Source organism: Narcine bancroftii, chromosome 4 (assembly GCF_036971445.1).
Source record: "Narcine bancroftii isolate sNarBan1 chromosome 4, sNarBan1.hap1, whole genome shotgun sequence".
NCBI lineage: Eukaryota > Metazoa > Chordata > Chondrichthyes > Torpediniformes > Narcinidae > Narcine > Narcine bancroftii.
This window is the reverse complement of record NC_091472.1, coordinates 116,000,974-116,073,062: the sequence shown is the minus strand read 5'-3', so window position 1 is coordinate 116,073,062 and position 72,089 is coordinate 116,000,974. Positions and strand designations below refer to the sequence as shown.

General features: G+C 43.2%; 1 protein-coding gene and 1 long non-coding RNA gene across 2 annotated transcripts; both read right to left on the bottom strand.

Moving 5' to 3' along the window:
* Positions 1 to 37,916: 37,916 nt before the first annotated feature.
* LOC138759930 (uncharacterized) lies at positions 37,917 to 39,923 on the bottom strand. Its single transcript, XR_011355236.1, has 2 exons — positions 39,720 to 39,923; positions 37,917 to 38,126 (listed from the first exon to the last, which is right to left on the bottom strand). It is a non-coding gene; the product is annotated as an uncharacterized lncRNA (long non-coding RNA).
* A 17,707-nt stretch (positions 39,924 to 57,630) lies between these two features.
* On the bottom strand, positions 57,631 to 58,623 carry LOC138762383 (chemerin-like receptor 1). The gene has a single exon (XM_069936150.1). It carries the CDS (start codon positions 58,621 to 58,623, stop codon positions 57,631 to 57,633), a length of 993 nt encoding a protein of 330 aa, XP_069792251.1.
* Positions 58,624 to 72,089: the final 13,466 nt, after the last annotated feature.

The window sequence follows — 72,089 nt, the reverse complement described above, 5'->3', positions numbered from 1 at the left end:
CCTCCACAATCTCCATCAGTACTGGAGCATCACAGGGCTGTGTTCTTAGCCCCCTGTTCTTCTCGCTTTACACTTATGCCTGTGAGGCTCAGTACTACAACAATACCATCTACAAATACATTGACAATACCATAATAGAGTTGTATAAAAAGGGCGATGAATCAGCTAATAATAACCCTGTACTCAATGTCACTAAAACCAAGGAGCTGATTGTTGACTTCAGAAAGGGAAAACCAGAGGCTTACGATTCAGTGATCTTTGGGAGACCAGAGGTGGAGAGGGTTAAGCAAATGTAAGTTCTTGGGAGTCACCATCTCAGAGGATCTTTCCTGGACTCAACACACCAATTGCATCATGAAGAAAACATGTCAGCGCCTCTACTTCCTCAGGTGTTTGCAGAGGTTTGGTATGACACCAGAAACCCTGGGAAATTTCAACAGATGAGTGGTGGAAAACATGCTGAATGGCTGTATCACATTCTGGTGTGAGGAAACCAATGTACCTGAGAAGAAAACCCTGCAAAATGTATCAGACTCCCAGGACATCACAGGCAAAATCCTCCCCACCATCAAGATCATCTGCAGAGAACGCTGCCATTGGGAGAGCAGCAGCAATCATTAAGGATCCACACCACCCAGCACACACCCTATTCTCGCTGCTACCATCAGGAAAGGGTGTAGGCCCATCAAGACTCACATCACCAGGTACCGGAACAGTTGCTTCCCTTCCATCATTAGTCTCCTAACAAGAAACTCCATCAGGGACTCATTTAAGGACACTTACTTTTGAATTTTATGTTTTTCTCTCTGTACTGTATTGCACAGTTTGATTACATTTTTTTATTTGTTTGCATGTGTACAGTTTATTATTGCACTACCAATAAATGGTAATTGTGCTGCACCCACAGGGAAAAGGAATCTCAGGGTTGTACGTGATGTCATGTTTGAAAGTACTCTGGCAATAAATCTGAAATCTGCAATCTGGAGATCTGTTTGTAAATGGTATGTTCTTTCACCTACCAGTTAGAGGATTGTGTTTGTTGGAGACCACTTATGCGATGGATTTTGGATATTCACTATTAATTTTCTTTTCTCCTCCTTATTTATTTATCTTTTTTTTCTCTTCATATACTCACTCTTTCACTTGAGCAGCTGCCTTGAAGTTGCTCCCACAGCTCTGCTGGAGGAGTTCCCGAATTTAGACCCAGTATCAATGAAGGATGTGTAATTCGGATTTAGAAAGTTGTGTGATTTGGAGGGGAACCTGCAAGCAGCAGTGCTCTACACCAACTACTGCCTTTGTCCTTCTCGAAGAGGACCTGGGTTCGTGTGGTGCTATGGGATTAGATGGGGTAGGTAACCTGAAGCAGGTCCACTTGTGGTCACGTGGCCAATGGTCAATTATTCCCACCATGTATCAAGAGTAGGTCTTTTAGCTCTTCATTGTTAGGTTGGTCATTGCCTAACAGTTGATTTGGTCAAATATTACCTGCCCCTTGACTGCCTATGTCTAAAAATTGTCCAGGTCCTCTGATTGACAGTCAATACACAAAAGTGCTGGAGACACTCAAAGATATAGAAGCAACTGCTGAGTTTCTCCAGCATTTTTGTGTATTACTAAAATTACAATATCTACAGACATTCTTGTTTCACCCCTCTGACTGACAGGTTAATTTGAAGAGGAGTAGCAAATGGAACTGATGGTTGTGTAATGATCTGGAGAACATCATCCACTCTGACCTTAAGATGGAAGTAAGATCACAGTTGAAGCAGCTGAAATGAGTTGGGCTCGGGACAAGCACTCTGAAGGACTCATGCACTGATGAGTAAACAATGAGATGCTGGAGGAACTCAATGGGTCATGCAGCATCCGTGGGTAGAAATGGTCAGTGATCAGACACTGCCCACCATGCTGAGTCCCTCCACCATCTTATTGTTTGTTTAAAGTTCCAGCATCTACATTTTTTAAGTTTCTTGTGTAACAATGATCTGTGCATCGCATAAGTGGTCTCCAACAAACACAATCCTCTAAATATAACAGATTACAGCTGTAGGAGAGTTTTCTGTTCCTCCATGTGATTAGTCATACAGTGTAAAAAGTGGATTCTTCGGCTCTCCAAGACTATCAAGTTCAAGTTTATTATCATCTGACTGTACTTCTACAACCCAACAAAACAACGTTTCTGTGGCCCACGGTTCACACACATACACACAATTCATTGTACATAAACGTCACATATACAGTATACATAAAAATATAATTAAAAAAAATATATATATATATCTACACACACATATATATATATATATATATATATATATGCATACACACACAATATATATATATATAAATATGTTGGATTGATTGCTGACCTTCTTAATTATCTGTCATCTAATAAAGGTGCCATGGTCTTATTACAATGCCAGCGACCCATGTCCGGTGCTTTCTGTATGTCCCTGTGACTGCGTGGTTTTCCCCTGGGTGCTCTGGTTTCCACTCATGTTCCAAAAATGTAAGTTAATTGGTCACATGGATGTACTTGGGCATCGCAGGATCGTGAGCCAGAAGGTTCTGTTATCGTGCTGTATTTCTAAATTTAAAAATAAATAAATTTAATTCAATATTTTTCACGTTTGTAACAAAATTGAATGTAGTACAAAATGTTCCAATAATTCCGGTTCATTTGTTTGATATCCAAGTTAATGAATTATTTTGCTGTATAATTATGGGAAAGATATAAATAAGGTAGAGAGGGTGCAAAGAAGGTTTACAAAAATGTTGCCTGGATTGCAGTATCTTGAATACAGAGAAAGAATGAGTAGGCTGGGACTTTATTCATTGGAGTGTAGAAGGTTGAGAGGGGATTTGATAGAGGTATATAAAATTATGAGGGGGATAGATAAGAGTAGATGTGAATAGGCTCTTTCCCCTGAGGGTAGGTGAGATTGGTACAAGGGGTCATAAGTTAAGGGTTAGGGGGCAAAATTTTAGGAGTAATATAAGAGGATGCTTCTTCACTCAGAGAGTGGTGGCTGAGTGGAATGATCTACCGGAAGTAGTTGCGGAAGGGTCAATTCTGTCATTTAAGAGGAGGTTGGATGAGTACATGGATGAGAGGGGGTTGGAGGGTTATGGGCATGGGAGAGGGTAGGTGGAACTAGTGGAGTTTCACATAAATTGGCGTGGACTAGAAGGGCCAATATGACCTGTTTCCGTACTGTAAATTGTTATGTGGTTATATGGTTATAACCCCCACCAAAAACATACTAATTAATAATTTTGTATCAGTGAGTCATTGCAGTTTGTAAACAGCACTTGAAGTTCTGGATTTAAATATATCTTATTTAAAGAGGGAAAAAAAAGGCAGATGAGGCAAACTAGCTGCAAGATAAATTTCAAATTAGTCTCCCCGTGATTTAAACCACTCTGATATTGAAGCTAATCTCGCAGTTGCTGCCCACAATGACCTGTTTGCTCCCTCACGCATGGTTTCCTGTTCAATTAAAATCCCAGATGTTTCTCAGTTATTGGGTAGTACAGGTGGTAACTGAACTGGTAAAAGGCTCTGCAATCATATGGAGAGTAGTCCAGGGGGAAAAATAGTTCCAGCCGAGAAATATCAGTGATATTGGCAAGACGTTGCTTTTGCATTTGGTTCGAATTAGATTTATTCAGTTTATGAGTTTTCCAGGTTGCGTTCACGGAATGTGAATTGGTTGCATGAATTACATTAAGCTGAGATGAGATGAGAGTTTATTGTCACAACGTACAGATGCACAGAAATTCTTACTTGCTGCAGCCACACACCAACTACAATAGGATAAATTAAATTATCATGACCTGCCAAGACAGAAAAAGAGAGAACTATAAAAGGAGAGATAAATAGCACAGTTGCAGTTAGTGCATGAAAAATAGAGAGGGCAACTCCACATCTCGATACGTCGGGGATAAATCAGCCGAATCAATTGGCCCCCTATCCACCACCCTGTGTGTTCATTCTGGCCTACGATGTTACCTCAACTTCAACTTCAAGTTTATTATAATCTGACTGCACAGATATACAACCAGATGAAACAGCATTTCTCTAGAGCTGGGTGCACATACATAGTACACAGTACATAATGATCACATACTGTATATACATAAAGATATAATTTAAAATAAATATAAATATTTGGAATGATTTGCTCAGTTACAAGATACTGTTCACCAAACTCACAGACTGTGGGAAGAAGTTATTTCCCAGCCTGGCAGTTTTGATTTTGATGCTCCTATACCTCCTTGTTGATGGTAGTGGGTCAAAGATCCTGCGTACTGGATGGAAAGGATCCTCAATAATTCTTTGAGCCCTATTTAAGCAACGATCCCCGTAAATGTCGGTAGAGGAATTGGAATCCCTAGTGATCTTCTCGGCCATTTTGATGATCCTCTGTATTGACACCCTTTCCCTGGCTACTCTAACAGCCCCTCCCAAACACAAGACTTCTCCAACCATGAAGGATAAGGGCAGCGGTTGCAAGAGAACACCACTACCAGGAGGTTCCCTTCTGAGCCACATGGCATCCTGACCTGGTCCTTCTTCGCCTCGAGGTCTAAATCCTGGAGCCCTCCCCAACAGCACCATGGGAGCACCTTCACCGGAAGGACTGTAGCGGTTCAAGGAGGTAGCTCTCCACCACTGACTCAAGGGCAATGCAGGATAGGCATCAATAGGAAGGGATGCCCACATTCCAGAACATAAAGAATTGTTCATTTAAATATGCTGTAAAATGCATCTTTCTGCCTTAAATCTCCAAAATTTCTGAAATTAACTGAAGTTGGTTGATTTATTCTGGAGCTATTTTCAGAGATGGGATTTATTAACACATGCTTGCTAAGGGAAAATTGCTCACAGGTAATTTGGAGACAAACCTCATAAATCCTATCAGTGGCATCAAATCATTTTAATTTCATGTATTAGCCACAAGCAGCAATTCACTGAAATAATTTTCCCTCCAAACTCTGTATCACTGTTTCTGGCATTGCATGAACTGGTGAGATTTGTAAAGATGTACATCTCGTGATGGATGGGAAAATTCTTCTGACTCACTTAGACTCTCCCACAAAAATGGGATAAGACTCAGTCGTTTAGTGTAGAAATTGGTCCTTCACATCCATGCTGATCTTTTTGCCCATTTGCATTCCTCTCATTTGCTCTCATCCATCTGTACCTAACCCATGAAGTGTTCGTCTAAATGCCTCTTTAATGTAGTGATTGTGTCTGACTCCACCCCCTCCTCTGGCAGTGAGTTCCAGATATCAACCACTCTGTTAAAAAAAAGCTTCCTCTCAGATCCCCTTTAAACCTCCTTCCTCTCCCATTAAAGCAGTGCCCTTAGGGAGAAAAGATTCTGACCATCTACCCTATCAATGCCTGTCATAATTGTTCATTATTGTGTGCTGAAGAACTAGATGAGTCAGCAGGTGAGGTGAACCAAGCAACTTCATTCTACACAATCAAAGACAGAGGGAGAGAGAGCCCATTGCCTGCCGTCTGCTCCTTGCTACTACTCAATTCAACTAACACGCCCTCATGGAGCTCACGCTTGTGCAGTGCGCTGTTGTGGGTACGGTGGCTGCAATGCTATTGTAGCGGGTGCAGAGCAGCCAATGGTGGCAGCTGTCGACATCCCCTTTCTTGAACAACCCCCCACATACCACAGTGCAAGCCAATTTTAACATTTTAAACATTGCATGGGTAACAGTGGAATATCATATATCCTGGCATTTCAGATTGGGTTCACAGATACTCCCAGTGCGTGTCCTGCAACAACCTTCTGTGGATGTGAAAGCTTGGGGTGCCTCATCCTGAGGGTGTGTATTATCCATCATCTTAGGGGTACTGTCCACTGTCTCATTAGTGGTTGCTGGGAGACTCCCACCGATCTCAGGCTCATGTTCCAAGTCCAGGAACACAGTCTCATGTGGGTTGGTTTGAGATGGGGGTGGATCTCTTACTGGGAGGATGTGCCATCTGTTTCCTCTGTACACCCTTTCTTTTGAACGCACCAAGTATGACCTGGGTTCCTGGCAGCTCCTTTCGACATTGCCCATGCGGTTGTTGCCCTGCATTCTTATGTCCTGCCCTTCTGCCAATTACTCAAGTGGTCGGCTTGTTCTGTTACAATATTTCTTTTGTGCCAGCCTTCTGTTCAACAGCTGGGCCTTGACTTCTTGCGAGTTTCTTGATTGAGGCTCCAGAAGCCTCCCTGCCACCAGTAGAGACATCTAGGTCTGATTTGACATTAAGTGGCAAGCCCAATGTATTGTCACGAGGGACATTCCTCAGGTTGAGAAGGTTGAGGAACACGTCTCTCTTTTCCTGTGAGACTTTTCCATAAGCTCTTTTGCGCTTCTTACAGCTCTCTCAGCCAATCCATTTGATTGTGGGTACTCTGGGCTGCTGGTGATGTGGATGAAGTCCCATGCTGCTTCAGAGTTTCTGAATCTCTCGCTGGTGAACTGCCTACCATCGTCTGATGGCCGAATGTGAGGGGCCCAATGCACTGAGAAGTGTCTTTTCTGATTATGAACGCAGCAGAGGTCGCATCGTGCAGCAAGTCTATCTTGAGTCATCCCAAGTACGAGTCAATTAGTACCACGTCTTGCAGACATGCTGCACCTAGGCCATACTGTGAGGTGTCACAGGTCAGCATCACTGGTCTTTTGTACATCATAGTAGGAGAGAACTGGTGGGCACAACATGTGTCTCTTTAAGGTGTCAAAAGCATTCTGCTGCTGCTCCTGCCAGGTCCACTCTACATCTCTGTGTGTCAGCTACCTCAGTGGAGCTGTCAGCTCGCTCGAATTGGCGATAAATTTTCCCAGGTAGTTTACCATGCCAAGGAATCTCTGCAGGGTGACACGTCCATTGGCATTGGCATTTCACTAATGGCCCTTGTTTTGGAGGGGTCCACCTTCAGGTTTTTGCTGGTGAACACGTAGCTGACTTGGTTTAGGCAGAATCTGTACTTCCGGGGGCTTGAGCCTTAAGTTTATCCTTCGTGCTCGGTTGAGCGCCCTCTTTAAGTTTGTGTCATGTTCCTCTTGAGTCTTGCCGCCTACCAGTATATCATCGACTATGATGGCACAGGGGTACCCGGTGAAAATTTGTTCCATGGATCTTTGGAACATTTTGTTGGCTGAATTGATCCCAAATAGTTTCTGCAGGAACCTGTACTAGCCAAACGGAGTGCTAAACATGGTCAGAAGTGACGAGTTATAGTCAGGTGAGACTTGTCAGAACGAGTTTTTCGGATCTAGGACCGAGAATACCATTGCGCCAGCCATCTGTGCGACAACTTCTTCAATGATGCACATGCAGTGATGCACTCTCTTGAGGTCTCACGGTTTTATGCAGATCAGGATCTCCTGTCCATCTTTCTTCTTGGCAGCCACGATGGTGGAAACCCATTTGGTCGGCTCAGAAATTGGAGTGATTACACCCAAGCCCTGAGTTCTGTCCAGCTCGGCCTTGACCTTGACCTTCATCACCCCCGGTATGCAGGGTGCCGGAGAAACCATGGGTCTTAGCTCCGGGTTGAGCCGCATGGTGTATGTCACCGGCAGCTTCTCCAGCTTGTCTATGAAAAGCTCACCATATTCAGAAAAAATTCTCTATGATAGGTCTTCTTCAGAGGGGCTTATCTGTTGTATCTTACTGCTGAACAAAATGAGTCCCATGTCCATGCATGTGTTCAGGTATAGCAGGGGCATGACATTCTCATGATTCACGAAGAAAGTTATACATGTAACCTCCCCTGTACTTGCACCGTAGCCATACCGTGCTGTTGGTTTGGATTCTGCTGCCTCCGTATGGCACCAAACTCGTTGACCTGACACATGGTTTAACCTGTTCCGCTTTCTTCAGCCGGTTGAATGTCTTTAATGATCTGACGTTGCACTTTGCTCCTGTGTCAACCTTCATCTCCACTGCCTTGCTGTTGTCTTTCATGGATACAAATGCCTCTGAACCGGGTTTCCGCTGGGTTGCCTGCTATCTGCAGGGTCAGCCCATTGACAGAGTATTCATCATCAGGGTTGTCTCCCCTCCCACTGTTCTAACTCCAACTGGTCAATCGTCCTTCTGGGTTTGGTCCATGTGTTGGTCTGCTGCATGGATCTGCAGGATCTGCTGAAATGGTTCAATTTCCAGTAGGTTCTGCACTGCTGGCCAAACGCTGGGCACATTTCTCTTCTTGGTATGTGATCACCTCTGTAGTTGCCGCTCCCTACCCTGAACAAGGGTGTGGGGTGGCCTGGCTGGCTTTTCCTCCTGACCTCCAGCCACTGTCTGTTCGACTGGATCGCGACAATACTCGTGGCCTGCTGTTGTGGAGAGGCCAGCTTTTTGCTGTTTTCCTCAGGAGTTTTGTATGCCAGACAAGTAGAGATGGCCTTTGCTAGTGTTAGCTCGCTGTTGCGCAAATACCACAAATCATCCTGTTGTGGCGGCCCACAATTGCAGAGATCGGGCCGGCACATTGCGCGGCAGCAGATGCGGACAGAGATCGCTAAAGTGACTCCCAGGACAACGAACCGACGGGGGTAGAAGCTGGGGCAGCATCAGACCAACAGTCCTAAAATGGCATTGGTCCAGCTGCCCAGTAAACTCAGCAGAAACAGGCTGGGGAAGGGAAGGGCTTTCATATGCACGGATGTTCCCGCCCGTTATTGTTATTCATATGGGTGACTCAGTCAATCAGCAGAAAAGTTGGGAACTTGAACAATATAAAAGCAGTCTTTCCAACCCTAATGAAGGAGTGAGCTTAACCTACCACACTGTGTGTCTGTTTCTTTGTAGCGGTGGGCTACACTGTCTTTAATTAATTCCTCACAGAGCATTCCAAAGTTACAGGATTTTGCCCTGATTTTCAAATCGCTGACGTATGAATGGATTGACTCGCAAGGCTTTTGGTCTCAAGTATTAAAATTGTGCTTTTCCATCATCACGTTTCTCTGTGGATTGCACATTTCCCTGAATTTTCAGTTTAAATATTTGGGGTCCTCTCTCGGCTCAGCCAGGCTGGTAACCAGTTCCTCTTCACACACTTTGTCTACATACATGAACGACATCTCCCTTTCAATGGCTTCTGGGACCTCCAAATTTAACAAAATGTATGCTCTGGTGTGGGCAGGCTTGTTGCTATGTGCTGCCACAATAAATATGTCATACTCTTGCTCAAAAATATGACAGTTCTCTGCTACATTCCCTTCAAACACGAATGGGTCGGGCCTTCTAAATCCGTCTGCCATTGTGGCAACTGTTACAAACATGATTCTGGTTACTCACTGTGACCAATTGGAAGGCCTCAGGCTTTGTATGCACTCCAGCGTACTTCTGACACCATGGTCATTATTGCATGCTGAATATCTTGTTTGGTAGGTGAGGTAAACCAAACAACTTTACTGTACACAATCAAAGAGAGAGGGAGAGAGAGCCCATAGCATGGTGTCTGCTCCCTGCTAGTACTCAATTCAACTGGTGCACCCTCGTGGAGCTCCCCTGGCTACAATGCGATTGCAGTGGGCGCAGAGCAGCTGATAGTAGCGGCTGTTGACAATAATCTTATAGACCTTGGCCTTCTTCACTGGATCTCTGGACCAATGTTAAGTGAACCCTCTCCCATCGTATTTTGAGTGAGAAAGAATAAATTAGCAGAAACAATTTTCCTTAAAAATTCATCTGGTACTTCCTTCAATATGAGATAATCTACCCCAGCCCAGTCAGAAATACAACAGGTCCAGCCCCCACTGCACACACACTGACTGTTTGAGGCAGCAGGTCTTGTCACAAAAACATAGAACTGTTATAGCACACCACATTTAAAGCAAGGAACAGCTCCCTTGGTCCAACTCAACCCTCTTTACGGGCATTTAATCTAAAGTCTGAAGACTAGCTCCTCTTGGTTCAAGAACAGGTTCTTTGCAACAGCGAGCAGGCTCTTCTTGAACCTCCCGTTGCTACATTGATCAGGAAATGCACTGACACCACAATGACCTATCTGCACCACTGCAACGCCACTTCTTGCACTGTAGTAACTGCGAACATTTATTATCTACCTTTTTGGTTTATTATTCATTTTGTAATTTACTTTACTGTATACTATTGTAGATAGTTTTGATGAAGTTTCTGTTTGACTGAAGCAAGTAAGCCACTTACATTGTACAGTGTGTATGATAATTAACTCGTTATCATTCCAAAGAATTTCCTGCATCTTTGCAAGAAACCTAGTTTGTTCTTTTCCCCTGTCTTTCACCCTCACTCCAAAGACCAGCAAGATCCTTTGTTTCAGAAATCATCCCAGCTCTATTTGGAGCCTGCCTCAACTTTTAGCATTAAATAAGTTCTTCATCTCACTTTGCCCATCACTCTGACAAGTGGGATGGAACACTCTCCAATTGCCTGGATGAGGGAAGTGCTTTGGGTGAGTAGAAATGCTTAAAGTTAAGGATGTGATGCAATGCTGATACAGTTAAAACAAATAAAAGTGTACAAACTGTGCACTACAAAAACTCCAAGATGCATTACAACAATATACATTTATATAGCTCCTTCAATCTCATGGAACATCCACTTTGGTTAGGCCAAGTGTGGAGTATGCAATTTTCATAGCCCCATTACTGGAAGGACAAGAAAGGGTACAGAGAGATTTAGCAGGTTGGGCAGACTTGGGTTATTTTCTCTGGAGCGCAAAAGGCTGAGGGGCCTCATAGAAGCATATAAAGTTATGAGGGATATAGATAGAGTAGACAGCCAGAATCTTTTTCCCAGGTTTAACAATGTTTTAGACTAGAGGACATACATTTAAGATGAGGGCTAGAGGGAATAACTGGTGAGACGGGGAAAGAATCAACTTTAAAGTGGGGTGGGGGGGGGCGGGTTCCAGAGATTAGGGCCGCTGTAGGGGCAGATTAAGTTCTGGGATGAGCAAGATCAGAAGCAGAGAGAGTTGTGGGAGTGGGATTGGGATTGGTTAGAGTTACGAGTACTGTAGTAACATCCCTAATTACATTTGCTCATGCATAGCACAGATTGTTCTCAGTAAAGAAAAAGTCAATAAGATGTTGGATAATATGCTCACTGAACTCTCACTATCTTTAATCATTACATCAAAGGTTCATTACTCAGGCCCAGAAAAGTAAAATATACAAAATAAAACTTCAATCAATCACACAGGGCTGACATGAAAAAGTGCAGGTTATTAGTCTTTGTAATGAAACACATCTATCTCAGAATGTATCATCTTCATATTGATGCAAGCCAGAGGTCTAATGGAAATAAAATGAAATGAGAAGCCAGTTGATGCCACAGGGGAGCTCCTCCTGCTGCTCCGCAGCAGGGCTGCCACCTCCTCCGAATCTCAGAGGGGGGGGGAGGGGATACTAAGGGGAGGCCTGGAACAGGTGGCAGAATTTGCCAAGGAGTCGAGCACCAAGGGAAGAGGAGCAGAGGCATTGAATGCCCTTGGACAATAACAACCTATACTAATTCAGCACAGAAGCCACTGAACAGCACTGCCCACCATTATCCTTGCCACTCAAGTCTACACAATAGCATAGAAGTCTTGATGGGCAGAACAGCATGCTTCTGATCTTAGATGTGCCAATACTGCCAGAGCATTAAGGTAAATTATTAACTTTACAGCATTGCCACTCAAACATCTAAAGCTGTTCTAGAGAAACACAAAAGCTACAGATGTTGGAACCTTGAGCAATCAAAGAATTGCTGGAGGGTCTCAAGGGGTTAGACAGCATCCATTAGAAGCAAGTTCATTGGGACACCTAACATGGGTTTGTGAGGGGTAGATCATGTTTGACAAATCTTGTTGAATTTTTTGAGGAAGTGACTAGAAAGGTTGATGAAGGTAGAGCAGTAGATGTGGTCTATTTGGATTTCAGTAAGGCTTTCGATAAGATTCCACATGGAAGGTTGGTACATAAAAAATTATCTTTTGAATTACAATCAATGGAGGAAAAGGCAGGATGTATTCTTAAATTGAATTGTAAGATTTTTAGTGAATTTTGGACTTTACTTAACATTTATGCTCCAAATGCAGATGATGAAGTATTTATTTTGGATGCATTTTTATGTTTGGGTCAGGCTAATGGTAATATTTTAGTTGGTGGTGATTTTAATTGTGTTTTGGAACCTTTATTAGATAAATCTCTGAAGAAAGTTAAAAAAATCCAAGATGGCAATTCAGGTTCAAGCATTGATGAAAGATCTTAATTTAGTAGATATTTGGAGACGTCTTAATCGGTCAGAGAAAGATTTTTCCTTTTATTCATGTAGACATGAATTGTTTTCAAGGATTGACTTCTTTTTAGTATCGCACATTTACAAGGGAAAATACAACAAGCGGAATATAAAAGTAGGGTGATTTCAGATCATTCTCTGTTATATTTTACATATGAAACTTCTGAGAAAATTCAAATAGCTTATCGTTGGAGATGTTGTTAAAAATGTTGTTAAAAAATATGGAATTTATTGATTTTTTGAAAAAGCAAATTAATTTTTGTTTTGAAAGAAAATTTTAATTCTGTTCAAAGTAAGTTTGTATTATGGGATGCCATGAAAGCCTATTTGAGAGGACAAATAATTAGTTATACTTCTAAAATAAAAAAGAATCGATTAAATCAGAGTCTTGAATTAGAGAAACAGATCGATGAGTTAGGAAAGGAGTTTCAGAAAGATGCTACAGAAGATCAGAAAATAGAATTATCTAGGCTGAAATTGAAATATAATACTTTGAAATCAATTTGAATGTGTGATTAGTAGGACTAAACAATGGTATTATGAATGGGGAGAGAAAGCACATAAGGTATTGGCATGGCAATTAAAGAAAGACCAGATATCGAGGACTATTAATGCTGTAAGACAGAATTCTCTTATAAATCTCGTGAGATTAATGATGAATTTTATTCATTTTATAAAAAGTTATATATATCTGAAGGAAAACAGGTTAACTGGATCGATTGATCTTTTTTTATCACAGCTGAATTTACTGATATTAGAGGATGGAGATATACAGGAGTTAGAAGAACCATTTACTGATTCAGAAATTAAAATGGCAATGCTGGAAATGTCAAATGGTAAATCGCCTGGTGATGATGGATTCTCAGTTGAATTTTATAAAATTTTTCATTATGATTTATCTACAGTGTTTGGGGATGTATTACGTCAAGTTGGAGAACATTATGGATTACCTGAGTCTTGTTCTAGTGCTTTAATTACAGTAATTCCTAAAAAAGATAGAGATCCTTTGAAAGTATCTTCATATAGACCAATTTCATTGCTAAATGTAGATTATAAAATAATAGCTAAAATATTAGCGAATAGATTGGCTAAATTTTTACCAAAGTTGATTCATATTGATCAAACAGGTTTTATAAAGAATAGATATGCTTCAGATAACATTTTGCACGTGATTAGTTTGATTAATAGATTTCGACAACCTTCAGATCATCCAATGGTGATATCCTTAGATGCAGAAAAAGCATTTGATAGAGTTGAATGGAATTTTTTGTTTAAAGTTTTGGAGAAATTTAAGTTTGGTCCTTCTTTTATTGGTTGGATTAGGGTTCTATATAGTAAACTGGTAGCTAGAGTATTGATGAATGATTTGATTTCTCAATCTTTTAAGTTAACTCGATCAACTCGTCAAGGTTGTCCTTTATCACCAGCTTTGTTTGCGTTAGTGATTGAACCTATAGCACAGTTCATAAGACAAAATACACAGATACAAGGTATGAAAGTTTTAGATGAGGAGTATAAAATTAATTTATTTGCTGATGACATATTTAACAAATCCAGCTCAGTCACTTTTGCATTTGAAGGAATGTTTATTACAATATTGTGATAGTACAGACCTATCACCAATGAATATAGTTACAGTATCTAGAGTATGTAATGACTGTGCTTACAGCGATTGGCTGAGAGATTAGCCACGCCTACTGTCTGGGCCTTAAAGGGTTGTGTCCCTAGCCAGGTCGGATCATTCCGGACTGGTTGGCCACCTGTGAAGAGCTCCTGTCTTTTGCTAATAAAAGCCTTGGTTTGGATCAACAATTCTTTGGTTCTTTCGACGGGCTCTACAATTTTATTAGCAAAAGGAATTTTTTTAAAAAGGGATGGAGCGTCTGACTCAGCCAGAAAAACTTGACATCAACACACAGTCAGCTACAGCCTTCAAAGCCTTTAAGTTCTGGCTGTTGAACTTTGAAAACTTCCTCAGGCTCATTGAGGTGGAGGAGGATAACCAGTGTCTAACAGCATTGTTGTCTATGGTGTCCTTGAGAGTCTACGAGAACATCCAGGATGAGACCACTTACACCGCAGCCATAAAGGTACTGAAAGAACTGTACGAACAATCAATGAACAGAGTTCATGCCCGGCTCGTGCTTGCGTCGAGGAAGCAACAGCCCGGCGAGTCCAGTAGGGCATATTTACAAGTAGTAAAGACGTTGGGCAAAGACTATAACTGTGTGGACAAAACTGCTGCCGAGATCACAAACGATCTCGTCCGGGATGCCTATGTGGCCGGGCTCCGATCGAACGAAGTGAGGCTGCACTTGTTCGAACAAGGGGTAGAAAAACTAGAGGACGTGGCCCGGATTGCAATCACAATGGAGGATGCAGCCTTAAAGTCAAGCGAATTCTCTAGGGACTGGACCCCACGTTCTGATGTGAGTAGAGTGCCCTTCTACACTACCACCCCCCGATATACTGACGGCCTGTCGGCTGCTGCTACACTGCCCCCTACGAACCCAAAATGTTATTTCTGCGGGAGGGACAAGCACAGCAGGTCCCAGTGCCCAGCAAGAAAAGCCAGGTGCCAGAAGTGCCTTAAAAACGGCCACTTTGCTGCAGTCTGTAGGTCTAAAATGGCCGCCGGCAAACACAGTGCCTCGTGTGAAGCCCAACCGCCACTATCCCATTCAAACTCTTCTTCCCCAGAGCTCTCGTCCAATGAGAGCGAGGGCTCCCCTGCACGGCAACGCCTGACGTCACGGAGACGCCGAAACTGGAAGGGGCAGCCCACCCTCGCAACCATGATGTTGGCACGCCTCTCGCCCCCGTGCGGAACACTCGACCCGGCCTTGGTCCCGACTGTAAAGCACGCTATTGCCACCGCCACAACCACCCCGGAGACGACGCTACCACTACCGCTGCCCACTCCCCTGCTGTCGCTCCCCACTCCACCACCGTTGCGGCCACTGCGACCAACTGGGTACCCGCCACGGCCAACCAGGTACTCGCCCTAGCGTCCCTCACTGACGACCGCTGGGGCTCGACCGCCGTGACCGACGACCTACCCACCGCCAACCGCGAGCAACAACCCCCACTACTTACCGTTCATCCGCCAATGCCGTCACAACAGCACCTCCGAGAGTACCTCCAACCTGCTCCTCCAACGCTGACTGCATCTATGACGTCATCCCGTTGCGTGACGTCATCCCGTTGCGTGACGTCAACACGCGGAACTCCCCTGTCAACAGGATCAGTGGCTGCTTCTATAACACTAAATCAGCAATGCTCTCATCCCCTCACTAAAGCAATGGATCTGATTAAAGTGCATGGACACTACACCAATTGCTTATTTGACTCTGGGTCAACTGACAGTTTTATCTGGCCAGATCTGGCCCTCCGTTGTGGACTTGACATAATCTCCACTACCCAGAGGATCTCATTAGCGACGAGGTCGCACTCGACCAGGATAAAGAGGTATTGCATCACCACGCTGGAAGTACAGGGCTTAACGGTCACCCACTTCAAATTATTCATCCTTCCCCAATTGTGCGCCCCAGTGTTGCTGGGATTAGACTTTCAGTGTCAGTTTCAAATGGTGTCCCTACACTTTGGGGGACCCCACGCCCCCCTCTCGGTCTGCCATCGCCCCTGAAGCACCCGAGCAACCAGCACCCGTGCCCCGGTGCCACTCCTGCGGCCTTTCCACACTCCTGATTGCCCCGCCAGCACTCTTCGCAAACCTCACCCCTGGCTTGAAGCCTGTGGCCACCAAAAGTTGGCAATATAGTTACGAAAACAGGCAATTCATTAGGAGTGAGGTGTGTAGATTGCTGGATGAGGGCATCATCAAACCCAGTTCAAGTCCCTGGAGAGCCCAGGTGGTGATTGTCAAGAACGGGGAAAAGCTACGGATGGTAGTCGACCATAGCCAGACCGTTAACCGCTTCACGCTCCTGGATGCGTACCCCCTGCCACGCATCACAGATGTGGTGAACCAGATCGCCCAATACCGCATATTCTCCACCATTGACCTATGTTCGGCCTACCACCACCTCCCAATCCACTGTGAGGACCGACCATTCATGGCCTTTGAAGCAAATGGGCGGCTGTATCAATTTCTCAGGGTACCATTCAGGGTCACGAATGGTGTCGCGGTCTTCCAGCGGGAAATGGACCGGATGGTGGACCAGAACGGGCTAACCGCTACCTTCCTGTATCTGGACAGTCACCATCTGCGGCCACGACACGCAGGACCTAGACAAATTTCTTCAAACTGCCGGTCGGCTGAACCTGACCTATAATTTTGACAAGTGTGCCTTCCGGACCACACGACTCGCGATTCTAGGTTGCGTGGTGGAGAACAGGGTAGTGATGCCAGATCCTGACTGCATGCGTCCCCTAATGGACTTACCCCCCCCCATACCCAGAAAGCGCTCAAACGCTGCCTGGGCTTTTTCTCATATTACGCCCAATGGGTTCCACACTACGCCGACAAGGCGCGTCTTCTTATCAAGACCACCTCCTTTCCCCTCTCGACCAAAGCCAGAGCGGCTTTCGATCAAATCAAATCCGACATCGCGGCTGCAACGCTGCACGTGATCGATGAGTCTGTCCCGTTTCGTCGAGAGCGATGCATCCGACTTCGCCCTGGCAGCCACCTTGAACCAGGCCGGTCGGCCGGTAGCCTTCTTCTTCAGAACCATCCAGGGTCCAGAGAGTAGACACTCCTCAGTTGAGAAGGAGGCCCAGGCCATAGTTGAAGCAGTGTGTCGTTGGAGACATTACCTCGCTGGGAGGCGCTTTACACTGTTGACTGATCAACGCGTGGTCTCCTTCATGTTCAGCAACACCCAGCGAGGTAAGATAAAAAACAACAAAATCGCCAGATGGAGAATCAAACTCTCCACCTTTAACTATGACATCCTGTACTGGCCTGGTAAGCTCAACGACCGCCTGACGCGCTCTCCAGGGGGACGTGCGCCAGCGTACAGATGGACAGACTACAGAAACTCCATGAGGCGCTCTGTCACCAGGTGTCACTAGGTTTGCCCACATTGTGAAGGCGCGCAACAGACCCTACACAGACGAGGAGATTCGCTCCATGACCCGAGCCTGTTCGGTGTGCGCTGAATGCAAGCCCCACTTCTTCCGTTTGGATAACTCCCACGTTATCAAAGCCACCCGCCCCTTCGAGCGTCTTAGCATAGACTTTAAAGGGCTCCTCCTGTCGACCAACCGTAATAACTACATCCTTACGGCCATCGACGAGTACTCCCGCTTCTCGTTCGCTGTGCCCTGCCCAGACACACCGCCACCTCAGTGATACAGGCCCTTCACAGTATCTTCACCATTTTCGTGTACCCCAATTCCATCCACAGTGATAGGGGGTCCTCATTCATGAGCTCAGAGCTGCAACAGTACCTTCTGGAGTGTGGTATCGCTTCAAGCAGGACCACCAACTATAACCCACACGGTAACGGCCAGGTCGAGAGGGAGAATGCAACCATCTGGAGAGCGGTTACACTGGCTCTCCGGTCTAAAGGTCTCCCCACCTCTCACTGGCAGGAGGTTCTCACTATTGCCTTACACTCCATCCGCTCCCTCCTATGTACCGCAACAAATGCTACCCCCCACGAAAGGATGTTCCTTTTCCCAAGGAAATCCAAATCAGGAACCATTGTACCGGCATGGCTCACCGTCCCTGGCCCCGTCCTTTTGCGACGCCACGTCCGGCTCTCAAAGCATGACCCCTTGGTCGACCGAGTGACTCTACTCCACGCAAACATGCATTACACCTACGTTGAGTTCCCAGACGGGCGTGAGGACACTGTTTCAGTGCAGGACCTAGCTCAGGACGCGGTAGGCCCAGCAACCCCCACTAACCCAACCTTCCCCAACTCTTTATTCCCCAGGCCCCGTGCTGGAACAGAAGGACCAACAGCACCCCAACGACCTGGGCCACCCTGCCGACAACACGGCTGGGGAATTGAGCGAAGGAGCGGTCGCACCCGATGAGCTTGCTGGCGACACCACTCCAGCGACCCCAATCCCGGAACCACGGCGGTCACGCCGGATGGTCAGACCCCCTGACCGCTACAGTCTTTAACCTACCCCTTCCTTTCATTCTCTCCCTCATTTTTTTTTCCTTCTCTTCTCCCTCTTCAGCCCTTCCACCTCAGGGTCAGTTCTCCAAGAAGGGGTGAATGTGATAGTACAGACCTATCACCAATGTATATAGTTACAATATCTAGAGTATGTAATGACTGTGCTTACAGCGATTGGCTGAGAGCTTAGCCACGCCTACTGTCTGGGCCTTAAAGGGTTGTGTCCCTAGCCAGATCGGATCATTCCGGACTGGTCGGCCACCTGTGAAGAGCTCCTGTCTTTTGCTAATAAAAGCCTTGATTTGGATCAACAAGTCTTTGGTTCTTTCGACGAGCTCTACAAATATGGATGTCTTTCTGGATATAAAGTTAACTGGGAAAAAAGTGTAATATTACCGGTAAGTGAAGGAGATTATTCAGTTTATAAGAATATTATTAATTTGAAGTGGACTGACTGAATTAAATATCTCGGTATAATTTTGAATGTTAATTATCAAACTTTATATAAATTAAATTATGCTCCGTTAATGAAAAAGATTAAAATTGATTTGATTAAATGGAAAGATTTACCTATTAATTTAATGGGAATGATAAATACAATTAAGATGAATATCTTTCTGCGTATACAATATCTGTTTCAATCTATTCCGTATTTACTTGGTAAAATTTTTTTTTGAGATTTAAATAAAATGGTTAGGGAGTTTTTATGGAAGGGTAAATTTTCGAGAGTAGCTTTGAATAAATTAACTTGGAAATATGAGTTAGGGGGATTATGTTTATCACATTTTCAAAATTATTATGAGGCAGCCCAACTTAAATTTATTAGCTCATTGATGGATTTGGAATGGCTTCCTAGTTGGGCTTAAATTGAGATGGCAAGTATTTCTGAATTTGAAATACATCAATTTTTGTTTAGGTGGAAAATGAATTTGTTACAACAATATAATGTGCCTATACTAAAACATTTAATGAAGTTATGGATAAAGAAAAATAAAATGATAGGTTCTAGGGGTAAATTATTGGCTTTGACTCCGTTATATAATAATCAACTTATTTCTTTTTCAATACATAATCAAAGTTTATTGCATTGGAGATTTAAAGGTGTGAAAAATTTGGGAGATTGTTTTAAAGAGGGTAAGTTTTTATCATTTAATCAGATGAGGGCAGATTTTGGTATTTTGGTATTCTTTATTTCTCTATTATCAAATTCGATCTTTGGTAAAATGTATGTTTGGTAGAGATATTATTTTACCTAAAATGACTAAATTTGAGACCTTTCTTATGAAGGTACCAGAGAAGGGGTACATTTCATTTATGTAACAAATATTACAGGATGGTATGGATAAAATAGGTTGGATAAATATAAAATTAAATGGGAAGTGGATATTGGTTTTATTTTTTCTGAAGAGGATTGGTTAGATATCTGTTATGATAGGGTAACTAGATTGATAAATGCACGTTATGCAATAATTAATTACAATTTTTTACATCAATTATATTTGACACCTGAAAAATTTAAAAAATATGGTTTTAATGAATCAGGTTTGTGTTTTAGATGTGGTGATATGGTTGGAACTTTTTTTCATGCTGTTTGGTCATGTATACATATACAATCTTTTTGGAAGAAAATTCAATCGTTTTTAGAATATCTGTATAAGATTAAAATAGTTTTAGATCCAACAGTATTTTTATTGGGTAGTTTACAACCTCTGAAAGGCTTGGGATTAGATAAGTTCCAGATTGCTTTTGTATATTTAGCTTTATCCGTAGCGAAAAAATATATTGCTAGTACGTGGAAAGATACAAATATGATTGATATTAATAGATGGCATAATGAGATGAAATATTGCTTAATAATGGAAAAAATTACATATGTTTCACATGATAATTATAATTTTGTTTATTAATAAGTGGCTGTTATACTCAGAATATTTAAATTTCAATTTATATTGATTAGATTTTAATATGTATACGTAATTTTTTTTAAATATTCTTTCTTTTTTCTTTTTTCATGGCTCTCCTTAGGAGAGTTGGCTGAAGGGGTGGGGGGGGGGTTCTTTTCTTTTTCTTTTTTATATGTATGTATATATAAATTCATGTTTAATTGCTGTAGATGTCATATATTATTTGTTTTTTGAACGAATAATAAAGTTTAAAAAAAATGGAAGGTTTGCGAGGAAGGTTCAGTCATTAGGGATAGATGTTGGGGTAGTCAGATGGGTTCAATGGAGGCTAGAAGATAGGCACCAGAGAGTCACGGTGGATAACTATTAGGATGGAGGCCAGTGATGAGTGGTGTGCCTCAGAGATCAGTGTTTGGTCCTTTGCTGTTTGTCATTTCCATTAATGATTTGGATGATGGGTTGGTAAATTGTATGAGTAAATATGCGGATGATTCTAAAATAGGGGGAATTGTGGAAAGTGAGGAGGGTTTTCGTGGACTGCAGAAGGATTTGGACTGCTTAGAAGAATGGGCTGAAAGGTGGCAGATGGAGTTTAATATCGATAAGAGTGAAGTGCTTCATTTTGGGAAGAATAATCAAAACAGGACATAATGAGTGAAGGGGAGGGGATTGAGGAACACAGAGGAACAGAGAGATCTTGGAATAACAGTTCAGCATTCTTTGAAGGTGGAGTCTCATGTAGATAGGGTGATGAAGAAGGCTTTTGGAATGCTGGCCTTTATAAATCATAGCATAGAATATAGGAGCTGGGAGGTGATGTTGAGACTGTTCAAGGCATTGGTGAGGCCATGTTTGCAATATTGTGTGCAGTTCTGGTCTCCAAATTAGAGGAAGGATATCAATAAGGTAGAGAGGATGCAGAGAAGGGTGGATTGCAGTATCTAGAATACAGAGAAAAATTGAGTAGACTGGGCCTTTATTCATTGGAGTGTAGAAGTTTGAGAGGGGATTTGATAGAGGAATATAAAATAGTGAGGGGAATAGATAGAGTAGATGTTAATAGGATAGGGGAGATTGGAACGAGGGGTCAAAAGTTAAGGGTTAGGGGGCAAAAGTTTAGAAGTAACATAAGAGGAAGCTTCTTCACTCAGAGAGTGATGGCTGAGTGGAATGACCTTCTGGAAGAGGTGGATGCAGCAGGATCATTTTTGTCATTTAAGAGGAGGTTTGATGAATAGTTGGATGTGAGGGGGTTGAAGGGTTATGGGCAGGGAGCAGGTAGGTGGAACTAATGGAGCTTCATTTAAATCAGTATGGACTAGAAGGACCGATATGGCCTGTCTCCATACTGTAATTGTTATATGGTTATATGGTAATCCACTATTTGTTTTAGTGCCGACATTTCTGATTTATCTGTCCATTGAAATGTCTCAGTGTTAACTTCTTAACAAGAGGAAGTATTCTCTCCCCGCATTTTTAATGATGTTTTTATTGATTTGACACGAGCAAGGCATAATTTTAATGGATACTGTGCTTTGAAGTTTACTGCCCTCAGCAATGGACGTCAGCTGGGCTGGGGACGTCTCTACGGGCTGCAAGAGTTTGAAGAATAAAATAATAAGAAGCCTAGATACGATGGATGGGAAGGGATCTCTGCCTGTAAATTCAATTGCCAAAGGTGTTTTTGTTATTAATTCCATAATGGAAAATAGTTTATTGGTGAATAAAGCAGAGTAACAACCATTTCTAATCCCCTCTGTTTCACTGAAAAAGGCCTCTCCTGCCATGAGCTACACTCCAAAGTGGTTGTCTGCTTCATTAACACATTGGGGATCTTCACTCTCCACGGGACAATTCAGAGACCTGTCCTCAAGGCCAAGGTGGACCAAAACACCATAAGCATAACTTGTCAATTGCAGATGGATTCTGTGAACTCAGCCAAACCCCAAGGCCCAGCAGATTTGTTATCTAAGATGTCACCTTTCCTCTCCTGTTCTCCTAACTATATGCCCAATTATTGCCCTTTGTCTGTGGCTTTGTGCCTCTTCCCTCCTCATTCTTTCCTGCTCCTTAGCCTTTTAATTCAGACGCCTGCCTGCTTTTTACACATAGCTTGAAGAAGAGCTCAGGCCCAAACCGTTCATTATATATCTTTATCTCGTATGGATGCTGAGACATGCTGAGTTCCTCCACCATTCTGTATTTTTACTACAATCACCAAGCTGGCTCTTTTACTCACTTTGTCCTTGCCTTCCAGCCTGCTCCACCATTCAACAAAATCAAGGTGATCTGATATTCAACAGTCCTCCAGCAGTCTGTGCCAAACTCACTGATGCTCCCAAGATCTGTGCATCCCCGCCTTGAACACAGTCACTGGCTTGGCTTCCGCACTCTGGAGCATAGAGAATTTCCCTCTGAGAAAGTAGCCTTCCTCATCCCTGCCTTAGTTGTGCATCTTATTCCTGAAACCCTGCTACCCAGTTCCAGAACAAGGGTTCAGGAACATAGATGGTTACCTCACTGGTCAAACAGGAAATGCCTTCTCCTTGTCAATCATACTCAGACCCAACCAGAGACTGAGCCTCCTTCTGTTTGGTCACCCTACGACCTGAAGTCACCTTACTCGATACACCGGACCTATCTTTGGATGGGTTTACCTCCTCACCTGAAGTCACATCACTCAATACCTGGAGCAGCTTCCAGCCCAGGTATTGAGTGATTCTAGACACCCCTATTGCAGGAAATATCTCCTCAGAACAGAACATCATGTGAACTTCCCTCCCCTCCATGGACTCCATCTACAACTCCCACTGCCCAAGAAAAGTAGCCAACATACTGTAACTGTAACTTGTCTGTCATTCCACACCTCACTCGACCTATCACCTACTGACGCAACCCCTTTCCTCTTCCAGATTACCTCTCTACCCTCTTCATTCCCATTCCTGTTTCCCTCCATGATGCTGTCTGACCCCCGAGTCTCTCCAGCAGTTTGAGGAGTTTTTGGTTCAGGATTTCTGCTCTGCTATTAGGTATTGGTTAAATGACAAATGGCTCTAGACTTTGGGGATAGATCTGCTTGTCTCCTTGGGCGGGATCTTGTGCAATCGCTTGAGAACTGTAAGGCAGCAGCTGCATTACTGGCTGCAAAGCACCTTGGGACATCCTGAGGTGATGAAAGGAACTAAAGAAATGCAAACTTGATGCAGAGTTTGTTCATCACATTCACAATGGCTCCAGACTTTGGGGATAGATCTGCTTGTCTCCTTGGGTGGGATCTTGTGCAATCGCTTGAGAACTGTAAGGCAGGGGGGGAGTCACGTGATGGAGTAGTGGCCGGACGGTGAACTCCAGCCCTCTCCAGAAAAGTAAGAAAAAACAAAGGAAAACACAAAGGCACAAAAATAAAAATTAAAGAAAAGTGAGTATAAAGGTGGAAAGAAGATGGCGACGAAAAAAGAAAAATCGAAATCAACGGTAAGAAGAGAGGAAGAGAAGACAACGGAAGAAGAAGGAGAAGGCCTTACCTGTTCGAAGAGGCCCGCGGTGGAGAGAGAAACCCGCTCCCTCAGGTCGGTAGAAAGTGGACTACAAAAATGGCTCGCTGAGCCGAGTAAAAGAATACATGCAGTCATTTAAAGAATGGCAAGCGCAAGAATTTAATGATTTAAGAAGAAGAATAAACAATACAGAAGAGAAAATGAATAAAATAGATATGACCTTAACAGAAATGGGAAAGAGAATGGACAAGATGGAAGAGTGGGAAGCAGCAGTAGAAATGGAGGTAGAGGACTTAAAAAAGAAATTAGAGGAATCTAATAAAAAAGTTATAGAGACACAAGAACTGTTAGCTCAGAAAATAGATATAATGGAAAATTATAACAGAAGAAATAACATAAAGATAGTGGGCCTTAAGGAAGATGAAGAAGGCAAGAATATGAGAGAGTTCATAAAAGATTGGATCCCCAGGATCCTAGGATGTCCAGAACTACAGCAAGAAATGGAAATAGAAAGGGCACATAGAGCAGTGGCCTTTAAACCACAACCACAACAAAAGCCAAGATCTATTTTAGTAAAATTCCTAAGATATACTACAAGAGAAAAGGTACTGGAGAAGACAATGGAAAAAGTAAGAGAGGGCAACAAGCCACTGGAGTACAAAGGGCAAAAAATCTTCATTTATCCAGATATAAGTTTTGAACTCCTGAAGAAGAGAAAGGAGTTCAATACAGCAAAGGCGATTTTATAGAAGAAAGGGTATAAATTTATACTAAAGCATCCAGCGGTATTGAAAATATTTATTCCAGGACAACAAAACAGACTATTCTTGGATCCAGAGGAAGCACGAAAATTTGCAGAACAATTACAAAATAGACTGAGGGATGAAGACGTGTAACGAGAGTACAAAAGACTGCGAACTAAAAAGACACATAAGTTTTGAACTCCTGAAGAAGAGAAAGGAGTTCAATACATCGAAAACGATCTTATGGAAAAAAAAACTATTCTCGGATCCAGAGGAAGCAAGGAAATTTGCAGAACAACTACAAAACAACCAGAGAGATGAAGATATGTAATAAGAGTAAAAATGACCATGATTTATATGTATGTGGGTAAAGAGGTATATGTGTGTATATGTATAATGTGCATACATGAATGTATCCGTATTTAGAGGAAAATATAGATAGTATAGACAAGAATTAATAAGGGAAGGAAATGGAATAGAGGGAATAAGGAGGGAACTAAAAGAGTGACCTTTGTTACATATGAAAAGTGAAATCTTTTCTGGGGGGGCTGGGTGGGGAGGAGTTGCGGTCACTGCAAAATCAGCTGACGCTTGCGAGTGAATTCGCAAATCCAAATGGAGAAGGGAGATGTGGTTGTCTGACAAGGGATAAAGGACAACTCAGGAGGGGAAGGGGAGATTGGGTCTAAAGAAGTTTTAAATAGGAGAATAAGGAAAATGTTTGATGTTTTAGGAATGTTGTCTTATAAAGGGTTCAAAACAAGAAAACAGAAATGGATAAGAAGGAAGGGTAATGATGGAGAAACGGAAAGGGAAGATAAACAAAATATAAAATGGCTACGTTGAACTATATGACTTTAAATATTAATGGAATACATAACCAAATTAAAAGGAAGAAACTGCTAAATTTACTGAAAAAAGAAAAAATTGATGTAGCATTTGTGCAAGAAACACATTTAACTGAATTGGAGCACAAGATATTAAAGAGAGATTGGGTAGGACACGTAACAGCAGCATCGTATAATTCAAAAGCAAGAGGAGTAGCTATATTAATTAGTAAAAATGTGCCATTTAAAATAGAAGAGGAAATAATAGATCCAGCAGGGAGATATGTAATGATAAAATGTCAGATATATTCAGAGTTTTGGAATCTACTCAATGTATATTCACCTAACGAAGAAGATCAAAAGTTTATGCAAGATATCTTTTTGAAGATAGCAGATACACAAGGGAACATATTAATAGGAGGGGATTTCAACCTGAATTTGGATTCAAATATGGACAAAACTGGGAAAAAAATTAACAGAAAGAACAAAGTAACCAAATTTATAATTAAATCGATGGAAGAAATGCAACTTTTGGATATATGGAGGAAACAACACCCAAAGGAAAAGGAATATTCATATTACTCAGCTAGACATAAAACATACTCAAGAATAGACCTATTTTTGTTATCAGCTCGTATGCAAGATAGAGTAAGAAAAACAGAATATAAAGCTAGAATACTATCGGACCATTCACCCTTAATATTGACAGTAAAGTTAGAGGACATCCCTCCAAGAATGTATAGATGGAGATTAAACCCCATGTTACTTAAAAGGCAGGATTTTAGAGAATTTATTGAAAAACAAATAAAAATGTATTTTGAAATAAATACGGAATCAGTGGAAGATAAGTTTATACTATGGGATGCAATGAAAGCATTCATTAGAGGGCAAATAATAAGTTATGTAACCAAGATGAAGAAGGACTATAATCAGGAAACAGAGTTGTTTGAAAGGGAAATAGTAAATATAGAAAAAGAATTAGCAATGAAGGAAGATACAACTAAAAGAAGAGAAATGGCGGATAAAAAAATAAAATATGAAACACTACAAACATATAAGGTGGAGAAGAATATAATGAAGACAAAACAGAAATATTATGAACTAGGTGAAAAAACGCACAAAATCCTAGCATGGCAGCTTAAGACAGAACAAGCTAAGAAAATGGAATTGGCATCAAGGAAAAAAGACAAACAAATTACATATAATCCAAAAGAAATTAAGGAAAACTTTAGAGAATTCTATGAACAATTATACCGAACTGAAAACGAAGGGAAAGAAGGGAAAATAGATGAATTTCTGACTAAAATTGAACTACCAAAACTACAAATAGAGGAACAAAATAAATTAACAGAGCCATTTGGAATAGTAGAAATACAAGAGATAATAAAAAAAATTACCAAATAATAAGACACCAGGAGAGGATGGATTCCCAATAGAATTCTACAAAACATTTAAAGACTTATTAATTCCGCCCCTCCTGGAAGTAATCAACCAGATTGATAAAACACAAAGCTTACCAGATTCATGTAAAACAGCAATAATTACAGTAATACTAAAGCAAGGGAAAGATCCACTCTCACCAGCATCATATAGACCAATATCTTTACTTAACACAGATTATAAGATAATAGCTAAACTATTAGCAAACAGATTAGCAGAGTATGTACCGAAAATGGTAAATTTAGACCAATCTGGATTTATCAAAAAAAGACGCACAACAGACAATATTTGTAAATTTATTAACTTAATTCATGCAGTAGAAGGGAATAAAGCACCTACAGTAGCAGTTGCTTTAGACGCAGAGAAGGCCTTTGACAGAGTAGAATGGAATTATTTGTTCAAAGTATTGCAAAAATTCAGTTTACCGGAGAAGTATATTAATTGGATTAAAGCATTATATAAGGGACCGTTAGCGAAAGTGACAGTAAATGGACATGTATCAAAGCAATTTAACTTAAGCAGGTCAACACGGCAGGGATGCCCACTATCACCTTTATTGTTTGCGTTAGCTATAGAACCACTAGCAGAATTGATAAGAACAGAAAATAATATAAAAGGAATAAAAATAAAAGACAAGGAATATAAAATCAGTTTATTTGCAGATGATGTTATAGTATACTTAACAGAACCAGAACTATCAATAAAAGAATTATATAAGAAATTGAAGGAATATGTAGAAGTGTCGGGTTACAAGATAAACGTAAATAAAAGTGAAGCAATGCCTATGAATAATGCGGATTTCTCAAAATTTAAGAAGGAATCACCATTTAGATGGCAAATGCAAGCAATAAGATACCTAGGTGTACAAATAAACAAAAATCTCGGCCAACTATATAAACTCAATTATTATCCACTAATGAAATAATTACAGGACGATTTAGAGCATTGGAAAGATTTACCACTAACACTAATAGGAAGGATAAACTGTATTAAAATGAACATTTTTCCAAGGATATTATACTTATTTCAGGCATTGCCAATACAACTGACAGAGAAATTCTTCAAAGAGTTAAAGAAAATAATAAGGAAATTTTTATGGAGAGGGGGGAAACCGAGGATAGCACTAGATAAATTAACAGAATGGTATAAACAAGGAGGCTTACAACTGCCAAACTTTAAAAATTATTATAGAGCCGCACAATTAAGATACCTATCAGATTTTTATCAAACAAGGGAAAAGCCAGATTGGACGAGATTAGAATTAGATAAAATAGGGGAAAAGATACCTGAACACATATTATATAAATGGGATGAAAAATTGGTACAACATAGAAGTTCTCCAGTATTACATCATCTCCTCAATATTTGGAAGAAGATTCATGTAGAAAGAAATAAAACAAATTATCAATTACCAAAACTAATATTGACGCAAAACAAGTTACTCCCTTTTACAATAGATAACCTTTCCTTTAGAGAATGGGAAATAAAAGGGATTAAAAGAATAGAAAATTGTTTTTCAGGAAATAGATTCTTATCCTTTGAACAAATGAAAGATAAGTACAATATAACTCAAGATACAGCGCTGGCATATTACCAATTGAGATCCTACTTGAAGGATAAATTAGGAAGCAGTTTGAGTTTGCCAGAGGGAAGTAACCTTGAATATGTGATTACAGATACAATGATAATCAAAAGATTTATAACAAATATGTATATTAAACTGCAAGAAAAGGAGAATGAGGAAACAAATGGTAAAACTAAACAAAAATGGGAACAAGATTTAAATATAAAGATAAAAAAGGAAACATGGGAGAAGTTATGCTCCGGAACGATGAGAAATACAATAAATACGAGGCTACGTATGATACAATATAACTGGATACACAGGCTATACATTACACCTCAAAAGTTAAATAAATGGGACCCAACAGTATCTGATAGATGTTTTCGATGTAAAAAAGAAATGGGAACAACAATTCATGCAATCTGGACATGTGAGAAAGTAGAAAAATTTTGGGAAGATCTAAATCAGATATTAAATAAAATAACAGAAAACAATATACCAAAGAATCCAGAGATCTTCCTCCTAAGTAACATAAAAAACAAAGAATTTGGAATTGATTTGGAGGATGCACAAAAAAGATTTGTTAAGATAGCTCTAGCCGTAGCAAAAAAATGTATTATGTCAACCTGGAAATTGGAAGATAATTTGAAAATACAACAATGGTATATAGAAATGAATAAATGTATTCCATTAGAAAAAATAACATATAGTTTAAGAAATAATATTGAAATATTCGAACAAATATGGGAGCCTTACATTAAATACAATAGCGAAAACCTACCAGGGACAATCATTACCTAAGTTAAAAGGAAAAGGAAATGAAAAGAATGGACACAGTAGAATTTCTGGTGTATTTTTATTGAATGACAACATTGTCTGACTGGTTTAATGTATCCTAGATTTTATACCTTAAATGGACGGGAGGGGGGAGGTAGGGAGGGTGGGATGGGAGGGGGGGGGGGGGAGAAAATGGCACTGTATATGTGTGAAAAGGAAAAAGCGTGTACCATGGTTAATGTGATTTATGGTGTGAAAAATAAAAAAATTTAAAAAAAAAGAACTGTAAGGCAGCAGCTGCTTTACTGGCTGCAAAGCACCTTGGGACATCCTGAGGTGATGAAAGGAACTAAAGAAATGCAAACTTGATGCAGAGTTCGTTCATCACATTCACAAAATGCACCACAATCTTTCCCTTATTCCCTTGCAAAGGCAAACAACAAGTCACCAACTAAGTTTCCAATATTCTGCCTGGCCCAGGGTTGTATGTGAGGTCATGTATGTACTCTGATAATAACATTGTACTTTGAAGAAAGAGAAGCGAAAAAAAGATCCCTTAAAATCCTCGAGTGTCTGTGGATCCCCCTGCTTCTGGCACCCCCGTGACATCCTCACAGCCTGTTCAGTGGTGAGCTCAAGACCCTCCCCGTGTCTTGATTACACCTCCAGAATCTTTGGGTTGGAATCCCCGAAGTGTCAGGAAACTGTTAACACCTGAAGCCTTTGGGGCCTTCCTACCATCACTTCTTCCCCAACGCTGGACCCAATTCCTGATCCCAAGCAGACTGCAACCTGGTGTCAGGCTTCAATAGGAGCCCAGGATTGGGTTTGCCATAGGAGCCACCTTCAATTGCTATGCTCCCCACAGTATCCCAGTGTGTGATAAAAATGTGTTTCACAGTTACAAATCTGAGTGAGCAGTAGAAACAACGAACAAAGGCCAAACCGCAGAGTAGTTCCCTCAAAGGCACATCCAAGGAAAAGGGTGAGATTGGATTCTGATGAGACCAGGTAATGTCTTAACTTTATGATGGTGGGGGGGGAGGGTGGGTAGCGTGGCCATGCGAAGGACCTAGACAGATGTGTTTTGATTTAGGTCTCCGTGACAAGTACTAAATAGGTGGTAAAACTTGAAAATTAAGATTTATTTAATCAAAAATGGATAAAACTAGTGCAAAGAAGCCAAGGCAGCCAAGAACAAAGATTGAAGAAGCTCCGATTCAACCGGGAACATCGAGTGGAAGTCCGAAAAGGAGCAATGCAAAAATAGCGACAGTACCGGCAGAACCAGGTAAAACTGGGAGTCGGGTCAAGAATTGAGCTTCATCCGATTCATAAGTGTTGAAACAGTGATGAGAAACCTGACGGAGAAAATTACCAAAATAAAATAAATTGTTGAAGACCTAATGGAGAGAATGAAAAACAAGGCTTGGGGGAAAAAAAAGCCAAAGAATGGGAGCTGGTTAAACAAGGACTGCTTGATAAAAATAACCATAGTCGATGGAACAATGTCTGAATTATTGGACTAAAAGAAAGAATCGAGGGAAGAGAGACCCGGTGAACTATTTTTCAAAAATGGATTCCACAAGTGTTAGAGAAGACAAATTTGGAGAGAGCTCACCAAACACTCGGACCCAGAAGAGCCAGCAGTCAGAGGCCAAGGTCAGTACTGGTGAGACTTTTTGTTACCGAGAATGGGAGATAATTCTGGGAGCAGCATATGATTACTCTAAGTAGAATAATGGCCCACCCGAGGTTGATCATGTGAAGATACTATTTATTCAAGATTTTACCCCGACGTTGATTAAACAAAGAAAAAGAATTTGAAGATGTGAAATGACAACTATGTGTAAAAAAAAAAAAAAAAAAAAAAACCAACTTGAAATACTCAATGATATATCCCACAACTGTGAGGGTCAAAGTAGCGGAAGGGAACCGACGATTTTTCAAGACCAAGAATGAAGTGGAAAATTTTCTGCAAAGTTTATAAAGAAAAAAAGATCAATGTTGCCGAGGGAGAAGATTGTGAAAATATTTATAATGGAACTAAGTAAAAGTTGTATTTTTTAATTTTTACTAAACCGTCTTGTATTTATTGTTTAAAAGTGTATAGAAATGCTCACTGAGAGCTCAGTAAAAGGAAAGAAATCTGGGAAAAGTAGTAGCAGGGTGGAGACTCTGGTCTAAGGGGGAGAATGGCATCTGGAAATGAGTAACAAAAATGATGGCACTAAAAGGAGGGGTTCTTCTTCCTCGAGAGATCCCACAGGCTTTTTGGGGCTCTATGTATATGTCACCATTAGGGCAGGGACATTGTGTGTTTTTATTAAAGGGGAAGGATCACTTTATTATTTAAAGAGTCAAAGAAATTTTAAAAAAATATTGTTTTAAAGAAGAATATGGATAGAACATAAAAATTTATTAATTTTAATGTTAATGACATTAGCAGGACAATGAAGAGAAAACAGGTCTTGGCATACCTAAAATAATTAAAGGCAGAAATAATCTTTTTACAAGAAACACATCTTAACAAATTGGAACTTGCTAAATTAAAAAGAGGATGAGAAGGACAAGTATTATCATCTTCATTTGGATCAAAAGCAGGAGTCATAATGATTTTAATTAATAAAAATATACCAATAATAATAGAAAGACTTTAACCAATTAAGCTGAAGGATTTGTAATGACACACTGCAAAATTTATGCAGAATCATGGATGTTTAGAAAATTTATTCCCCAAATTATGATGATGAAGTCTTTATGAAGGATATCTTTTTAAAAACTGCAGGGAAAGACAAAATATATTGATTTGAGGAGATTTCAATATTTGTTTAGGTCCAATATTGGACAATTCATCGAGAACGGTAACAAGGGGAAAAGCTGCAAAAACGTCATTATCATTTATGAAGGATTTTAATCTCATTGATATATGGAGGTGGTTCAACCCCTTAGAAAGAGACTACTCATTCTATTCAAGGGTACATGATACACTTATAAGGATTGATTTATTTTTAATGTCTGCACAGCTACAAAGTAGAGTGGTAAAAACAGAGTACTTGGCAAGACTTTTATCAGACCACTCGCATGTATAGATGGTGCATTAATGCTACATTATTAAAGAGGAAGGATTTTTGTAAATTTATTAAGAGACAGATAGAAATACTTTGTGAAAACAATCTTCCTTCCACTGATAAGTTTTGTCTAATAAGGGAAATGCTTAAAGCTTATCTGAGGTGACAAATTATTTCTTATACTAAAAATCTTAAGAAAGAATATGCAAGGGACTTGAAAGGTCATGAGAAGGATATAACAAAATTAGAAAAGACTATCAGGAACATAGGAAAAATATAGAATATTAGAAAACAAAAAGTTACAATATAAAACATTACAAACATATAGAATGGAAAAAAATGATAATAAAAATTAAACAAAAATATTATGAACTAAGAGAACATGCACATAAAGTGTAATCTTGGCAGGTTAAAGGAGGAGTCATCCAGAATGATAAATGCAATAGAAACAGAAGCTGATACTATAACATATAATCAAAAGAAATAAATAATACATTTAGACAAACTATATGAAACTATACAAATCAGGATTAGTAGGAGATGAAAACGAGATGGAAGAATTTTTAACAAATGTTGAACTTCCAAGAAGAGAGAGAAAAAAATATGATTTAGTGCACCTTTTACAAGGGAAGTATAGAGGAAGCTCTGGGTACTTTACAAGCTAATAAGTCCCCGGGGGAAGATGGGTTCCCTCCTGAGTTCTATAGACAATTTAAAGATTTGTTGATGCCTCTGTTGACGGATGTGTTAGACCAGGCAGTGGAGACCAAGACCCTCCCGGAAACTATTTCAACTGCTACTGAAGTGCTACTGAAGAAAGGTAGAGACCCATTAAAAACCTCATCATACAGACTATTATCACTCCTGAATGAGGATTATAAAATTCTAGCAAAGGCACTAACCAACAGACTGAGTGAGTATTTACCAAAATTAATGCATCCAGATCACACGGGATTTGTTAAATGAAGACATTCTTCAGGTAATCTAGATAGATTCTTCAATGTAATACACATGGCAAAACCAAGGTTGAACCAGAACATAATTATTTATTTAGATGAAGAAAAGGCATTTGACCAACTAGAATGGTCTTTCTCATATAAAATGTTGGAAAAATTTGGCATAGGTAGAAAATTTATAAATTGGATTTTTTTAAAAACTATCATAAGCCACAAGCTAAAAATTATAGCTAATAACCAAATGTCATCTATTTTTCCCATTGAGTAGATCGAGTAGACAGGGGTGTCCTCTATCTCCAGCATTATTCATACTAGCTATTGAACCTCTGGTGGAGATTATAAGGAGAGGTCCAGATATTAAAGGCTTCATAGTTGGACAGGAAGAGCATAAAATTAGTTTATTTGCTGATGATGTGCTACTATATATGTCTGACCTTGCTGAATCACTGATAAAATTAGAAACAACATTAGAAAAATATGGAAGAATGTCAGGATATAAAATAAATATGGATAAAAGTGAAATAATGCAGTTGCAGTATTTTGATTATGAAAGATACCAAAAAGGTAGTAGATTTAAATGGAAGAAAGATGGAATTAAATACTTAGGAATAATGACAGATAATAATTTAGAGGATTTAGATAAGCTTAATTATACCTCTCTACTAGAAAAAATAGAAAAAGATTGACAGAAATGGAAAGATCTGCTGATTACATTAATAGGAAGGGTAAATCGAATAAAAATGAAGGTAATGCCAAAACTACGGTATCTCTTTCAATCATTGCCTATTGCACTAACTAAAAATTTCTTTAAATTATTACATAATTATATAAGAGCATTCTTATGGAATAGCAAAGTACCAAGAATTGCACTGGAAAAGTTAACATGGGACTATAAATTAAGAGGACTCCTGGATTTTAAGAAGTATTATCTATCAGCACCAACAAGATTTCTATCATCTTTCTTTGAAGAAAACAGTCCCCCTTCGTGGATTTAAATGGGACTGAATTCAATAAAAGAGGAGACAATGAAGGACTTTATTTATGTGAAATGTTAAGTCAATAACAAAAAAAGGGATAATCCTATATTAATACACATGATTAGAATATGGCAAAAAATAAATGAATGTATCGGGAAAAAGCAGGTATATCACTGAGGACACCATTATGTTAAAATGTTCTATTGCTTATGAATGTGGGTAACAAAGTATTGAATTAATGGTATGGCAAAGGAAAAAGGTATGTTGATGATTGTTATATGGAAGGATCTCATGTCTTTTGAACAATTAAGAAATAAGTATGGAGTAGTTCATTGGACGTTCTTTTGCTTTCTCCTTTTAAGATCATTCTTAAGAGAAAGATGGGCACCAAACTTGGCCCCACCTGAAATTAGTGAGATGGAATGAATGATTTGGCTTGGGAACGCACCTAAATTTATATCTAAAATATACTTTGTTTTCCAAAATAAAAGTGCAAAACCAGGTTTACAGAGATCGAGAGATGGGAGTCAGATTTAGGAGTTGCAATAATGGAAACATGTTGGTCTGATTGGTGTTTGGATAGCATGATGTCAGTTATAAATGCAACATACAGATTAGTGTCATATAATTTCCTACACCAATTATATCTCACACCACAGAAATTACATAAATCAAAATTGGAAATATCAGAGATGTGTTTTAGATATGGAATAGAAATAGGAATGTTTGTACTTGCTATGTGGTCGTGTGCGAAGGTGAGACCTTTCTTGCAGGATATTACTGAAATAATAATGAGGGTAACCCAGAGCTTTACTTGTTTGGCAACTTTATTGAAATAGGTAACAATTTCATTTGTTAAAATAGCTCTAACTGTTTGTAAGAAATGTATTACGATTACTTGGAAATCCAACTCCCCTCTACAGATAACATGATGGAAGACAGAGATGAACAGTTGTGTACCTATGGAAAAAATATCACATATAATTTAAAGAATATGACGTATTTATAAAAATATGGCAACCATATTTGGATTACATAGGGGCCCAAATATAAATTAAAAAAGCAAAAAAGGTGCTATTATTATAAAAATGAGATCTTCACAAGGAAGATATTTTTTAAACCCAAAGGTAAGCTCCGACAGTGTATGGATTTATACTGTGAAGGGGATGGGGGGAAGGGGTTGTTGGGTTTTGTAAGAAAAAGTTTTATATATTTATATCTATATATCTTGAAAATGGAAAATTTATATATATATATTTATGAAAAAAAACCTTTGTGATGACCAAAGGGATCCTTCATTACTCATTCATAACTGACTTTCCTCCTGAAACATCTCATGGATTGACACAATTCTGGTAGTGTTTAGCACATTGGTGTTGCAGCATCAACAACCTAGGTTTGTATCCACCACTTTCTGCATGGAGTTTGCACGCTCTCCCATTGGCTGCAGGGATTTTCTCCAAGTGCTCCGGTTTCCTCCCACCTTCCAAAGATGTATTGGATTGAGAGATTAATTGGTCACGTGGGTATATTTGGTTGGTTCGTGGGGCAGAAGGACCTGATACTATGCTGTATCTTTGAATTAAAATTAAATTGGAAGGGTCTGTGGGTGAAAGTCACGAGCTCAGTCAGCGCACTTATCTTCAAGGGCAAAGCAGTCAGGGAGTGAGGAGAATGAGATCTGACAGCTTTCAGCTCAATATAAAACCCAGACTGTACATTAGAAAGGGAAATAAAACAATTCATAATACCCTCATACAAAGGGAGGGATTTGAACCAACCTCCATGAAGCCAGCAGTCAATAAAGTTCGTGTTTATGAATATTTTGTCCATGACTTGCAACAATGTCTCTTTGAATGTAAAAAGCTTGGAAATGCTGGCCCTTCTCTTGGGAATATGTGCCAATTGTCATGCTGCTCTGTTTAAGGTCTATTGAATTAACTAACCATCATTTTGATGCTGAACAGGAAAGTCTGCAGACTCTGGGGTTGTAATGCAATACACAAACGTGCTGGAGAAATTCAGCAGGTCACGTAGTATCTATGGGAAGTAAAGGGTAACCAACACCTGAGTGTCAAGGTCTGAACAAAAAGCAGGCAGGCGCCTGAATAAATTGGTGGGGAAAGGAGCAGGGGGGGGGAGCACAGGCCCACAGGTAAGAGGTCATCAAAGGTGGCTGTAAGTGGGAGGGGGAAGCTCCTTTGCCTACTTTTCATGTCCTTTTATAGGTTAGCATGAGCTTTTTTAATGGATGTTGCATTCATACTGGACCACTGAGCCTTGAAAAATAAGTCTTTTCAAATCTCTTTGGCATATGAAAAAGGCACAATGCTTGTATTGACTTAATGTCCCTGGTCTCTTCCTCTGACACAACAATTCATTCATCCTATTTGAACTTTGAACTATTGTTTTGATAACGACTGAAAATTATGACCCTGGCTGAATGTTAGGGATGACTGTGGCTCAGAGAGTGACAAGACCATTCTAGAAATTCCAGGCTGACATTCCTGAGGGAGTGTAGCTCTTCAGCAGTGCCCTGAATTATATCCTTATTGCCCACCTGTCCTGACTGTGAGAAGCTATTATTCCATCAATTCACGGTTGGTACGATTGAAGCAGTTGATAAACACCCCTATGGATTGTTCACCTGGTCTTGCGGATAAGAGTTACAAATGAGAACAGATCAATTAAAGGAGCATCAGGTCCATTCACTATTGATTGGCATGGTTAACATAGTGGATAGCACAATGCTGTTACAGCGCCAGCGATCAGGACCGGGGTTCGAATCCACTGCTGTCTCGAAGGATTTTGTACCTTCTCCCGAGTCTGCATGGGTTTCCTCTGAGTGTTCCGGTTTACTCCCACTGTTCAAAAAGTACAGGGGTTGTAGGTTAATTGGGTGTAATTGGGTGGCCAAAAGGGCCTGTTTCCATGCTGTATATCTAAAATTTTCAAAAAGGTTCAAGGTTCCTCCCTCCTCACATGAGATATCAAAACCATGAAGCACCGCTGATAACCCATCTCAGCAGGTTTTCAAGGTCACCCTGGTCACAACCTCTTCCCAGTGCCCCCTTCAGTCAGAAGATACAGAAGTCTGAAGTCCAGTACCTCTAGGTTCAAGAACAGATTTTATCCCACAGCTATCATGCTCCTCCCCATACTACCCTAACCCCAACTATAAACGGATCCAGGACCATCAAATGCTGCAAAGCACTTCACAAGAGCAAGATTAGATGAATCTGGACCCTCTGCTATCACCCATTTGCTGTTCACAAGGTTACTCTGTGGGGTAACAGCTGCCATAATGCCTGCGGGGGACTGCATTCCAAAATAACAGTGCCGTAAACAGCCCAAGGATGTGACAACTGCTATATAAATACAAATTCTTTGGATTCATACAAGGCCTACTCAAACACCACTATCCTGATTTACTAAATAATTATTCAATGGGGCTGATTGCTCAGGAACCATAATAATGATAATGTCATTATTTTATTAAAAGCTGACAGAATGAGCTATGGCACATGTCTCCTTGAATTATAAGACTCGTGTCCCACTCTCACACAAACCAAGTGAGACCGGGTAATTTATGAAGTTTTCTCAACTAAAATTCCATGGTTTGATGACACTTTTAGGCCAATGTTCTCAATCCTGCAGCCTGCAGCACAGAGAATATATGATATCTAATGTCACTGGGTACTTCAGATTCTCAATCAGTCTAAGTGCATTGGAAGAAATTGTGATTAAATGATTAAAACATGATGTTTCACTAATGCTTTAAGTGGCACAAGCCCAGAAAGTTTAGAAGCTGCAGGGAAGAGAGATCGGGGAGAGTGGGTTTCTTCTTCTTCTATTCTTCCTTTCTTCTTTCTCAGGTCTTTGTTGCCCATTGAAAATCAAAAAATGTTGGGGGTGCTGGAAATTTTAAATAAAAGCATGGGAATGCTGGAAACACTCAGCTGGTCAGGCAGCATCTGAGGAGAGAGCACAATTAAGGTAGTAGTTAGCATTGCAGATGATATTATAGTATACTTAATGGACCTGAACCCTACACACAACATCTTTCAGCTGCTCCCATCAGGAAAGAGATACAGGAGTATCAAAGCCAGGATGAGAAATAGCTTCTTCCGAAAGGCAGTGAGAATGCTGAATGACCAAAGGAACTGTTCACACTAACCATACGAGACTCGCACATTCACTAAACAAAATGGATTTATTTATTTGTATTTATGAATACTTGACCTGCACATGAATTGTTTGCCTGTATGTGTGTTATGTCTGGTGGTGTGTCTGAGTGTTTTGCACCAAGGACCAGATAACTCTGTTTCATTGAATTATACCTGAGCAATCAGATGATAATAGACAAGCTTGAACTTGAATTGTCCCCACCTCACTCACCACCTGCTATGTGAGAAGGAGATCCCCCTCAATTCCCCTTTAATTCCATCCCCTCTCCCCTTAAACCTATGCCCTCTGGTTGTAGATTCCCTTACCCTAGGATAAAGACTGTGACTGTAGGAATTGTTCCAAGTGTCCTAAGACCAGGAGGCAGAGTGTTATTGGGATGGAGAATTAAAAGGAGAGGCAACCAGAAACTCAGGGTCCTTCATGTGGACTGAACAGATGCTCTTTGAAGCAACCAGCCAATGTAGAAGTGACCATATTGTGAACACTGAATGCAGGGCACTAGATGGGAAGACGTGTGTGTGAACCACTGCTGCAGCTGGAAGATCTGTTGGAATCCTTGTAATGCAGATAAGGGAAGGATTACCCAGTGACACATCAGGTAGTGATGCTGCCTCATGGCACCAGAGACCTGGGTTCAATCCTGATCTCAGGTGCTGTCTGTGTGGAGTCTCCATGCTCTCCCCTGTGGCTGCGTGGGTTTTACCAGGTGCTCCGGTTTCCTCCCAGACCTCAATGATGTTCAGGTAAGTTAACTTGCCCATGTAAATTCCATATAGGGTAGGGGGTAGTCAGAAGAGCCAAAGGCAGGGTTGATGGACATGTGAGAGAGACTAAGTAGCAAGGCAAAATGAATAAAGGAATGGGACTAGTAGCAACAGTCTGTTGGGACCTGGCTTACACTAAATGGGCCAAATAGCCTCCTGTGCATAGTGGGTGAAGGGTAGGTATTCATCCTCTGCAGATGCATTCGAAGGTGCCATGAAAGTCCGGTGAAGATGGTGGAGGAACCCATGGTTGGAGAGAGAATTGTCCTTTCAGGTGGTTGAAAAGGTAGGGGAAGGCAGGTTTGGTGCAAGGTAGCAGAGGTTGTGGAGGATGATCCACTGAACCTGAAGATCATTGGAGTGCCAGCTGAAGACCAGGGGTATCCTGCCCCCGATTCTGACTGTGAGAAGAGCAAGAGCTCTCTCTCTCTGTGTCACCTGGGAGTCCAGAATGGCAGGAGTTCACTCCACAACAGCAACGGTTGAGAATGGATGAAGGAATGAGTTTTGATGAAGGACTGGGTGTGAGGTTTGAAGCACTGTTCAGTGCAAGGCCAAAGGAGAGATGGGATATACTCCTGGTCAGGAGGCATCCAGAGCTTGGTCAAGACTCACCTGGTTGGCTTGGTGCAAGCCCAAACTCTGTGGGATCCTGGAGGTCCTGTGCCTCTGGCCTCATGAGCAACCTATTCTAATCGATCCATGTGTGCCTCCAGTTACATGGGGCCAATGTTGGAATTCTGTCTAAATCCCCCACCACCACCACACATTGCTCCTTTAAGACTCCTCTTTAAACTTTGATCAAATTTTGTCCTGCCTTAATCTGGGGGGGGGGGTCAATATCAAACTGTGGTTATAACACACATGTGAGCTCAGAGCTACAGTATGACATCATCCTTAACCATTTTTATGTCTACACCTCTCCGGTGTATTATTGCAAGGGACGGAAACAGCTCTGTCCAAGGCCACAGAAAATTGCAGACAATCAAGGCCATCACACACCCACCCTCCCTTCCATCAACTTTGCCTACACCTCCCAGATGACTCAGGAAAGCAGCCAACATCCCACCCACTTACACTGTCCTCTCCCCCTCCCAATGCACAGCAAAATCCTGAGTTTGAAAACGTGCATCACCCAACTACTGGAAATCTTTGAAGAATTGACAACCAGGCTTGATAAAGGAGATGCAGTGGATGCTGAGTATTTGGATTTTCAGAAGTCTTTTGACAAGGTACCACACTGAGACTACTTAACAAGGTAGGAGTAGGAGCCCATGGTATAACGGGAAACATACTGGTTTTGGTAGACCATTGGCTGTTTGGGACAAAGCAGTGTCAGAATACAACCATCATATTCTGGTTGGCTGCTAGTGATGTTGGGGGCCACTTCTTTTTCTGTTAAGTATCAATGATTCATGAGGTAATGGAATGAATGGCTTTGTGGCAGATGTTACGAAGGAAGGTGGAGCAAGTAGTGCTGAGGCCTGCTGAAGAACTTAGACAGATCAGCAGAATGGGAAAAGAAGTAGCAAATGAAATATGATGCCGTAAAATGTACAGTCATTCACCTGGTAGAAAAATTAAATAGGCAAGCTAACACCCAGATGCAAAGGGTCCCGAGAGTTCTCATGCAGGATAGCCTGAAGATAAACTTGCAGGTTGAGTCAATGGTGAGTAGGCCAAATGCAAGGCTGCTATTCATTTCAAGAGGAATAGAAGAGAAGAGCAGGGATGTGATGTTGAGGCTTTATTTATAAGGCACTGGTGAGACCTCATTTGGAGTATTGTGAGCAATTTTGGGCTCCTCATTTAAAAAAAGGATGTGGTGACATTGGAGAGGATTCAGAGGAGGTTCACAAGGACAATTCCAGGAATGAAAAGATTGACACCTCTTCACCTGCACTTGTTAGAATTTAGAAGAATGAGGGAGGGGGGATCTCATTGAAACTTTTTGAATGTTAAAAGGCAAGGACAGAGTCGATGTAGAAACGTTGTTTCCCATGGTGGGAGGGTCTAGGACAAGAGGGCAGAACTTCAGGATTGAAGGATAGCCACTTAGAACAGAAATGCGTAGGAATTGCTTTAGCCAGAGGTGGTGAATCTGTGGAATTTGTAGCCACAGACATTTGTGGAGGCCAGGTGATTGGGTGTATTTAAGGGAAAGATTGACAAGTTCTTGATTAGCCAGGGTATCAAAGGTTATGGGGAAAAAGCCAGGCATGGAGTTGAGTGGGGAAATGGATCAGCTCATGATTCAATGGTGGGACAGATTCAGTGGGCTGAATAGCCTATTTCTGCCCCATGTCTTATGGTCTTGGTCTAACTGAAGGATCATTTCTTCCCTGCTGTTATTAGACAGTTGAATGGATATCTCATTAGTAAACTGTGATCTCTTGATCTCACAAACCCTACTTCACCACAGCCCTTGCAATGTTTTAACTGCTTTTTTTTCTTTGAAACACACTCTGCACTCACATTTTAATTTTGCACTACATGTTGTGCTTAAGTTTGAGTTGACCTGCTTGGATAGCATGCAAAACAAACCTTTTCACTGTATCTCATGACAATGAACAATCTAATTCATTTTTTTTTAAAAACCAATATCTGTAGCACTGATAGCTAGTTCTTCTCAGAACCCTACCTCCCACCTCTCTGGCCAGGTGGGGTGAGGCTGAGCATTTGAGGAGAGTCAGTGAGACAAAGGAATACATGATACATTGTGGGATTTGAAGACATGTAAAGCAGGGCCATTGTGGAGTGCATCTACAGCACCTATCACAGGATAGGGTCATAAGGTGGTGAAGAAGGCAGGCAGAATATTTACCTTCAGTGACCAAATAGAGTATAAGAGCCTTAAGGCTATGCTACAACTATACACATCAGTTCTGGTCATCACGATATAGGAAGGATGTGATTGCACTGGAGACGGTGTGGAGGAAATTTACCAGGATGTTCCCTGGGACTGAAGAACGATGAGGAAAGGCTGTCCGTTGGGAAGAGGAAGTTTAGTAGAGAGTATGAAATAATGACAGGCTCGGGCAGGATGAACCACAGGCCAACAGACAGCCTTTCCTCATCGTTCTTCAAATGAAGTGGGTAGAAGGATTATAGAGGGAGAAAGGAAGATTGTTTTGCATCACAAAGTGGCGAGAACTTCTGGCCAGAAAGTGGCTGAAAACCCGCTGCGCACTCAGAAAGTAGCTGGACGATCACATAAAGAGCTACGACCTGCAGGGCTTCAGATTGAGAGCTCGGGCTGGGCCACGATGGGCTAAATGGTCTCCCTCTGTACCAAATTACCAACTTATTCTTGGATTCTATACAGAGGTGAATTTATCTGTTCCTGCCAGCAGTGCTGAGTAAATACTGAATTTGTATGATAATTGTTGTGTGACATTGGAATCAAAGGGGTGAAGCTACTTTTCCTAAGCAGTCAGTGTAAATGGGAAGCCTTTACCGTTCCTTCAACACATGTTTATTCTGATAACGATTGCAGTGAACTGAAATTTTCTTCGATAAACTCTTTTAATTTTGACTTTTAAATGCCACATAAATATTAACAACATTACTGCAATCTTGAATTTCCATTAGTATCACAACTAAGGCAGTGTTAATCTCCAGCAAGCAAATTAATGAACGTGAATATTTGCAGCCTGCTAATATATGATAAACAGAGTATTTACTGAAAAGTAAATGATGCAGCAGGCTTAGTTTCATTCTGTGGCAAATGCAAAGGTCTTTCTGCTGGTCTGTGAAATGAGGGTGTAGAGCTCGTCGAAAGAACCAAAGAATTGTTGATCCAAACCAAGGCTTTTATTAGCAAAAGACAGGAGCTCTTCACAGGTGGCCGACCAGTCCGGAATGATCCGACCTGGCTAGGGACACAACCCTTTAAGGCCCAGACAGTAGGCTGTAAGCACAGTCATTACATACTCTAGATACTGTAACTATATACATTGGTGATAGGTCTGTACTATCACATTCACCCTTTCTTGGAGAACTGACCCTGGGGTGGAAAGGCTGAAGAGGGAGAAGGGAAGGAAAAAAAACGAGGGAGAGAATGAATGGAAGGGGTAGGTTAAGGACTGTAGCGGTCAGGGGGTCTGACCATCCGGCGTGACTGCTGTGGTGCCGGGATTGGGGTCGCTGGAGTGATGTTGCCAGCGGGCTCGTCGGGTGCGACCGCTCCTTCGCTCAATTCGCCAGCTGTGTTGTCGGCAGGGTAGCCCGGGTCGTTGGGGTGCTGTTGGTCCTTCTGTTCCGGCACGGGGCTTGGGGAATAAAGAGTTGGGGAAGGTTGGGTTGGGGGGGGTGGGTTGCTGGGCCTACCGCGTCCTGAGCTAGGTCCCGCACCGAAACAGTGTCCTCCCGCCCGTCTGGCAACTCAACGTAGGCTTAATGCGGGTTTGCGTGGAGTAGAGTCACTCGGTCGACCAAGGGGTCGTTCTTTGAGTGCCGGACGTGGTGTTGCAAAAGGATGAGGCCAGGGACGGTAAGCCATGCCGGTACAGTGGTTCCTGATTCGGATTTCCTCGGGAAAAGGAACATCCTTTCATGGGGGGGTGGCTTTTGTTGCGGTACATAGGAGGGAGTGGATGGAGTGTAAGGCACTAGTGAGAACCTCCTGCCAGTGAGAGGTGGGGAGACCTTTAGACCGGAGAGCCAGTGTAACTGCTCTCCAGATGGTGGCATTCTCCCTCTCGACCTGGCCGTTACCGCATGGGTTATAGCTGGTGGTGCTGCTTGAAGCGATACCACACTCCAGAAGGTACTGTTGCAGCTCTGCGCTCATGAATGAGGACCCCCTATCACTGTGGATGGAATTGGGATACCCGAAAATGGCGAAGATACTGTGAAGGGCCTGTATCTCTGAGGTGGCGGTGGTATCTGGACAGGGCACAGCGAACGGGAAGCGGGAGTACTCGTCGATGGCCATAAGGATGTAGTTTTTACGGTTGGTCGACGGTAGGGGCCCCTACGCTAAGACGTTCAAAGGGGCGGGTGGCTTTGATAACGTGGGAGTTCCCCGGACGGAAGTGGGGCTTGCATTCAGCGCACACCGGACAGGCTCAGGTCATGGAGCGAATCTCCTCGACTGTGTAGGGTAGGTTGCGCGCCTTCACAAAGTGGGCAAACCTAGTGACCCCTGGATGACAGAGCGCCTCATGGAGTTTCTGTAGTCTGTCGATCTGTACGCTGATGCACGTCCCCATGGAGAGCGCGTCAGGCGGGTTGTTGAGCTTACCAGGCCGGTACAGAATATCATAGTTAAAGGTGGAGAGTTCAATTCTCCATCTGGTGATTTTGTCGTTTTTTTATCTTACCTCGCTGGGTGTTGCTGAACATGAAGGAGACCGCACGTTGATCAGTCAACAGTGTAAAGCGCCTCCCAGTGAGGTAATGTCTCCAATGATGCACTGCTTCAACTATGGCCTGGGCCTCCTTCTCAACTGAGGAGTGTCTACTCTCTGGACCCTGGACAAGGGTTCTGGAGAAGAAGGCTACCGGCCGACCGGCCTGGTTCAAGGTGGCTGCCAGGGCAAAGTCGGATGCATCGCTTGAGCGCTTTCTGGGTATGGGGGGAGTAAGTCCATTAGGGGACGCATGCGGTCAGGATCAGGCATCACTACCCCGTTCTCCACCACGCAACCTAGAATCACGAGTCGTGAGGTCCGGAAGACACACTTGTCAAAATTCTAGGTCAGGTTCAGCCGACCGGCAGTTTGAAGAAATTTGCCTAGGTTGGCGTCGTGGTCCTGCACGTCGTGGCCGCAGATGGTGACATTGTCCAGATACCGGAAGGTAGCGGTTAGCCCGTTCTGGTCCACCATCCGGTCCTTTTCCCGCTGGAAGACCGCGACACCATTCGTGACCCCGAATGGTACCCTGAGAAATTGATACAGCCGCCAATTCGCTTCGAAGGCCGTGATTGGTCGGTCCTCACAGTGGATCGTGAGCTGGTGGTAGTCCGAATGTAGGTCAATAGTGGAGAATATGCGATATTGGGCGATCTGGTTCACCACATCCGTAATGTGTGGCAGGGGGTATGCATCCAGGAGCGTGAAGCGGTTAATGGTCTGGCTATAGTCGACCACCATCCGTAGCTTTTCCCCGTTCTTGACAATCACCACCTGGGCTCTCCAGGGACTTGAACTGGGTTCCATGATGCCCTCATCCAGCAATCTAAGCACCTCACTCCTAATGGATTGCCTGTTTTCGTAACTATATTGCCGACTTTTGGTGGCCACAGGCTTCCAGCCAGGGGTGAGGTTTGCGAAGAGTGCTGGCGGGGCAATCCGGAGTGTGGAAAGGCCGCAGGAGTGGCCCCGGGTCACGGGGGTGGGTAGCTCGGGTGCTTCAGGTGTGGGGCGATGGCAGACCGAGAGGGGTTGTGGGGTCCCCCAAAGTGTAGGAGCACCGTTCGAAACTGACACTGAAAGTCTAATCCCAGCAACACTGGGGCGCACAATTGGGGAAGGATGAATAATTTGAAGTGGGTGACCGTTACGCCCTGTACTTCCAGCGTAGTGATGCAATACCCCTTTATCCCGGTCGAGTGTGACCTCGACGCTAATGATATCCTCTGGGTAGTAGGGATAATGTCAATTCCGCATCGGAGAGCCAGGTCTAGCCGGATAAAACTGTCAGTTGACCCAGAGTCAAATAAGCAATTGGTGTAGTGTCCATGCACTTTAATCAGATCCATTGCTTTAGTGAGGGGATGAGAGCATTGCTGATTTAGTGTTATAGAAGCAGCCACTGATCCTGTTGACAGGGGAGTTCCGCGTGTTGACGTCACGCAACGGGATGATGTCACGCAACGGAATGATGTCACGCAACGGGATGATGTCACGCAACGGGATGATGTCATAGACGCAGTCAGCGCTGGAGGAGCAGGTTGGAGGTACCCGCGGAGGTGCTGTTGTGGCGGCGTCGGCGGATGAATGGTAAGTAGTGGGGGTTGTTGCTACAGGTTGGCGGTGGGTAGGTCATCGGTTGCGGCGGTCGGGCCCCAGCGGTCGTCAGCGACGGACGCTAGGGCTAGTACCTGGTTGGCCGCAGTGGGTCCCCAGTCGGTCGTGGTGGTCACACCGGCAGCGGCATGGGCAGTGGCAGCAGGGAAGTGAGCAGCGGTAGTGGTAGCATCGTCTCCGGGGGTGGCTCTGGCGGTGGCAGCGGCAGCAACAGCGGTAGCGTCGGCCCCGGGGTTGGTCATGGCCGTGGCAATAGCTTGCTCTACAGTCGGGACTGAGGCCGGGTCGAGTGTTCCGCACGGAGGCGAGAGGTGGGACAACATCATGGTTGCGAGGGTGGGCTGCCCCTTCCGGGTTCGGCGTCTCCGTGGCGTCAGGCGTTGCAGTGCAGGGGAGCCCTCGCTCTCATTGGACGAGAGCTCTGGGGAAGAAAAGTTAGAATGGGATAGTGGCGGTTGGGCTTCACACGAGGCACTGTGTTTGCCGGCGGCCATTTTAGACCTACAGACTGCAGCAAAGTGGCCGTTTTTAAGGCACTTCTGGCACCTGGCTTTTCTTGCTGGGCACTGGGACCTGCTGTGCTTGTCCCTCCCGCAGAAATAACATTTTGGGTTCACAGGGGGCAGTGTAGCAGCAGCCGACAGGCCATCAGTATCTCGGGGGGTGGTAGTGTAGAAGGGCGCTCTACTCACATCAGAACATGGGGTCCAGTCCCTAGAGAATTCATTTGACTTTAAGGCTGCATCTTCCATTGTGATTGCAATCCGGGACACGTCCTTTAGTTTTTCTTCCCCTTGTTCGAGCAAGAGCAGCCTCACTTCGTTCGATCGGAGCCCGGCCACATTGGCATCCCGGACGAGATCGTTTGTGATCTCGGCAGCAGTTTTGTCCGCACAGTTACAGTCCTTGCCCAACGCAAGGAAATACTTGTAAATATGCCCTGCTGGGCTCGCCGGGCTGTTGCTTCCTCGCCGCAAGCACGAGCTGGGCATGAACTCTGTTCATTGGTTGATCGTACAGTTCTTTCAGTACCTTTATGGCTGCGGTGTAAGTGGTCTCATCCTGGATGTTCTTGTAGACTCTCAAGGACACCATAGACAGCAATGCTGTTAGACGCTGGTTATCCTCCTCCACCTCAATGAGCCTTAGGAAGTTTTCAAAGTTCAACAGCCAGAACTTAAAGGCTTTGAAGGCTGTAGCTGACTGTGTGTTGATGTCAAGTTTTTCTGGCTGAGTCAGACGCTCCATCCCTTTTTTAAAAAAATTATTTTTGCTAATAAAATTGTAGAGCTCGTCGAAAAGAACCAAAGACTTGTTGATCCAAACCAAGGCTTTTATTAGCAAAAGACAGGAGCTCTTCACAGGTGGCCTACCAGTCCGGAATGATCCGACCTGGCTAGGGACACAATCCTTTAAGGCCCAGACAGTAGGCGTGGCTAAGCTCTCTAAGCCAATCGCTGTAAGCACAGTCATTACACTCTAGATACTGTAACTATATACATTGGTGATAGGTCTGTACTATCACAGAGGGTGAGTGGTATGTGTTGAAAATGCTCTCAGACAAGGTGTGTTCATGTCCTCACCAGCTCCATAGTCACTGCACCCTTTGGCCCATCTCCTCCATGCTGATCAAGATGCCTTTCTATGTGAATCTCATTTGCCTGTATTTGGATCTTCTTGATGAACATAGAACATAGAAGAGTACAGCACAGGAACAGGCCCTTCAGCTCTCGATGTCTGTGCCAAACATGGTGCCCAAATTAATCTAAATCTCTTCTCCTTCTAGATGCTCTCTTTTTAGGATTACAATTGTCCCTGACTCTGGTAGCTTGTTCCATCCCCCTCTGTGTGAAGAACCTTCCCTCAGCTCCCCTTTGAACCTTCCCCTCTCACTTTAAACTGGTGCCCTCTCCCATCTAGTTGGATATCACTTTGACTGTTACAATCACATGGCCTGTGGCCTCCAACCACCTCACAATCCCAGCATTGATCCTCCTCTTTCCCAATTCACCTCCCCCCCCCCCCAGATTAGCTGTGTGCAGTGAACTGGGAGTCACTGGTACGGTGTTGTGTTGATGGCTAGCCCCGCCTCCCAGCTCCACCCCCATCTGCTCATATATAACCCTGGTTTCCTGCCTAAACCCAGAACCCTTCCGAAGACCACTGTGAGACCCTACCCTTAATTACAAGCTAATAAAAGCATTTATTCTCTCTCCAGTCATGAAAGCTTTTATTCACGTAACAATTTTATTAGCTTATTCCCTATCGATGGAAGTGTAACTCAAGCCAGGGATGCTGCTAATAGACCTTTTGACTCCCGACATGGCTGAGGAGTTCATGTACTGGCTAGACTGCTTCCAGGCCTACCTGAACACAACCAGAGACGTCTTCCACACTGATGAATTCAAGAGGTCTACACTCATTTTGAGGGTAGGAACGAAAGAGTATGCAGTCATCAGGGAATGCACTACATGTGATGCTGCCATTGAGACGTTGAAGGCTCAGTATCTGAAGTCACAAAGCAAGGTCCTAGCGAGACACCGACTCGCTCTACGTTGCCGCCAGGAGAGATCATCAATGACAACCTGCTGGATCTGTGGACAGTTGCCAAGAAGTGTAGGTAAGAAGCGGCTACGGGCTGCGTTCGTGAGGAAGAACAGATCCGGGACACTCTAGTCACAAGGGTCCGCTCGACGTACATGAGGCAGCAACTACATGAATTGGGTAAGAAGGACCTGGCTAGCCATGTTGAACTGGCCAAGCTCAAGAACGATGACCTTCCAGCCAGCGAGCTCACTCACCCAGAGGTCGACACCATCTTACCCACACAGGGCAGCCCAGGACGGTGAGTGAGGTGCATGGAGTCTTCAGGGACCTAGCCTCGATCAGGACATACCTCACCAGCTCAGCAACTCTATAGAGACTGTGAAGGTAAATGGATATTCCACTAAATGCCTAATTGACACAGGCTCCACTGAAAGCTTCGTCGACTCATTGACTGTGCAAAAATACAACACGAAGATGTATCCTTCCAATTACCGCATATTTCTCACATCTCATTCGCATGCTATGCATGTTGAACAACATTGTAAGTACATCTGTCATTTGAAAGGGGGAATTCTATAAATTTCGCTTGTATATACTTGATGAATTGTGTGCTCTGGTGTTGCTGGGTCTGGACTTCCTGTGTCATCTTAAAAGCGTGACCTTGGAGTATTCTGATCCCCTCCCCCCTGTAATGGTTCAAAATGGAGGGCCCCTCAAATATGAACCCTCATGCAGCCTCTCTGCACTGAATAATGACCCCCCTCCCAACATCTCCTCCCGAATCTGCCCCCAGACTGCAAACCTATTGCTACCAGGAGCAGGAGGTACAGCACAGCAGCCCGAGATTTCATAAATTCTGAGACACAACATCTGCTCGACGAAGGTATCATCAACCCTAGCACCAGCCCATGGAGAACGCAAGTGGTGGTGGTAAAAGGGGAAAACAAGTCCAAGATAGTAATTGACTATAGCCAAAGTATTAATCGTTACACAGTCCTGGACGCATACCCCCTCCCTTGAATTTCAGACAAGGTGAATGATATTGTGCAGTATTGGGTCTATTTGACCATCAACCAGCTGCCAACCTGTTCTGAGCACTGCCCATATAAAGCATTTGAAGGTGATGGTCGTCTCTATCAATTTCAGAGGGTCTCTTTTGGTATTACTAACAGAGTTTCTATCTTCCAGAGGAAGATGGACAGAATGGTTGATGAGTATGGGTTGAAGGCTACCTTCCCCAACCTCTATAATGTCACCATCTCTGGCCATACCTTGGAGGACCATGACACCAACCTCCAGAGTTTTCTCCATGCAGCAAAAGCCCTGAACCTCACTTATAACTCTACAAGTGTGTGTTCAGGACTAATCTGACTATCCTTGGCTACGTGGTGGAGAATGGCATGATTGGCCCCGATCCCAATAGGATGCGCCCCCTGTTAGAGCTCCCCATTCTCAGGACCATGAAGGCTTTGAGGAGATGCCCGGGGTTTTTCTCAAATTACGCCCAGTGGATTCCTCAATACACTGATAAGGTTCAACCTCTCTTAAAAGGCACTTCTTTTCCCCTCTTGGCCAAAGCCCAAAGGGCTTTTAACTACCTCTGGAAACACATTGAGAAAGCCGCCATGCACACAGTGGACGAGAATGTACCTTTCCAAGTGGAAAGTGACTCTTCGGACGTAGCCCTGGCCGCTACCCTTAACCAGGGGAGCAGCCCGGTTGCATATTTTCGCGGACATTACAAGGCCACAAGCTCCAGAATACATCAATGGAAAAGGAGGTTCAAGCCATTGTAGAAGCTGGGAGGCACTAGAGAGACTACCTGGCTGGTAGAAGATTTACGCTCCTCACTGACCAGCACTCGGTCCCATTCATGTTCAATAATGTCAAGAGGGGGAAAAAATCAAAATTGACAAGATTGCTTGGTGGAGGTTCGAGCTCTCCACCTAAATTATGACATTGCTTATTGGCCAGGAGCCCTTAATGACCATCCAGATGCCTTATCCAGAAGAAGCTGTGCCTCTGCACACACCAGCCAACTGCGGTCTCTACATAACGAGCTCAGCCAGCCAGTGGTCACCTGCATGGCTTATTTTGTCAAGGAGTGCAATCTGCCCTACTACGTGGAAGATGTCCGGGAAATGACCAGGTCTTGCCAGGTCTGCGCAGAATGCAAGCCGCACTCCTACCATCCCGCAAAGGCACACCTGATCAAGTCATCCAGGCCCTTCGAACAGCTCAGTATCGATTTTAAGGGACCTCTCCCCTCCACAAAGGGGAACACTTTCTTCCTCTCTATCAGTGATGAGTACTCCCACTTCCCATTCGCCATTCCATGTCCAGACACGTCCACTTCATCAGTCATAAAGGCCCTATATTCGATTTTCACCCTGTTCAGGTACCCCAGCTATATTCATAGTGACCGGGGCTCGTCCTTTTTGAGTAACAAAGCTACCTGCTGGCGAGGGGCATCATGTCCAGCAGGACTACTAGCTACAACCTCCAGGGGAGGTTTGAAAGGACAATGCCACAGTCTGGAATGTTGTCAAACTGGCCCTGAAGTCAAAAGGCCTTCCAGACTCATGCTACAGGAAGACCTTCCTACGGTGCTCCATTCCATGATGTTCCTACTATGTACCGCAACCAATGCTACTCCTCATGAGCTCCTATTCATTTTCAAAAGGAGGTTGGCATCGGGAACTACACTCCCAGTCTGGCTCACCACCCCTGGTCTAGTTCTTCTCAGGAAGCATGTGAGGAGGAAGCAAGACCGACCCTCCGGTGGAAAGGATGAAACTGCTCTACGCCAATCCCACATATGCCTATGTGGAGTACCCGGATGGCAGAGAGGACATTGTCTCCATCAGGAACCTGGCATCCGCCAGAACAGAGGGTCCATTATCTCAGGTGCCCTGTGAGCCACAGAGCTCATTCTCGCCACACCCAGTCAGGTCCTCAGGTGATCTGGTTCAGGAGGAAAATGCATCCCCCTCCACCGTTGAGCCAGAGACCCAGCCCACCTCTCCTCCCTCACAAGGGGACCGGGAGACTCAAGGAGTCCAAGGCCCCCCATGCTAAGGAGCTCCACCAAGATCTCCAGATCCCCGGACTGCTTAAATCTGTAAATTTGTAAATAACTGTATATTTTTCAACCTTTTTTTTCCTGAACCCATGTTTTCTATCTTCATTCACAGACCCTAAATTCTGCAGGAAGGGGTGAATAGTAGTGTGTTGTGCTGATGGTTGGCTCTGCCTCCTGGCTCCACTCCCATCTGCTCGCATATAACCCTGGTTTCCTGCCTAAACCCAGAACTGTTCCAGACTACTGTGAGACCGTACCCATCATTATAAGCTAATAAAGGCATTTGTTATCCCTCCAGTTGTGAGAACGTTTATTCACGCTACACTGTGATTTACAAATCACCCCAGCTTCTCACAGCTGACGCCACCACTTGTGTCATTCAGTATCTCCCAGCCTCCACTCTATCATAGACATTCCTTGTGTCCTCTCTACCCTCCCCCTGCCTTTACCTCAATCACTTGCTTTTTAACTTCTTGTTCCATTGACAGCTGTTAACCTGAAACATTCTCTTTTTCCCTCTACCCATGTGCTATCCAGAACTGCGTGTTTTGGTGAATGAGTCAATACTGCCCTGAGCTGTGTAAGACCATAAGATGTAGGAGCAAAATGCTGCCACCTTCAGCCCATCATCTGCTCTGCCATTCAACTCAAGGCTGATGTAACTTACCTCTCATCCTCATCCGCCTGCCTTCTCTCCATAACCTTTGACACCTTATTTATTGACAGCTATATTAATTTATGTGGACGCCCAGTCCACTTCTTTGACCCCAGGTGCCCTTCCATGCAACCGCAGGAGGTTCAACACCTGTTCCTACACCTCGTCCCTCACCACCATCCAGGGTTCAAACACCCCTTCTAGGTGAGATTCAGGCTCATCTGCACCCCTTCCAATCTCACCATCTGCATTTGGCACTCCCGACGTGGCCTCCTCTACATTGGTGAGACCATTGGCAGACTTGGGAATTATTTCACAAAGCATCTCCTGAGCTTCCGATCACTGCCATTTCACTTCCCTTTCACATTTCCACCCAACCTGTCTGTCCTAGGCCTTCTCTACCAAGGCCCAACATAGAGAAATAACACCTCATATTCCCCTTGGGCAGTCCACACCCCAATAGAATGAACATAGAATTTTCCAAACTACTTCTGTTTCCTCCCCTCCCCCCTTCATTTTGCCCTTTCCCACCACCCTCCTTCATCTGTTCCATCTGATTCAATCTGTCCTTCACCTCTTCCCAAATAGCTACCATTATATTATTATCATTTTTTTTCTACTGTCTTCACGTCACCCTCCAACTCCACACGACCCTCCATCTCCACATCACTCTCCAACAGCTGTCTTCAGCTTCACCCTGAAATGACTCATTTTTCTCTACTTCACGCTTCCTTTGAAATGTTGTCTCTTTCCCTCTCCTTTTAATTGGCATGTCCCAATCAATATCTCCTAACTCTGAAATTCCTTCACCCCTTCTTGGATCACCAATCCCATACAGGCCCGTCTGACCCTTCCCACCATGTCCTCATTGTGATGGCTATCCCATCCCTGCAGTCAATAAAACGATGACCATTCCTTTCCTCCAACACATGCTGTCCAATCTGCTGTTCCTCCAAGAGATTGCATTTTTGCTCTATTTATAAACGACTTTCTGGTTTTCAAAAATTAATTAATCTCTGTGTGGGATTGAGATTCTCTAAAATAAATAATATAGCATTCAATGAATTCCACAATGATCAAATTTTATTATTTTGAATATTTTTAAAAGATATTTCAGCTTCTACATTAATGCATTCCAAAATTCATTTAGCAGGATGCAGAAAATACAATCAATAAAGTATTTTTTCCTTCCTGGCCTACAGGGTGTGATAATTCTTCACTTCAATTGGACAACAAAAGATGACATGGTGTCAGCAAAAGAGTAATCGGCCAATAGCAGCTCACAAAGATTTCTAGGTTATTTGAAGGACATGGTGTATGGATTTTTCTTAAACCCCAGACCAATGTTCAACTGAGATTTCATCCCAAATGAATGCAATATATTTTAAATTTGTATTAAACATGAAAACAAACCCTTGTGCCCACCAAGAGTTCTTTGGAGGCAATACTTGGAATCTTTTACATCTGAGATTTTAATATCTTATTGAAAAGTTGGCATCTCTCTTTATGTAGCATGTTCTCCATCCAGTTCTGGGACTATCAGCCTGGATTATGTGCTTTGTCCTCTGCAGTGGGGCTTGTCCAACATAGAGCAAGAATCGATCTTTGCATGTGTACCTAATGAGTATTGGTAAAGGGCAATGTTGGTCACTGGCAGTACCAGCATGTAAAGTTCATTAGTTACAGTCCAGAAGCTTGGTGCTGTCCAGCTGTGGATTCACAGCACAGTCATGTGGTGAGAGTGGAGATCAAGATCAGTGGTCTTTCTCCAACCAATGCATTCCCTCTCTAGCAATGTTCACAGGTGTGTGTTACTTATCTTGGCACCATATCAATCTCCTTTCTGCATTCCGCCTTATTATTTTAAACTGGTTATTTACTGTGGTGTCATTGGTGAATTTGAAGATGAGGTTGGAATGGCATTTTAGTTGCACAGTGGTTGGTATAGAGGGAGTAAAGGAGGGGATTGAGTCCACATCCTCAAGGAGTGCCAGTGTTGAGTGTAGCCATGGAGGAGATATTGTTCCACAATTTCACTGATTGCAGTCTGCTTGGCAGGAAGTCAAGAATCCAGAGGAGTGCTGAGGCCCAGATCCTGAAGTTTGGAAATGAGCTTACTGGGGACTATGGTATTGTCTAACCCAGGTATCCTTGGCATGAGAGGAGAGTGAGGGAGATAGTGCATGTCGTGGACTTGTTTGTTGATGGATGAATTGATGGTTTCAAGGCTGGCAGGTAGAATTGATGTGAACCATGACCAACCTCTCAAAGCACTTCATGATGGTAGATATTAGATCCAGCAATTTTATCATTTAAGCCCATTCTTATGCTTTTCCTCAGCTCTTGTATGATGGTGGCTTCTTGGTGGGGACTCTGGCCTGTTGTAGAGAGGCATCCAATGTGTCCACCAGTTAATATGCAGCGCATCCCACTGATGCTACTTGACCAGCTGAGTTTCCCCAGCAGATTGGTTTTTGGCTTCAGTCTTGGCTGGCTTCTCTTCTGAAGGATGTCAGCCTTCTGGAAGTACAGCTACCACAGATTCTGTCCAATAGTCATTTCAAAAATTCAATCAAATCTCTCCATTAATAATGATAATCAATTTATTGTCATACACATAAGTACAATGTACTGATGCACCAAACTTCTTACTTGCTGCCACTTAACAGGTATTTTTAATAGAAAGCAATGCTTTTGTAATACTTTTGTTAATCACCCAGTGAACTGCCCCTTTTGATCATATTAAAGTCAGTCTAACCAATATGTGGACTTCAATTATTTACTTTGAACAATATCAATATACCAAACTCCTGAAAATATTGATTATATTGTGATGCACAGATCATGCCTTAGCCAGTCTCACAATGCATGCACAAACAATGTACACCCCACTGTTCTTGTTAGATTTCCTTTGGCTTGGCTTCGCGGACGAAGATTTATGGAGGGGGTAAAAAGTCCACGTCAGCTGCAGGCTCGTTTGTGGCTGACCAGTCCGATGCGGGACAGGCAGACACGATTGCAGCGGTTGCAAGGGAAAATTGGTTGGTTGGGGTTGGGTGTTGGGTTTTTCCTCCTTTGCCTTTTGTCAGTGAGGTGGGCTCTGCGGTCTTCTTCAAAGGAGGCTGCTGCCCGCCAAACTGTGAGGCGCCAAGATGCACGGTTTGAGGCGTTATCAGCCCACTGGCGGTGGTCAATGTGGCAGGCACCAAGAGATTTCTTTAGGCAGTCCTTGTACCTTTTCTTTGGTGCACCTCTGTCACGGTGGCCAGTGGAGAGCTCGCCATATAATACGATCTTGGGAAGGCGATGGTCCTCCATTCTGGAGACGTGACCCATCCAGCGCAGCTGGATCTTCAGCAGCGTGGACTGTGGTTAATAACATATCCACAAGCCTGCAATTAGACATTCCCTTGAACATATAATGGACATCCATTAAACTCCTCCTCCATTGGACCAAGCAACTGTGGATCAACAGCTTTAGCTTTTTAAATCTTTCAGGGTCATGGAATGGATATTAATGAGCTCATTTCATTTGGACCATTATTTAAACTGCACTTAATTCAATGCATCATCTCTCAGGTTGCAAAGGATATTGGAGACCTTTTAAACATTGGACCAGGTAGCACCCTACTGAAGTAGCTGGGGACTGGGATGAGTATCTGTCCAGCTTGATGGTACACTGAGGATGTGGGAAGTCCTCTCCCTGTCTCAGGACATATCAGTGCATTAGCACTGCCAGTGGATTAGTTCTGGTGTTCAATCTCTCTTAACATGCAGGCAAAATTCAGCCAGCAGTTTGCAGAGAAAACATGGGAAGCAACTGAATAACCAGTTTCTTTTTGGCAGTGCTGTTTGAGGGAGGTAGCCAAGGAGAATTCCCCTGCCCTTCTTCCAAAGAAACAGTCGAATTGTTTTCCTGAGAGGGACAGACACATTTTGGGCTAGTGATGGCCATGTAGCCAGTGTGACAGTCCTTCAATGTAAATGATTATATCTGGACTGGACTGTTACCCACCAAAATGGTGATAAATACATGGGATCGCCTCAATACATCTCCATCTCTCACACTTGTTTTGGCTTTCAACAGCTATGCTAACCTTTTACCTCACTCCCACCTCCTGCACTAAGCAAATACCCCACAATACACTTAAGATCCCCAAACCCATCAATTCCTGCCTTCAGCGCACGAGGCAATTCAAAAGATTTGGAAGGGACCCTCTGATTATTGGAGATGCCAGAACCAGGTGTCACAGCCATTTAGAAGGAGGACGGTGAACCTATGGAATTTTATACCGTGGAAGGCAATGGAAACCAAGCCATTAAATATATTCAAAAAGGAGGAAGTTATAGTTCTTAATGCCAAAGGTTTCAAGGAATACGGGGAACTGGTACTGAAGTGGTTAATTGTGTTGAATGGTGGAGTAGGCTCAAAGGGCCAAATGACCTCCTGTTGCTATGTTCTAAGTTTCTACAGTGCCACCAGGTCCTCTGACCACCAGCACTTACCCATCTCTCACCTGAAAAGGTGGGGAAAGGCAGCAGGGTACAGACCACCCTGTGAGAAAGATCAGCCTCAGCCTCCTGCAGTCAAACAATGCGTGTTCCTATCACCAGTCCTCCTTTCTGGTCAGGCTCCTGCTGCCCCTGTAGCCCACAGATTCCAATTTTACCACCAGGTTCATGACAGGGCGCTTCATCAAAATGATTTTACCAAACCTGCAATTGCTTCACCCAAACAGTCCCATGGCATGGAGACAGACCCACCAGCCCTGCTGTTCCATACTGAGCAATGTGCCCTCCTGCTGTAGTCCCACTGCTCCACATCAGGTCCAGACCTCTCCAATCCCCTTCTATCCATGGAGTTACCCAGGTGCAATGCACAAAATGCTAGAACAGCTGAGCAGACCAGGCAGCATCTGTGGAAGGCCACAGAGAGTCACCATTTTGAGCTAAACCCCCTCATCAGCACTGGTGAATATTTAATTATTTATCTTCTGATGTTTATCATGTCTTTGTGATCATTTGAACTTTTACCATTGTAATGAGTGTATGCGTGGTTGCATCAGATAGGAATTGCATCTATACATTGCACTTATGTACATGACAGTGACCTCACCCTGAACGTTGAACATTGACCACGTGTGAGATAGTTGAAGGAGTTCAATATCTCTCATTCTGTTGTTGATGAGTGTCTGCAGATGTTGCTGATTCTCCGGATGGGTTACCACAATGACTGAACACTCAGCACCCTCCTCATTGTCAACCCCGTCACTCCCCTGCCCTGCTCAGCCGCCACTCAGACCTGGAGCTGTTGATGCTCATCTCCTCGTGAAGCAGTTTCAGAGTGATCTGGATGCGCTTCTTGATCTGAATGCAGGAGCCACGCCCGACATACATGTAGAGCAAAGGGTTGATGCAGCTACTGGTGTACGCCAAGCAGGTGGCCAGAGGGAGGGAGGTGGTAAAATGCAGGTTGGTCATGGTGTGTATGAGGTACAGCACATGGAAGGGCAGCCAGCAGATGAAGAATGCCCAGATGATCAAGCAAGTGACCCTCTGCGACCTGCCTGAGGATTTCCTCCACCTCTGCCTCACTTTGACTAGGATGATGCAATAGCAAATGGTGATTATGGAAAAAGGCATCAAGAAGGCCAGAATGAACCTAGACAGCATCAAGTTTCTGAGGATATACTCCTTAACACTGTAGAAGCAAATGGTCTTCCCTTCCACCCCATCTTCCATGATCTCCCGGATCAGGAAGCAAGGACTGCTGAATACCGCAGCCAATATCCAAACCATCAATGAAACTCCCAATGCCATTTTCACTGTCCGATGGTTCTGGGACCAAATTGGAAAGGTGACAGAAATGCACCTGTCCAGGGCAATCACAGTCAAAGTGAAGACACTGGCAAACATGTTGAGCTGGCTGCTGAAGCTAAGGAATTTGCACAAGAAGCTTCCAAAGGGCCAGTGCAGGGCCAGAGCCTGCTGAACAACAGTAAAGGGCAGCAGAAACGTAAAGGTGAAATCAGCCACAGAGAGGTTGATGATCCAGATCATACTGACCGTCTTCCTCACCTCGTGAATCACTACCCACATGACAAGCCCGTTTCCAGAAACCCCCAAGAGGCAGATGATGCAGTTTAGCACCACAGGGAATGAAAACCCTTCCTCATTATTCAATTCATCTGAAGAATATGTTGGGTAGGAAAATAGGGACAGGTAGTCTTCGTACGACATCAGAGGAGTCATCATCCTCATCGATCTGGCATCCTGAAAAAAAATTAAAAACAAGTTTGTTTTTCATTGGGAACTGCGAGAGCAAACTTGCAATGAGAAGAGGACTGGGTGGGGGTGGGGTGGGAATGTCTGAGATGCAGGGAGAAAGTCTGAAGTGGAGGGGGAAGGTCTGAAGTAGGGGTGTAGGACTGAGATGGGGAAGATCTGAGCTGGAGGAAAGATCTGAGGTGGAAGAACAAGGTCTGAAGTGAAAGGGGATGGATTGAGTTGGAGGGGAAGGTCTAGAGGGGGAAGGTCTGGGGGGAGGTCTGGGGGGAAGTCTGGGGGAAGTCTGGGGGAAGGTGAGAGGGGTATCTGGGGAGGTCGGGGGAAGGTCTGTAGGGAGAAGGTCTGGGGGGAGAAGGTCTGGGGGGAGAAGGTCTGGGGGGAGAAGGTCTGGGGGGAGAAGGTCTGGGGGGAGAAGGTCTGGGGGGAGAAGGTCTAGGGGGGAGAAAGTCTGGAGGGAGGTCTGGGGGAGAAGGTCTGGGGGGAAGGTCTGGAGGTGAAGTAGATCTGGGAGTGAGACAGAAGTGATTGAATGAGAAGATATGATAACTCAAAGTGATAATCAGACAAATAAAGAAACCAAAAATGTGTTGATTGTGGTGTCTCCCACTGATAGGAAAGCAGCAGTGTCAGCTGTGGATACCTGTTCATCATGTTTTGAGCTCTTTCAGTATCTTTGCCATGAGAATCATTCTAAACTCTGACTAATTATTGGAGAATTCAAATCCTGCTCAACGGTCTCTAGCAGAAAACTCTGGGCTGCAGAATTGTTTTACTTATTCAAGGACTGTGAGCTTTGCAGGCTGATTAATTATCTGCCTCACACTACCTTAGAGGAATATAGAAATAAAAATGCGTAAGGGAAATAAAAGAAGGGTGCAGTGGGGTACCCGAAGAGTCAAGGGATCATACTGCACAGAACCTGGTCCTTAAGCCCTCATCCAACTATACTAACCCCATTTAACAGCCTGTGTCCAACCATGTTTCATTCAAATACGTAACTGGTGGGAGAGTCTCTTCCTCCACTGCCCTCAGGTAGTGCATTCCAGATTCCAACCACCATCTGGGGGAAAAGTTTCCTCCTCAGAATCACTTCAAATCACTTACTCTGAATCCTAACCCTCTGCTGTCTGGTGCCAGCTGTAAACCTGAACTCCTGCCTGCTCTCTCTCAAGCACAAAAGATCCTCAGGCACAATTTTAACAGATAGTAGGAAGCCTCTCTGTTGTGAATATTTAATCTTGAATCATGCCCACTATTTCTCATTCCATCGCTAATGTGGGCTCATGCACTCCACGGCTCAATGTCTGACCTTTCCTCCATCTGAGTCAGGCTCCCAGCTCTTGGCCAGTGGAGTCTGTGGTTCCACTATCATTACTCCTTGCTGAGAAGGCCCATACAATGCTGAGAATCTCCATCATTTTCAACAGATAGCCCCCAAGAGGCATCTCAAAGAAGGAGAGTGGGAAGGAGGAGAGATATTTGAGGAGGGATTCTGCAGGTTGGCCCTCTGGGCAACTGAAGATGGAGCCAATAACAGTGAAGCAATGGATATGAAGAATATGGAAATGGCTAGGAGCAAAGGAAGGCTGGTTTCAGGCAGAGGACCTGAAAGGATCAAGGCAAAGCTGAGACCCTTGATGGACATCCCCTCAAGAAGGCAGGCATCATTGTAAAGGACCCCCCACCCCCATCACCCTGGTTACAACCGCTTCTCACTGCTACCTTCAGGTAAAATGTACAGCAGCCTGAAGACCAAAACGTTAACTATGTCTGCCATGAATACTGCCTGGTCCACTGAGTTCCTCCAGCATAAACCTAATCATAAACTAGCTCAGGACCATCAAAACATATTTATCTAACTAGCTTTGATAGTTATCTCTTTTTCTGTAATTGGGAAGGAGTTCCTCCAGCAGTTTGTGTTAAGCTGTATATAAAATTCAGTCTGAAGACAAACCGGCTTCAAACAATGTACAACCACTGATTCAAGAATGTTCAAATTCCCACACTAAAGTCACTGTGGCAGTTTAACAAAATGTAACCAGGTCACCCCTCAAGGGGCTTACGTGACTCCACATTTGGTTTTGTGTTTCTGGGAAGTCCCTTTCATTCTGTTCATGACTTGCATCGGTGTCTCTTCACATAAATGGCAAAGGTGTTAAAAGCTCAGTAAATCTCTTTGTATCTTCAGATCTATTAACGTTTCTATTTTTAACCAATGTGATCAAACACAAAATGAGACCTCTGCATCTGGCATTTAGCAGGTGCAGTTCTCACATCGACGAGAGCACATAACAGTTGGACTCCCTCAGTGTGGATATGCATTTACATAAATGTCTATGTTGATAGGCATGTGCTGTGACTGCATGTCTTTCTATATGTGAACATCTGTGAACAGAAGTGGATTAATCTGCATGTGTTCATGGTGTCAGGAATTGGCCCTTCAGCTCATTGTGTCTATGGCAATTATGGAGACTGTCTGCACCAGTCCCAACCACCTCCCTCTATGCCCTGCTCATTCAAGCACATGTCCGGGTGCCTCTTAAATGTTTTTACTGTTCCCACCTCCACCATCTCTCAGCCAACTTCACTTCAGGGAACGCAGACACAGTCTATCCAACCTCCCCTAATAACTCAAGTTGTCCAATCCAAGCAACACCCTTGTTAAGCTTTCTGCGCCCACTTTAGTTGATTTGACTCTTTCCTGTAGTGTGGTGACCAGAACTGCATACAATATTGCAAGATGGACAAACCAATGCTTTGCACAATAGTAATATGACTTCATAACTCTTGTGCTCAATGGCCCGATCACTGAAGGCAAAAGTGCCATATGCCTTCCTCTCCACACTGTCTACCTGTGTTGCCACTTTCAGGGAATGATGAACTGGTATCCCAGGGTCTTGTCATTCACCATGTCTACCCTAGTCTCGTTTAACTTCACATTCATCAGAGTTAAATTCCATCTGCTTTCTTGGCCCACTTCCCAGCTGATCTACATCTTGTCCCACTTCCCAGCTGATCTACATCTTGCCCCACTTCCCAGCTGATCTACATCTTGGCCCACTTCCCAGCTGATCTACATCTTGTCCCACTTCCCAGCTGATCTACATCTTGCCCCACTTCCCAGCTGTTCTACATCTTGGCCCACTTCCCAGCTGATCTACATCTTGCCCCATTTCCCAGCTGATCTACGTCTTGGCCCACTTCCCAGCTGATCTACATCTTGCCCCACTTCCCAGCTGATCTACATCTTGGCCCACTTCCCAGCTGATCTACATCTTGCCCCACTTCCCAGCTGATCTACATCTTGCCCCACTTCCCAGCTGATCTACATCTTGTCCCACTTCCCAGCTGATCTACATCTTGCCCCACTTCCCAGCTGATCTACATCTTGTAACCTTAGACAATCTTCTTCACTTTCTATTGTGCTGCCAATTACGGCATCACCTGCAAACATTAATTGTGCCACCTCCATTCTCCTCCAAGTCATCTATATTGTTGACAAACATTAGTGGGCCCAGCAGCAATTCCTGTGACACACCACTGATCACAGGCCTCCGCTCTAAGTCCCAGCCCTCCACTTCCACCCTATGCCTCCTACCACCACTAATTCTGCATCCAATTGGCCAACTCACCATTGGCTCTGACCTTCCAAACCAGCCAACCATATACAGCCTTACTACACTCCATGTAGACAATATCTACTACCTCTTGGTATCCCTCTCTCACTATCAATCCTCTTGGCCACCTCTTCAAAAAACTGTCAAATTAGCGAGAGGAGATGATCTCCTACTTTTCATTTTGGATTCAGTTGCCTCCCTTCCCCATATGATGTCATAACTTTCAGGATATAAATTGAATTTGCATAAAAGTGAACTTCTTCTGTTGAATTCTCCAGCATCAATGTATGATGGTTTTCCTTTTAAAATCGTTAAAAGCCAATTTACCTATCTTGGTATTACAATTACAAAGAATCATAAACACCTTTTTAAGGAGAATTATCTTGCTACGTTTAAACAAGTGAAGTATTCTCTGACCTTAGTTGGTCATATAAATTCTATTAAAATCATTCCAATATTTGTTCCTAAATCATTTTTTGACTTACTTGGACTTGGCCATATTGTCTTAATAAAGTTCTTCTACAGAGATCTAAGAAAGTTGATGGTATGGTTCTGTCTAACTTTAGATTTTATTGTTGAGTACGTTTTGGTCTTTTTTTCATAATCATTCTGACCACCCTTTGTGGGTATCAATGGAGGTGAATTCCCCCCAAAATTTTGTCCAATGTAGCACTTCCTGTCTCCTCACTCCCACTTTCAACTAAGTTAATGGACAATCCTATTGTTAAACATTGTGAGCATTTTGTCACAGTTTAGAAAGCCGCTTTGCATTTCATAGTTTCTCTCTTTCAACCCCCATGGTATCTAATCGCCTTTTTTCAACCTTCTTTGCATGATGCTACTTTTCAGAGATTGTGTAGAGAGGGGATTTGAAGTTTTAAGTATCTGTTCATTGATGGATATTTTTTATAATTTGAGCAGCTTTCTGTTAAATTAAACCTGCTCACACCTCAATTTTTCAAATCCAGAATTTTCTTGATTCACAATTTTTTGATTTTCCAAGAGAGTCTAAATCAAATTTTGTAGATGAAATTTTTAGTTTAAAACCTTCTCGTATTATTTATGAGCTTTAAAACACATTTCACTAGAATCCTTTGGTGGCCCTCTTCAGAACAATGGGAGAGAATAATTTTTCTTTGTCCCTGGTTCAGAGTTGCGCTGTTCCTTTTGCTTCTCCTTTGGTAAGGTGTGCAATTTTACTTAAATGGAAGGAAGCTGCCCCATCAACTGTCCTGTTTGAACATTGAAAATATTTGTTATTTAATTCAGACATAAGATTTCAGACGCTGTGGGGATCATTTATGACTCACTTCCTTACTTTATAACTTTACTTCAATGTAATTGAATTGTCTGACTCGTGTCTTTTCCATGTTCTTTTTTATAGATATTTTTTATTTTCCTTCACTTTTCTTCTAATGCTAATCAAATCGCACCGAGCAACTTTATTAGGGAAGGGGACAGAGTTTTCTCTTTTTTTGTTTTATTTCTTCTTTTTTTTTTAATAATTTCATTCTTCCATTTTTATCTTTTTTCTTCTTTTTTTTAATATATTTTCTGGATTATGAGATGAAAATATTTTACAATTTACAGGTGCTTTTGATATACTGATTGTTTTATTAATTAGACGTAATTATTCATATCATCCCATTGTATTTTATTATTATAAAATCTTTATTAAAATCAATAAAAATATTTTAAAAAGAAAGAAATTAGTGAGTTGAGATTGCCCTTGCCACGCTATCCCTAACCAGTCCTTGCCTGGCCAAATACAAACAAATGGTGTCTCTCAGTATCTTTTCCAATGATCTTCCCACCACTGGTGTAAGGTTCACCAGCATGTTTTCTCTTGCTGCCCTTCTTAAATAAAAGCACACAACCAACTGTCCTTCAGTTTTTTTGGAACCTTGCATAGCTAATAAAGGTACCATATTTCTGCCAGGGCATCAACATTTCCCTCTTGACCATGACTGAAACCCTTTGTCCATTCACAAGGAGGTTGGTTCTGTGCTCTGGGCTCTTTGGTACAGGTTGGTGTATAAATATTGGTCATTAAGAAGGCCAAAGTAACAGACGAGTTCCCACACCTTTGGCAGCACTCTCCTACTACAAGGATGTAATAAAAATAGAGGTGGGGAAAAATTTAATGGTTGTGAAGTAAGTTTACATAGATTGGCAAAACATCGTAGACTGAGGGGTCTGTGCTGTGCTGTAATGTTCTATGATGAAGGTCACTATTTTTCTCTCTCTCTTTCCCCCTGCCCTTTTTTATTTACATCTTGAAGGAGATCAAGAGGCATTGAGGACAAAGATGCAGCGAGAATCGATATGCTCTAGGTTTTTGGTGAAGGAATGGAATTAGGAGCAATGTAGGAGACCAGAGTTGGGTTAAGGAGGGAGGTGAAGAGCAAACCATTCCATTCCTTCTCTCCCTCTCTCCTCCCAACACCCATCACTTCCCCTGTGATATTCACCCATCCCTAACACTGGTCAGTTGTTTAACGACTTATCAAATGTCAGACCCTACCCCCAGTCCCAGTTCTCATCTCTCTCCATGGACTCATTCGTCACATTCCTACGATTAGTCTCCAACCCTTGATCATTCCTGACTCCCTTTATTCCACTGATATCAGCCATCCTTCAAGCAGACAAAGCTCTGGGATTCCTTCTCTTCTCCTATACTTCTCTATCTCACATAAACCCACTTACCTGACTCTGCTTGGTTTTGTCTTGTTCTGTGCATTGTGGCGTTTTACTGCATTAAAGGCATGACAGTAGCATAGATTGTTGTCAGAGATTTAAATGCTTTCCCACTTCTGATGAAGGGTCTCAGCCCAGAAATATCAACAATTTCTCTCTCCACTGATGCTGTCTGACCTGCTGAGTGTTTCCAGCATTTTCTGGTTATGTTTAGATTACCAGTACACAGGGTTTTTTTTAATGTTCACTGATGCCTGGCGTGACCTCATATAACTAGGCATTGTCAGACCAGAACACAATATCAACCCAACATTTACAGTTACAGGAAAATAAGTGGGGAATGGAGTTGCTTGGAGTGCTGGCATACACTTGATGGGCAGAGTGACCTGCATATGTGTCACAAAGAACAGTGTGAAGTACATGAGCTATCCATAAAACAGGAATGTGAAATCTAAGTTAGGTTAGAGAGAATTAAACAGAGAGCAGCTCGAAGGTCACCAGATGAACTGCAAGAAAAGACGATCAGTTGCATGATTTATCACTGGCTCAGCAGATCACTCCAGAATTAAAAGTCATCCAAGACAAGACAGTTGTCCTATCTGAAATTGCTCTCAAAGATTGTGTAAAATTGTACAAGATCAGAATTGGTTTAATAATAATTGAGTAAACACTGAACCTGCTCCCAATCTCCTGCCAATTCAAGTTGTATTACATGTCAGAATCTCTGCACTGGCTGCAATTCCAACAGTTCTGGGCATGCATGACAAGTGGTTGACTGGAGGATCTGTACAGAAGGTGAACGTCTTTGTTAAGGAAAGAGTTTTTCTCGCAGGATCAAGGTACGGTGGTTTGCTTCAGGGAAAGCGATCCCCTCAGCTGACTTTGACAAGGAACTGAATCACTGCCCCATTCTTCCCGTCTTTGCAACTCTTACCTCCTCAGAAGCTGATCGTAGCCCTCACCTGGCCTGCTTTCACCCTCCTCACAAAGGTAGACTCCACTCACTGTCCTGGTCAATTCTTCGAAAGCTCCTTTAACTTCACCATCTTGTTGCACCTCAGCACATTTCAGAATGCCGCCCCCAACTCCTGCCACACTTGCTGCTCCCTGACAATTCCCAAACCCTGATTCTGGATCTCAATCTCAACCCCATATTCCTAATGCTTATCCTGGACAACATAAGCCCACATTCCAGCCTTTCAGTATAGATCACAGTTCCTGCTGTGATACTTCCCATTCCCTGACACCTTCCTCATCGACCCCGCGAGATCACACTATCATCATTCACCATCAATAGAAGACTTGACAACTGGAAGACAAATCAACGAAACACCATTTTCTTGGATAAGCACATGTTTCCTGGACATAAATAAATAAAAGCCATAAACTGACACTTACCAAGCAGAAATGGGATTGCAGCCGTGCCTCAACTCGTGGGCATGTAAGTGAAATGCTAAGCCTGTTGGCAAAACTACAACTCACAATTATTGCTGCTCACCACTGATCCAGCACACAGCAATAGATCAAGCAGTCAGCCAGCTCTGGTGGAGAGAGAGACAATGAAGAATTAGATCAGGAAAGGTTCAACAACTAGATCGAGGAAAGTATGTTGTAAAACACCGGAAAGGGGGAGGCGTGGCAAAAAAACCAAATATATATCACGGCAGATTTGAGAGGGTGAATTTATAACGAGCACACCCAGCAGACTGCAGACACAAGACTTATTACTAAGAGGATTGACAGTGGACAGACAATGGCCACCATTGAAAGAGCTCATGGATAAACTACCTGTACAACAATGGTTTAATCTTGCTTGGAAGAAAAATGAAGCAAGCCATAACTTACAGTTGTATTGTATCTGAAGAGGAACAATATAAAATGTCCAGTTGATGAATAGATTGGATGAACATACAGTCTTGCCCAGAGTAGTGGTATTGGTAACCAGAGGACATAGTTTAAGGTAAGCAGGTGGAGGAGATTTAACAAGAGCCTGAGGGGGTAACATTTTAATGCAGAGGGTGGTAAATGAATGGAACGGGCTGCTGGAGGAGATGGTTAAGGCAGGTACTATTGCAACGTTGAAGAAAAAATTGGATAGATACATGCACGAGATGGGTTCGGAGGGATATAGGTCAAATGCAGCCCTAGTGGGACTAGTGAGGGTGGAACATTTTGGCAAGAGTGGGCAAGTTGGGCCTGTTTTCAGGCTGTATGACTCTATTACCAATGATCAAGCCTGAGGATTGAGCACAGTGCAAGATTCAACCAGTGTAATGTCCTGTGGTGCAGCAAGCAAACACAAAACACTAGAAGATTGTACTACAGGCTTTAATCAGCTCAAACTCTGTACACACCAGTTTTAATATCTTTGCTGGCTCTACATGTGCCTGGCTGCCCTTGGCTGGCTCCATGTGTCCGACTGACCCTGGGAGGGGCCGGTCCCAGTCTATATACAAGGCTGGTGATTGACAGCCAGCCAGGTGGGGCCAGCCACCTAGGTTGCCTACCTGCAGGTACAGAGGTTGCTCCCTGCAGTAGGCTGGTGAGAGCGCAGCCAGTGTAGTGGTTGTATCACCACAACCAGGGAGGACAAAAAGATTCTCGAGGAGAAGAGAGTGTGAGAGTAAACTTGCAGGGAACATAAAATCTGACCATAAAGGGTTCTATAGATATATGAAGAGAATTAAAAATGAAGGTCCCTTGTAGTCAGAAATGGGGATTTATAATGGGGGTCAAGAAAGGGGCTGAACAATTAAACACCTACCTTGTGCCTGTCTTCAAAATGAAGAAAAATAGAGACCAGAAATGTTGGGAACATGGTGTCTGGTCAGAATGAGGAATTGAATGAAATCAGTATTAGAAGGGAAATGACTTTAGGGATTAAAGATTGATAAATCCCTGGGATCACATCATGTGCATCCAAGAGTACTGGAAATGATGGAAGTAGTTCCAGAACCGATGACCGCCTTGCTAGTCATTTTCCTACATTCATTAGGATCTAGAACACGCATGTCAAACTCGGGCCCGCGGGCCAAATTTGGCCCGCGATATAATTATATTTGGCCCGCAAGATCATTTCAAAAATGTATTAGAGGTGGCCCGCTGGCCGCCGCGCCAGTATAGCGCATGCACAGTAATACAACAAATCCCAGAATACATTGGCGTCAGCCTGCTAATCGCCACCTCCTCTGTTTACGTTGCAGGGTCTCACCGTGGACTCTGGTTTTGGGGCCTGGCCAGTGTCAGGGGAAGCCAAGGCTGCTTCCCAGCGCCCGGAACCGGAGGCCTCGGGCCTGACCTCGCCAGGACCATTGCCCACTCCCCCTCCCTGCCGCAGGCCGATGCGCGACTCACGGTGACGGGGCCGCTGATCCGCCGAGATGCCGCCCTGCAGCGAGAGCCGATGCCCCTGCAGTGTTGTTGTCCAACCCGATCGCCCGCAAACCCCGCCCTCCCGCACACAGGCCTGAGTAAGTATTATGAACTTTAATCTCAGAATAAAATGATCTTCCAATAGTTTCATGTCACAGTGATAAATATATTCCTGGTTAAAAATGGTCCTGCACCTGGATACAAGCTTATTAGGCATAAAACTTGAAAAGTGTGTAAATCAAAGGATATCTGTACCAATGGAAAAAGGGCATGGCAAATAACCCTGCTAGAGTTCATGCCCACAATCAGTCACCCATTTGATTGTTTCAGGAATCATGTTATTCTCCCACATTCTCAATAGCCCTCAGATTTTACTATTCGACAGCACACTAGCAACATTTGACAAATCCTCTATAGAGAAATATTATTTATTGAATATTTTATTTCTCATTTGTTAATGCTTCTGGAAAGAGTTTATCCAAAACTATTATTAAACATTTATTTTAATAAGAAAAAGTTTAACATTACATATGTTGAAAGAAGAGAAAACATGCAGATGTTGTTGAAAATTTTCAATAAATATTTAGTTCGGCCCTCGACTTAGTCCAAGTTTTTAATTTTGGCCCTCTGTGAATTTGAGTTTGACACCCCTGATCTAGAACACTTCCTGTGGATGGGAAGGTAACTGGTATAACCCTACTCTTTAAAAAAGGAGAGAGGGGGAAAATGGTTATACAGGCATCAGCCAAAGGGAAAATGATGGAGAGACCATGAACAATGGACCAGGGGAGGGTGAATGGATTGGACAAAGTCAGCATGGACGAGCACAGGAAATCATGGTTGAGAAATCTATAATGGGGGGGGGGGGGGGGAGCCTATCAAGTCGAGTAAATGAGATAAAATGAGAAGGAATGGTGGAGCTGGACTTCCAGAGGTATGAGGGAGCGAGGGAACTTACAGGGAGAACTGGGGAACTGATGGAATACAGAGGAAGAATAAACTGAAATGAGTGGTAGGCCCTGACTAGTGAGTCACCACGGGGCAAGCACCAAGACCCCGGATGGTTTAGGAGAGAGGATTAAATGTTATATCTGTAGACGTCACTAAATTGGGTGGGAGGGTGGGCCTTGGGAAGGATGTAAGAGGGCAGGCAAAGGGTCGACTGGTTAAATGTGAGGCATCCATCTTTGTGGCAAAAACAAGAAGGAAAATTGTTATCTAAACAGTGACAAGTTGTGAGGGTGGGGAGGGGTGAAGAGGAGGTACAATGAGACGAGTACTCAATGGTAAGCAGTGCAACTGAGGCAGGCAGGCAGTTAAATAGGGAAATAATACTTCAGCCAATGACCCCGAGTGGATTCAGCCCTAGGACCAGAGATATCTTGCTGCCACTGCAGAGACCTTGGTGAGTCTGTACTTTGAGCATTAACATCAGAAATAGGAGCAGGAGTTGGTCATTTGGCCTGTCGAGTCTGGTCCCCCATTCAACAAGATCATGGCTGATCTGGCCATGGACTCAGCTCTCTACCTACTTGTTCCCCATAACCCTCACTTTTCATATTCTTCAAGTACTCTATCTTACTGTGTGTTAGATATATTTAATGTGACAGCTTCTAATGCTTCCTTTTGTTCATCTCTAACTTGTCTCTCACTTTCAGAATTATATATAATTGCTGCAAGAAAAGTTCCAGGCAACTCAATCTCTCATCATTGACTAACACCCACATTTCTGGAATTAACCTGATGAAACTCCTCTGCACTCCCTCCCAAGCCAGAATAAGGAGACCAGAACTGCACGCAGTGCTCCAGGTGCAGCCTCACCTGTACCCTGCACAGCTTCAGCAGAATCTCCCTACTCTTAAATTCAATCCCTCCAGTAATGAAGGGCAACATTCCACTTACCTTCTTGATTACTTGTTGCACATGCAAACCAATTCTTTGTGATTCATGCACAAGCACTCCCAGGTCCCTCTCCATGACAGCCCACTGCAATCTTTCACCATTAAATAATAGTCTGATCTTCTACTTTTCCTTCCAAAGTGGATGACCTTACATTTACCGATAATAGACACCATCTGCCAGATCCTTCCCCACTCACTTCACTTATCCATATCTCTCTGCAACCTTTTCATGATTGGTCTCCTCACGATGATCTTGCAATGGATAGAGTGAGGGTTCAGCAGACTCCTGGGGTGGCAGGACTGATGTCAGCAAGAATGAATCAGAATCAGAATTTATTGTCTTGAACAAGTCATGAAATCCAGTGTTTGTGGCAGCATCACAGTGTAAACATTCAAATTATAACCATCTTACGACATTACTATTAAACAAAAAGTAAAGATAATCGAGCACGAAAAGTAAGGCCGTATCTTTAGCTCATTGATTATTCAGGAATCTGATGGCAGCGGGGAAGCTGTCCTTGTGCCTCATGTAGGTCCTCAATGTTGCAGGCCAAGTTAGCAACCCTTTGAAGTTTATTCTCGCCATGAGAGTTGGTGCCTCCATACCAGCCAGAATGCTCTCCATGGTACACCTGTAGAAGTTTACGATGACCTACCGAATTTCCTCAGACACCTCACAAAATATAGCTGCTGGTGAGCCTTCATTGTAATTGCATCAACATGGAGGCTCCAGGACAGATCCTCAGAGATGTTGACACCCAAGAAATTGAAGTTCTTTACCCTCTCCATTACTGAGCCCTCAATGAGGGCTGGGTTGTGTTCCCCTGACTTCCTCCTGAAGTCCACAGTCATCTCTTTCATTTTGCTGACATTGAGTGCATGATTGTTATCGTTACACCATTCAACAAGCTAATCTATCTCCTTCCTGAATGCTTCCTCATTGCCATTTGTGATTCTGTCAACACCTGTGGTGTCATCGGCAAACTAGCAGATGACATAATATTCAATGGAATGCAGAAGAATGAAAGGGTTTCTTGCAGAAATCTACAAAATTCAAACACCTGGACAGATTAGAGGCAGGAAGGATTCTATCAAAGGTTGGATATTGTAGAGCAGGAACACAGCCTACTGATAAGGGCTACATCAGATAGAACTGAGATATGGACATATATCTTCTCCAAAAGAGCATGGAACCTTTGACAGGAACCTCTGACACAAGACATCCAGAGGAGGTTTCTCTTCATACATACAATTCCTCAAGCCTGGACCTCCATGGCTGACTTGATTGTAGCCTTTACTTCTCACTCCTGTCTACCTAGTGAACTTCCAACTGCTTGTTTATCAAGAGTTTATCTCCCTTTACAGTATTGTTCTCTGCTCATGTTACACTTCCCAGAGCAAAGGGGAACACATTAAATCAAGGCATCAGCCTAGGACTAGCAATGCAATCCACTCTAAACTGTCAATGCAGAATGCACTCAACCAGCTATAGGCTGTGCCTGCAATGTGGGGGGGATATCGCAAGAAGCAGAAATGGAACAGCAACGTGGTCACTGGGCCACTGAGTTATTACTAAATAACAGCTCCTCCAGTTGCTGCACATTTATCATAGAAACATAGAAAATAGGACCAGGAGGCCATTCAGCCCCTTCAAGCCTGCTCCCAGCACCTTAGCACGTACACGATAACCATATAACCATATACAGCACAGAACAGGGCAGTTTGGCCCTACTAGTCCATGCCGGAACAAATCCCCACCCTCCTAGTCCCACTGACCAGCACCTGGTCCATACCCCTCCAATCCTCTCCCCTCCATGTAATGTACATTCCTTAAATTCCTTAAATGTAAATA

What these genes read in the sequence shown, in the direction of transcription:
- LOC138762383 (XM_069936150.1), bottom strand. Translation starts at nt 58,623, where the DNA reads ATGAGGATGATGACTCCTCTGATGTCGTACGAAGACTACCTGTCCCTA.